Below are 72,089 nucleotides of genomic sequence, written 5' to 3' on the forward strand. Positions count from 1 at the left end.
GCATGGAGGCCTTAAAGCAAGCAAACCTGTAAGGATCCAGGCATGTAGTGACAATTTCTCTGCCACATTCCACAGGTCAGCTCGTGTTGGAAACGGGATGATTTTATCACTGCAAACAGCATGAAATGAAGCTAAAGCCCAAAGCAAGATAAATGATGCAGCCTTGGCCATCTTTTTCACATCCATCCTCGTAGGCACTGACCTTTGAAGAGGAGCAAAGTGGGAATGTTAAATTTTTCTGCAATACAGACCTCTCAGGATGCCCAGCTTTAGGACAGCGCCCCAGCAAGTTCTGACTAGAACAACATAGCAGGCCTTCCAGTCAAGCGTGGCTACGTATTTCATCTAGATGTTTGAAGAATGAAAACAACAGGGAACTTATAGGAGACTTCAAGCCCTACTCCCTCACCCGATTCGTCAAATATGAATCTCGGTAAGTGCACGGAACATAAGCATCCAAATAGACTCATTTGATTATATGGCTTTTCTGTCTAGGAATTATGGAAACAGAATGTTTTATTTGATCTCAGGATATAATATTACTGAAAGTTTTTGTTAAGGGTAATAAAAAGGAAATTCAATAGATACAATAAAAAGCCTGAAACAGGCTTGAAGAGTTGGGACACTGAGATCATCGCACTTAGAGCTCATGAGTCGGAGTTCTGACGCCACGAGCAGAGTGTGTCCGTGTGTGTATGCCTGTGTGTGAGTGTCTGCGTGTATGTGTGTGTATCTACACTTAGGAACTTATTCTAGGAAAAGCGATTTCTTTGGCTCAATGTGTTAGAGCATGTTGCTTTAGAGAAACACTTTTAAGTGACATTTAAATTCCTCTATTAATTCAGTTTGGTATAAAAATGATAATTTTCCTTTTTAGGGACCATTTACCATCCTTCTCATCAATATTTAACCATTGGGAAGAAGGGGAGGCCTATTAGGTTATCTCAAGGACTGTTTAAAAAATCTGTGATAATTTGAATAAAAATTCAGTCTGAGAAAACTCGGGGAACCTGTCTGTCTAGAAAGCGTTCCACTTATTCCACCCCCCCCCCTGCCTTCTCTCTCCCCTTCCTTCTTCAAATTCTCCTGATTTCTAAGCCCAGGGCAAGTTTAATTATAATTAGTTAATGTTAGTTAATTAGGTAATGTTCATATAGTGCTTTGAAGATGAAAAGTGTTTTAGAAATGCTAAGTGCTATCATTATTAATATCAGCAATGGGGGAAAATTAAGCATGCTGAACACTTTTAGAAGCTGGGGAATCTGCATGTGAAGTGGATGGTATCACGTGACTCATCAGTTCTACCGTCACAGTTCCTGTTGGAATGTGAGGCAGTCCTTTGTCTTTTTTGTCCAGCGTTCCCTTCCCCTGCCATGTGTTGTCACTACTCAGAGAGGGGAACAAGTAAAATCTCATGCTAAAGAGGTACGCCCTTGCTTCAACACATCCTCAGGCAGAGAGATGGGGCCTTCGGTGTGTAGCCACACTCATGCTGGTCTCTGAGCTCTAAGATACCCCATGGGTTCTTTGTGTCTCAAATAAAAACAGTAGAGAGGGAAGAGCAGCAAAAAGGACTCTTATTGCATTACCTAATTTATTTAAGATGAACTTGGCAAGTAAAAATAGACACTCTGACTCAAACACACAGAATCCTCCTAGTTGGAATTAAGATGCAGACGTTCAGCCTATGGCTGCTAAGCTTTAGGGACTGTCCTGGCCACTTACTGAACACGCAATAGTTACAGGTCATGTTATATTGGATGGTACTTCAACAGCTTCTTAGGAGCTGTGCTGAGGAAACTGGGTTACTAGAATTGCTGACTTACAGGCAAGGAAAGGGAGCCCTGGTCAGAGTTACATTCAGGTACAGGTGAAGGTTGCTCTTTGGAGAAGAATGATAATTGGAGACTCTGCCTTCCTCTCCCATTTTCCAAATGTGATTACCTTCCTCTCGGGTCCATTGCAAAGTGGCTTATAATGAAAAATAGGTTACAGCTTCTGATCTTGGGATGAAATAAATCAGTTTATGGTGGTGAAGAGTAAAGGGGCAGGAAGAGGTTGGAGATGCGTGTTGTCTCTCGTGATGGTCTTCTCCAAAGGGAATGAAGACTGTGTTGAGTGATCCAGGTTGCGCAAAGATTCCTTTCTTCTTTGTTTAGATCATCAATTGCATGCTGCCTTTCCTTCATGTAAATTGTTTAGGTAGGAGGAATACCAGGGAAGTGGCAAAGAAGTATCTTGGAATTGAGTTAAATTGTTCCCAAGGGTCCAAATTGGCTTCTTGCTGTTTGGTGGAGTAATTTGCGCATCACACCGAAGGGCTAATAATGAACACTTCACTTCGGCACTTGGAAACAGACACATTCAGATCATGCTAATCAAACATAATTAACTTTCAAGGAAGGAGGCTGGGAGAGCAGGCCAAAACAAATACGCTGAAATAGAACAGGGATGACTGTGAAGTCCGTACAGTTAGAAAATGTACACACATAGAATTACCATTCGGTTTATAAAAAAACCAAACAAATGAAAACAAAGCAAGACAAAAAACGTCCACCAAAATGTAGCAGCCCTGGTGACTAAAAGCTTCATCTGCATGCAGTGACGTGACCTGCATACAGAACAGGCAGGTCCCTGACTACCTCAGGGCCATCGACCAGCACCAAGACCGAAGGAGGAAGAAGGGCTCGTTCCCCTGGCCTAAGGAAACCACATCCTTTGGATGAAGGTTTTCTGAGCTTTGAATTTTAAGAAGGCTTCAGATTATTATGAGGAATGACTAGACAGTGGGGGACTAAGTCTAGTTGAGAGAAAATTCTACAAGTACAATGAATATTTTAGGTTTAAAAATTAAATATTAAAAATCTCTAATAACTGTAAGAAGGTAAGCTCAGAATAGCTAAAACCATGAAAGGAACGCTTGGGTTCTGGACTTCAGAGCCTGTGTATTGGACCTACCCTTCCTCAAGACTCCCTTATCAGAAACCCCTGATCCCACTCTGGGTTGGCTCACTGGTTCCCAAAGCCACCAACTAGGACCTGGGGGTTCTTCTTTCAAGGTAAGTTTCTCTTTATTGCCAAACTAGTCATGCCCATTGGTTTTCCGTTATTGTAGCACTTTTGAATTTCCCAGGGAGTCTTGAAAGTACCATGTCTGGGCTCCATTTCTTGGGGGCTCTAATCGAATCAGTCTGGGGTAAGACCCAGGTATCACATCATGTTGAAGGAGATTTTAATGAAGCCAGACCACCAGTTTTGTCTCAAATTGGCTTTGATGATCTATTTTTCAGTTTCTCTTGTTCCTCTGGCCTCCTGCTGGGACATTTACCTGTAATTAATGTAATGTCTGATTTAATTCATTCAATGAGAAGCAACTATCAGCTCTGTGTTATTAATCACACATCTAAGTGTGCATATACCTGATTTTTTTTTCAGTTGAGTTTCAAATCCTTTGGCTATAGTTGGCATTCCATAGTCCTTGCCTGCGGATTGTACACGTGTAAGGGCTTTTTTTAAAAATTGTTATTAGGAACAAGTAAATATTTTTCATTTTGTTGGCCAATAAATTAGGGATTTTGATAGCTGATATCAGATTTACGAAATTCACTATACCCGGTAATTTAAACATGGTAGCTCAGATAAATTTCTGAGGTTATATGAGTATTTGGGGGTGCATTTGTTTTTGCAGTAGATAGAAGAGCTTGCCAAAGGTGCCACCTGAAAGAAACAGAGGAACACGTGGCTGAGCTTGGGACTGGCTTAGCAGGACCACTTCCAGGTTGCTGGGGGTTGATAGTGTCATAGCCTACACATTTAACTATTTCTAACTAATGAGCGTATTTTTACTTTCTTCGTCGCCTGAGAGATCGTGCTCATTGGAATTATTGGACGGAATGTCATTAAAGCCGTGCAGGTGGATTGGTGCAAGCCAGAACAAAACGTGTGCCCAAGAAACAAGATGAAATAACTGAACTGTTAGTAAATTCCAGTACCGCCTAATAATAAAACTTGGTATTAACATAGCATCTTGCTTGGAGGAGCTCAAAACGTTTTATAGGCTATGAAAGTTAATCAAGTTGGGGATTTTTTTTCAACCATTCTGGGAGCGAGATCCAGGCCTGCACACCTCCAAGCTGTCTAGCTGGCTTTCCTTATTTACACATGTGTGCCCTGTTAATATGGAGACTTCAAAAAGGCTCTGGCTCTTTGGCCTTGGAGACATTACACAATAAAGTGAACTGAAATTATTCCTGGCTAGCTGGCATAAGGAGTCAAATGATGCTTAAAATATTTTAACAAAGAAAACTGTAAAAAAAGAAAGAAAGAAAAGGGGAAAAAGGAGAGAGGAAATTATATGCAGCTGTCTGGCATTAGTTTGTCACGATGGTTGCTGAAATATACCAACCCCCCCCCCCTAGTTAGTTATTGCACCAACAATTGTAGGGAGGGAGAACCAGCTTGGCCTTTTTTTATTTATTGACTTTGATTTTTCTTGTTTCTCTGTATTCTGAATACCTACATATTTTCTTGGTAAAATTATTTTATGTTTATGCCTTTTACCTGCATGTATGCATGTATGCCGTGTGGCTTTACAGCCTGGTGGCTGTAAAGGGCAGAAGAGGACATCAGCATAGAATCCCCTGAAACTGGAGTTACAGATGGCTATGAGCTGCCTTGTGCATGTAGGAACTGAACCTGGGTCCTTGAAAGAGTGGCAATTGTTTTTAACCATATATATATATGGGGCTAGAAAGATATCTCTCTCTCTATCTATATCTATCTATCTATCTATCTATCTATCTATCTATCTATCTATCTATCTATCATCTATCTGTCTATCTATACCATTGAGTAATAGACTGTGTCATCGTGGAGTAATGAAACGGACTGATGAGGCAAGGGTTTCTTGATCATGGAAAGGTTAAGAGGCTAACAATAGCTATCTTGCTGCAATAATGCTAAGTGGACCTTGATTATTTTCCTAACAATGAGGGTATCATTTTATGAAGGTGATTATTCAGTAAGAGACTTCAAACATGAGCAGGAAATGCACCCCTGTGGAGATAGAAGTTTAGAATTTGACTTAATAACAGGAATCAAGTAAATGACCCAGGTCATCCAAGATGTATGCGCTAAATCTTCACATCTGTGCTTGTGGGATTTTTTTTCTCTGCTTGCGAAGTTCTTTCTTGCCAGTTGATTGACTGTTTACTTTGGAAGTAGGTTTTTGTCCAGGCAACCACTTCTCATTTTCCGTAGACTTTAAATGCATTGCATCTAGCAACGGTTTTGTTTTAATTCTTTTTAAAGTTTATTTTATATGTAGGAGTTCATGCATGTGTGTACCATGGGGTGTACAGTGCCCCCAGAGGCCAGAAGATGGTTTGGATCTCTAGTGATGGAGTTGCAGGTGGTTGCCATGCAGGTGCTGGAAACTGAACCCAAGTCCTATGCCAGTGCAGTGAGTGCCCTCACTGAGCCATCTTTCTCCCTATCAAAGAAAGAATCAGGTGGAACTGACTTTGGGGGTCCTGTTCTGTTGCAATGTAGTGAATCTTAAAATAAGAACCACAGTAACTACTCCCCATTTATACATGCTTTACCTTTTCAAGTGCATGCAACGACAATTACTGTGTTCACTAAATGCCTGCAGGGTGTTTTTTTTTTTTTTTAGGTAGAGAGGTTTCTATGTAGAAGGAGTAGCTTTAGTGATTCAAGATGATTTGAGGTGGGGCTGTTACCCTAAATTTTACAAAACTTAATAATATAGAAATGTATACTTTTGCCCCCCCTCCAGGTTCCTGGTGTTTTGTTCAGAAAATTTTTACCTACCCTAGTGTCTTGAAGAAGTTCCCTATGTGTCTTCTAGAAATTTCAATGTTTTGTGTTTTATTTATTTGTTTTTAAATTTTGATTGTATTGAAAAAATGTTTCCATACAATATATTCTAATTATGATTTCACCTCCCCCCCAGCTCCTCCCAGTTTCTCTCCACTTCCTTTCCCATTCAGATCCAGCCTCTTTCTATCTCTTTGTTTAAAACAAACAGATATCTAAGGGATAATGATTAAATAAGATAAGATAAACCAAAAGCAAACAAATTAAAATGGGACAAAACAAACAAAAAGGAGGAAAAGGTCCAAATGAAAAACATAAAAAACACATAGATAAAAAGATATACACATTTGAATCCACAGGAATCCTATAAAAATATAAACCCAGAAGCTATAGTAGATATGCAAAAGATGTAAAAGATTAAAGGGGAAAATGACCTTATACAACATTAGGAGTAGGGAACCTCCAAAGATGCCCTTGAGTTCATTTTCTGTTGACTGGCTACAATAAAAGTAGTTTAACCAGTAAGACTCTGTCTTAGTTAGGGTTTCTATTGCTGTGGCAAAACATGATGGCCAAAAGCAAGATGTGGAGAGAAAGGTTTGTTTCAGCTTACACTTCCACATTGCTGTTGATTATCAAAGAAAGTCAGGACAGGAACTCAAACTGGGCAGGATCTTGAAGGCAGGAGCTGATGCAGAGGCCATGGAGGGGGGCTGTTTACTGGGCTGCTTTCCCTGGCTTGCTCAGCCTGCTTTCTTATAGAACCCAGGACCAGCAGCCCAGTGATGGCAACATCCTCCATGGGCTGGGCCCTCCCCTATTGATCACTAAATAAGAAAACGCTTTACAGTTGGATCTCAAGGCCTATTTCCTCAACTGAGGCTCCTTCGTCTGATGACTCTAGCTTGTGTCAAGTTGACACACAAAACCGGTCAATACAGACTCCCTTGGAGAAAATGAACTTTTTCATTTGTAAGTGTTTAGAAATTGGCAATAGCTTCTGGGTCAGGGATAGGGGAATGTGCCCACTTCACCCTTTAGGTACAGGACCCCATCTAGGCAGACCCTGTGCATGCCTCCTCAATATCTATGAATTCATATACATGTCAGTCTTACTGTGTTTAGGAGATCTTGTGTCCTTGGTCTTCTTCATACCCTCTGACGTTTACATACATTCTGCCTCCTCTTCCACAGGATTCCCTGACCCCTGAGGAAAGGGATTTAATGGAGACAAAGGTCTTCTGCTTCTAATTCTCTGACCACATTTTTTCCCCAATTGCATAAAGAAGACAAGCTTAGGTGGTTACTAGTATGACTTTATTCTTTAGTTGTGGTTATAAATAATACTTGTTATCAAATTGGTAGCTTTTTCAGGTAAGAAAATGAGAATATTTACAGAAAAAGCAAACAATAGCACAGATGTCTGATTGTCAAAAAAAAAAGTCGATGAATTACTATTTGAGTTTATTCTGTAAATTATCGCTTTTTCTTCCTTCTTTATTAATTGAAGTTGCATATTATCTCATGCAAGCTTGAAGCCTCCTGGATTAGATGTCATTTATCAATATCAAAACCATTATTTTTTTCTACTCTATTTATAATAGCCTGGTCTATCATTGGAAGAATCCTTGTTTTGCTGGGGCTCAGATGAGAAACTCTGAGGAACATGTTTGAAGTTTTTTTCTTAGTACAAAGCAGATGTGTTCAGGTCAATCAACCATGTGCAGAAGGGAAGAAACACCATCACCAAGAAGTGATAGAGAAAATATCAGAGGGTGGGGAATAGCAAGTGCATAGCAATAGCAGGGAGAAAAAGTGAAGGAGAGAACCCAGGCAGGGTCATGTAACTATGTTTAGCATCTTTAAAATGCAATCCTATGTTCTTGGTGTGTAGGGTCATCTGCTGGGGCATGATCAAGCAATGATTGGGCGCGAGGACATGGGGTTGCTGGGAGATACTAAAGGACCCAGGAGGTGTTCCAAGGGTGGGAGTAGGGGCTGAGAATGATCAAAACACAATGTACACGGTATAAAATTCTCCAAGAAATGAAAAAACTGTGGTACAAATGCAACCATAGTGTTGTTATTACAGGGCTGGTTGTTTGAAGTAAATGGTACTTGGTTGTTATGGGAAAACAGCCATTACGGCATGACTAACAAGTGAGATGAGATCACCAATTCCAGAACAAAACAGGACAAGTGTCCTTTGAGACAAACAAACCTCAGGGAATGTGGACTTGTCGGTCCTTTCCTTCAGAGTATGACCCTCTTCCCCATGCAGTTCCCTAGGTTTCACGTTGCTCTGGCTCTTTCCCTGACTACAAAACACACAAAAGGCTGGAATCATGAGCTCATCATTTAAGGCTCTGAAATCCTCTGCTGCCTACCATCTAGGGGAGTGGACCAAAGCCCTAAGCCAAGGTCGGGTGGGTTGCCACAGATCCTGGGATGTCTCTCTATGCATAAGGGAAGGGATGTAAAGGTGAGCCTCAGAAATGAAGTTAAGTTCTTTCCTGGGCCGAACCACAGCACAGCTATTTTAGACTTTGCTTCCCCCACAGGACAACTCCTTTTTAGGTAGATAGCTCCATGCGCTAAAGCTCTCCCTTATGGCCAGTCAGTTCTCCATCTCAGAGACACTAGTCTCAGGAAAGCAGCTATTTAGGCCTTGTGCATAAGCAAATTAGCATCATTACCTTTCCCAGGTGTGTTTGCAGTTTGAAGCTTTTTATTGCCAGCTTTGGAGCTCTGCCCTTGTTAAAGAGATCTTAGAAGATTCTAGAATTTTCTGGAAAAGGGTTCAGATGGGTAGAATTTTATAGACGAAATCCTGGAAGAGACTTCATGTCTGCCCTTAGGGTCAATGGGCTCTTATACTCTGCCCTCAGACCTCAAGGCGGATGCCACCCTTCATTCCTGTTCCTCAAACTCTGTTCTATGCAGGGACCTTTTTATTATTGGTTGGCTTCCGAGTTTAATTTGGGAAACACGATTATGTTTGATGTACATCAGGCTCTTGATTTCTGCTGACTGGCGATGTTAGATGGTGGTGTAGGCACTCTGTCTTTCTTGGGACTTGCCGCTGCTCTCCATTCTCTCTGGCCTTCATAGGTTCATAGTTCAGAGTTAAGAGCCTGCTCAGTTCCATGAGGTGATGCATTCTGTAATTATCTATTATATATTTAAGTATATCACACACACACACACACACACACACACACACACAAAAAAAAAAAAGAATAGAGGAGAGACCAAGTGGCTTTCAGACATTTTCTTTGGACAGTTTAAGACGTTGGCAAGCTTTGTTCTTGTGGTCTGGCCTTTTGGAGGCCAGGCCTAATAGCTTTTAGGACAAAGTGTGAAATGCTGCCTCTTTCAACAGGGCTGCATGGTAGAAGGGCCCCCGGAGAGTTCCTATTGCAGCCGGCTAGCATTTCGTTATGATGTTATTGCTGCTGTTCGGGGTTTTAAATATTTTAATGAAAATTTTTATTGTATTTAGCTTGACTTTTAGCAAAGGCTGCAGTTTTAAACATTCTAACAAAGGAGTGGGAGACACGAATATAGAGAATTAAACACGGGACCCAGCTACCTCACAGAGATGACCCTGTAGATTGTAGACCGTGACAGAGTCTCATGTTTTCGAAGATGAAACCATAGGCAGGTGATGGAGACATGGGTGATGCCCCTTTTCTCTGAGCTGGAGCAACCACAAAAATCACTGCGCATTACCAGCTAGTATGGTATTTGATTGTCTCTTTGCAAGTATATTATTTTTGCTATTGTTATAATAGGCATTCTGTGTTTCAAGATTCTGCCTGGTTATATAATATGCAAAGAAAATGAAGAAAGTAATGACTAACTGAGACATTTTCGTCTTCTTTATATATCTCCTACTTCCTTCAAATAAATGGCAGGGCTCCAAACAGAAGTGGTCGCCACTTATACGTTATGGAAACAGGCTTGGGCTTCCAAACCTGTGTCTAAAACTTCCCCAGTGAGCAGCAATGTGGGGTCAGGTATCTAGACATGGAAGGGGCAGGGGGAGACCCAGGAGCCCTGAGAAATACCCAAGCTAGCATTTGCTAACAGATTTCCAGACTCAGGCTTCTCCCATCCTGAATGGAGACAGCTGATACTTTCCCTTTCTCCACAGCTTGGTCTTCTGCCTTTCCTGTTCATGCCAGGCAATGAACTCAGCAATCCCCTCAACAACAACACCCTGTTACAGTGGTCCCCACCCTCCTTCCCATCCTCTGTTCCAAAACATTGAAAGACAAAATGGAAAGTAATTTTGACACATCATGATATTGATCACTACCCTGTTTGTCCTTAGACTGATTCCTGGCCTTTTTTTAGGCTGTGCCTGGTTTTATCAGATCAGTCAGAGAGGGTAGGCAAGGAATATGAGGGACAGCAGACAGGAAAAGTGACTATTTGGTCCCTCCCAATGCAGGTTTCATCTTCAGCAGTGTCTCTGGTTTTACGATATGTCCTGTACTGGTGATCATTCTTACAGTCTGTACATTCTGTCACTTGGCTGGCTTAGATCTAACTGGATACTGGGATCTGGTACTATGTATCCAAACCCTCTCCCTAGTTGTGCTGAAAGAAACCCTAACACATTATTTTCTGATTATGCATATTACATGACCATTATGGGGGAAAAAAACAAGTGGAAGCAACATAAAACTATAAAAAGAAAAGTATTGAATTACGAGATATCCCACCATCCAGCAATAGCCATAATCAACATATTAGTGTACTTCCTTCCTGTGTGTCTCTGCTATGAATAGCTCTGAACTGGGAATGCTTTTGGAAACATCTACTTGCTGCTATTAGTGGATTCTTGGTGAGGATTTGCAGATGAGTTTCTTTGATAAGCGTGTATGCTATCAGAATATCAGTCCAGTTCTGATGGGCCTGAAGACCAAGAGACAGCAAACCATAGACATGGGCCCCTGTTCTTCTCTATCAACTATGTACGCCCCACAAAATAGGCAGCCAACCAACTGACCAAACTAGTTTTCTTAAAGGCCATCTCCAGAGTGTTTATCTTTGGAAGTCATCCCACTCTGTGATTTTCTACAGTGATATATAGATAATGGCCAGCTTGAAAGTGTGTGTGTGTGTGTGTGTGTGTGTGTGTGTGTGTGTGTGCTTCCCAAAGGAAAGCAAACTTCAGGCCAACTTATAGAAGCCTAAAAACAAATATTTTCAGAATCAAAGTAACTGCAAATCTCGTGTTATGTGGCACCACGTCTAACTCACTGTTGCTTCATCTCACGACTGAGTATGGAATCGAATTTGAGCCTGCTATGGAGACGAGGTATCGAGGCCAGTGAGAGAGTAAAAGAGCCCAAACCACTGACCCAACACCCATCTGACTTTGACTTCTTGACTCTGGGAAGGTTAGAATTTCTCAGCTGTCACCCTGGGTCTGACTCCCACAGTTCCTAATTCCAGAAGTTCTTGAATGGGGGCAAGTGACTTGGAATTTCGAAAGATCCTCTGGAGTCAGCGTTAAGGCCTGTGGCTGTGGGACCACGTTACAGTCACACTGACCTGACGTGTCTAATTGTTTGATCTTGTGCTATGTGGCACGTGACGATCTTCCTGAAACCCAAGGGTTTGGACTGTCAATCTTCTAGTCTCAAACAGTGGGGTGAAGACACTATCTTGGCTGTGGGGTATTCTGTTTTCCTGTGTCCATTTAGCACATATGTAGTTTCTTGGGCTTGTTGCCTTGTCCTATTAGGCACAGGCCAGTCCCTTCTTTTGAAAGCAGAAAGTAAGCATGGGATAACTGAGGGTTATAAGCCACGTGACAGAGAGAAGGTAGAAGTTCCGGATCTTTCCAATTTCATGCTGGGCCTTGCTGGCTTTGGTGGCATAAGAATCCCTACTGCCATGTCTTCTCTGTCAACATGAATTAATTATAAAAGTGTCAGGCTTCTCTCCTTTCTAACACTTACATCTGTTCCAGCCCTAACTGATTTGGTAGCTGTCTGAACAGTGAGTCTGAACTAATATGTTATTTTGGATCAAAATATCTATGTTGAGTATCTACTACTTCAAGACAACAGACCCCATACTGAATGGCTCAGAACAACAAACATTTATTGCCCTGTGGTTTCATTAAATCAAAAATCTGGGAGGGGGTTGGCCAGGTGTTCTGAGGGGGGTCTTTCATGAGGTTGTAGTCAAGACACCTTCTGGGGCTTGGGTTATCCTTGAGATGGACCGCAGCTGAAGAATCACATTTGGAAGTGGCTGTGGCCTCAAAACCTCATCTCCTCCTGCCTGCTGTTGTTTGGAGCCTCAGTTCTTCCCTTGTAAGATTCTCCAGGGGCTGATTTGAACGTCTTGGTGGCATGGTTCCCCCATAATGGATGATACAAAAGAGCACCTGAGAAGGGAGACTGTGCCCTAATCTCTGTAGTTGCGCCCTTCTCTTAGCTCTCAATGACTCACAAAATAAGGTACACACTTAAGAAAGGGGGAGTTGGACCCCACCTTTTGAGGTGTGGAGTATCAAAAATTTAAGAAGTGGATAGATTTAAGAAGTAATGGATAACTCTTTATATACTGCCCTTTGCAGATACTAGAGCTACATACTAAGGAGGCTTCATCCTGTTCAGTGTAGCCTGGGCTTATTCTTTCTGCCTTACTGTCTTTAGATATGGTAGGAAGGCACATTTATGCTTCTGGTTGATTTTTTTTTCATACCCTCCCCTGACTGAGATACACACCCATCCTTTCTGGTTTGGTACTGTGTTCACATAGCAGTCACCTAGCTATGTTCCTAGCCAAAGGTTTTATCTCCCATGGTGTCCCTCTGTCCCTCTGTTCCCAGTTAGGCACTGGATCCTCTGGTTTTATGATTTTTACTTTGAATATTTCTCCCTGGCAATCCCACTCTTTGTCCTCAGTTCAGTCTCAAGGAGAAAGAGAACAGGAGTTGGAATGGTATTTATAAGGAAGAAAAAAAATCTTTTTTTTCTGCCTGTGTATTCAGGAGTTGTGATACTCACTATATCCTAGCAACAGTTTGGGAGGTAAGGCAATGCTTTGGGAGAATCAAAGCAAGTCTGACAGGAGCTTCATGACTGTTGAAAAGGCCTTTGAAAGATGACAAAACTGCAGATTATATGTCTTTGAATTGGATTCCATGCAAGCCCTTCTTGGAGGAATCCCATGTGCTGGGGGTCTGGGCAGTAACAGGGAGGAAGGAAGGGATCAGGGAACGCATACTGCCAAATGTACGAGCAGTTCCTTTGGCAAAGAATGATGTCTGTTTCCCAGGTTAGGTTACTAAAATGGGGCAAGGATAAGCATAGGATCATAATTTTGCCGACTTCTTAGGATATCACGCCACAGAGGTCTAGAAAGTACCTGTGGAGAATGTCATTTGTGGTGGTACCAGAGATTTGAACTCAGGTCCTCTTGCTTATATAGCAAGCACCCTTACTCACTAAACATCTCTCCAACACAAAGATACACATTTGTAGATATTCCTAAGCATGTGAGTTGACTTTTTCTTGGTTATTGTCCCTATTTTTAAGAGAAGATGGCGCTGTACTCTTTCATTATAGTGTCTTCCTCTGCTTGGCAATTGCAGGCGTCAAAACAAGAATGCCAAATAACAATATTTTATCTCTCCATCCAAGGACCTAGAATGGTTGCTTTGTATTAAGGGCAAAAGTCTTTGAATTTCAAGGGAGTTGCTTTTCTCAAGGTCACACAGCTGTAGGAGGGCAACCCCAAACTGGGATTTATATCTGTCAGCCTTGGGTACCCTGGTTACTCCACTTTGACTTATTGTAATAGATAGAGCTGATAGCCAGAAAGTCATAAAAATTCCCACATCTCTTTCATGGCTTTGAATTTGAAAATAATGAAATGACCTCTTAGCTTTGCTCAGCATCTTAATCTACAAAATGGGCTAACAGCTGGATTAATGTGGGCATTACATGAGATATGTTAAAGGATTTTTTTACACCGGAGGATAATTTATGTACAAGTCATTACACTCCCTTCTCCTTTAGATGTGTTTAAAGAGAGATGCTGGAGACTCAACCTATTGTCTTTGCTCTTCCGGGTAGGCTTAGGTCTCCTATGACAGGTCCAAGGGAGCGTCTTTTCCACTTCTGCCATGTGGGGAGGAAGCAGAAGCTGTGGGACGGGGAAGGCATCTTGACCAGACACTACATTTGCTGGCTCCTTGATCTTCTGCTGTCCAGCTTCTAGAACTGTAAGCAACAGGCTTCCATTTCACATAAGTGACCTGCAGCATTTTATCACAACTCCAACAGACCATGACACATATCTCAACCAGCTAGTGATGCGTGCTGGTTGTGTTGTGGGCATTGCAATAAGCATGAGTGTTTGGTTGAGTTGATGATAACTGGACCTCCACCCAGTGCCCTGGTGGTATTTCTTGAGAACTAGGGAGTAACCCTAACAACAGTGACTACAACAGAACAGAGAGCTAGCATTGCCTCCCGGAGTCCTGTACTCTCTCACATCTTTTGGAGATGAGCGAATGACCACTTTTCTAAAATGTAAGAAATGGCCTGTTTTGAATATTAAAAATCTGTGATGGACAAAGAAAAATGCCCTGCGGTGATTATTTAGTAGAAAAACACAAGACTGACCCGAGTTTCAAGTCCAAAGGGAAAAAAGCCAGGTTCTTTTCCTCATCTAACTTCAGGTAGGACAGAACAGGATACAATGAAGTAATTGAATAAATACCATGAGATATTTATAAGATGAAATTTTTCTTTAGAGAGAGAAGGTCTTGAATGTAAATGTGAAATATTTATCTTCTTGCTACTTACCATGGCCGACTTTAAATGCAACTGTCTTCTTCATTATTAATGAAGGAGACAGCACAACACCATCATTCTCGGGATGACTGTACAAATTTATAATCATCTATCATTTCTAGGTGCTTACTTTCATTTATTAGTTTTCTATGCATCAATATTAAAATTGTTCTCATTTAATGGTTTCTAGAACTCTGCAGACTTGATGGGGAGCTTCCGACGAGGTTGAACTATGGATGTAGTTGGTAAAAGACTCGGATCTAAGCCTTATGTTGGTGTCAAACTTGCAAAGAGCCCCTTAGTCCACTGCTTCCCACTACCTCATGTGTTGAAGAAGACAGCTAAGCTGAAATGAACAGCGGTAAGTGAAGGAGCTGTGATTAGCACCTAGCTAGCCTGTTCTTTTCAACTCTTTCATTCCATCCTAATGTGCCTCACACTCAGTCCCCCCCCCCCAGCACCACATTTGTTGGGAAGCTGCTCTTGCTGCTTCTGCTTCATCCTCTATATGCCAGTAGAGACAGTGGGAAGACAGAAGTTAAGCTCAATGGATTTAGCTTTGGAAAATATTTTGAAATGCCTTACGCATTTTTTTTAGCCCATAGAATTTGCATTGGCATCATCCCCTGCCTATCTAACCATCTTATTCCCGATGAGATAATATTACAAATTCCTGTAGCCATAACCTCAATTTCCCCCCAGAGTAACCAGTTCCTGTAAAGTGGGAGAGAAAGAAGGAGGAAAAGCTAGCCCAGTTTCACATGGAATTTGGTCCACACAGCTTTCCTTTCCTCCAAATTGTTTGTAATCTGTAGTCACCTGGGTTTATTTCCAAAGCTAGAATGGGTGGTAGGAAGTCAGGCAGGGGTGGCACACACCTTTAATCCCAGCACTCAGGAGACAGAGGCCGGTGGATCTCTATGAGTTTGAGGACAGCCTGGTCTACAAGAGCTAGTTCCAGGACAGACTCCAAAGCTATAGAGAAACCCTGTCTCGAAAAATTAAACAAAACAAAACAAAACAGAATGGTTGGTAGGATGCAGAACTTGTCTCCAAGCAGAACATTTGAAAGCTGATGTTTCCAGAACCAGCCAGTTGTTGTAAATACAGTTTAAGTGAAGCTGAGCAAGGACATGAGCGTCGGGAAGAACAGAGTCAATAAGCAGGGACAGATGAAATCTTGGCTCATGTCCAAATGTTGCCTTTTTAATTCTGTTTGCCATTGGCTGACCTCTAGATATTTTAAAACCAACCAACAAACACATAGCAAACACTGTGCTGAAGCCTGGGAAAGCAGCGGAGGCTATACCTTTGTACTCCTCGAAGAAGTTACCTTCATCAGCATCAGACACTAAGACATGGAGACTTCGTGTCAATCTAGGAACCTGAGCTCACTTCAAACTTGTTGATTTGTCACTCTGAGGAGGCAGGACAGGGCTCTGATGTTTAAAGACATCCGGGCCAATCACCTGGATGTTTGAAGAAAGCAATGAGAGAACATCAGATGGTCCCTGGTTAGAAGTGGAAGGGCAGCTGTGTGAATTCTCAATTCTGCTCAATTCTCACCCCATTGTTCTAGAACTGCCCCTGTCATAGGTCAGAAAATATCTGCTTCTGTTCATTCCACCAGTTGAGACCAAATGCCACAATCTAGTTTGCTTATTAAAGTAGAACCTTACTTTTTCTACTTCTGTAGGACATTGTCTCCAACATCAAGATGCTCACAGACTTGTTTAGCAAGGGCATGCCTTCTAGCTCATAGATGGTGCCGTTTCATGGTATGCACAGAGTGAAACGGGTGGAGAATCTTTGTAGACTTCTTAATAAATGCAACAATGCTGAACACGAGGGCCTTAGTCCCCTCCCAACGGTATTCACCCCACGTTCATAGCCATAGCGGTTAGGATTTTGAAGGGCTATAACCTTCAGTCCTGTCCATGACTCTGTCTGAAATGATGTGGGGTGAAAAAACAGCTCCTACTGTTCTATGGAGTGTGCCTTAGAAAGTTGGCTTAGAGAACAGGTTCTTTTAAATACAGAATAAAAAGACTGATATTTTGGAGAGAAAAGGGAAAGGGTGACTTTTGTACGCTTCTTAATGCATACGTACAGCATTGAATGGATTTATTATAGAACTCAAGAACCTAACGAAGATTAAGAAATTAAGGATCACGATGCTTAAAATAGATAGCACTATTTTTTTTTTCACATGAAGCAAAGCAATCTGCCAGGCAGGTGAGATTTCTGAAATGGTGACAGCGAACTCTCCAAGAGCCCGGGGATGCTATTTCTCTGCCAGTAAATGTCCAAACGCACTTCTGATGGATATTTTAAAATTTACCTAGCAACATGCAGATAAGCAGAACTGGGGGAGTAATCTTCTGATGGCCTTCTCACTTTAGGCTGCTCAGAGAACATGAGCTAGGGACCGCCCTACCCTTACATCGCTCTTCATCAGCAGAGTCGAGCGAGCACCCAAACCAATGCTTGCTTTTTAAGGTTGTAGGTTTTACTTTGTTTTTGAAATCAGCTACAGCTAGCTATGAAGGATTTAAAAAAAAATCATCCTGGGTATTTTTAAAACCTCTTTAATAACTTTCTTCTTTCACTGGAATTTTTAAAGTGTTTTCTTCCCTTTGCAGTGAATGCCATTACGTCATACTCAGAGAAAGGGGTTAAATCTAATGAGGTTTCCATAAGAATTGTGTGCACAGTTGAAAATAGCACAATTGTAACTACATGTATTATTGTGTGACACTGAGCAGAACTATATGCAGATTCTCTGTTTCTTAAGAGAAGTGGTGTTTGAGGCAAGGAAATCCTGCAGGAGTCTGTTGATGTCCTTGTGGCTGGTGCTATATTTATCTTCCTTTCTTATGCCTCCTATTGTATTTATCTCTGCTTCTTATGTACCATATTACAAAGTTTGTATGGGCAATGGCTCTCTGACATCTCAACATTTTCATCTGTGCCCTGATAGTAGCGATGGATAATACATTAAAGACATAGAAAGGGAAAAATTCGCATGGCCTGCTCTATAGATAGTCCGTCTATATGGCTTGACCGGAAGGATGCTTCGTTAGTTAGACTTTCTGTCCTGTGTCAGACATATGAAAAAAATTAACATATGAAGTTAGACAAAGGGGAAACTCTGGGTTTATTTTGACTCGTGACTTTTTTGTTGATCATGGTGGGGGCATCACAGGGCAGCAGAGCAAAGCGCAGCATGAGCATGGAGTGGATGCCCTCCTGACTGCCTTCTTACTCTTCCCTTTTACTCCATCTGGGTCCCCAAACTGTGGAACACCGCCATGTTCATCTAGGGCAGAGATCTTCCCTCCTTGTTAGTCCTCTTGGGCAACACACTCAGAAACAGCCAACCTGTCTTTGTTTTTTCCTAACAGAAAGCATCTGTTAAAGTTCCATACAGGACTCTAGAATGGAAAGGAGATAATAGCCTGCGGGGAGATGTGGCAAGGATCAATATACCTTGAGGGTACTTTGTGGGGGAGATGACTGGAAGAGATAAGATCAGAACAAAGAGGTATCGTTTGCATTTGTTCTAACATTCCCAAAAAGAGAAAGGGGGATTAAGAAAAGTAGAAAATCTTGTTTTTGTCTGTAATTCTACGTGAAGCATTTAGAAATGCCAGTATGCAGCCAGGTGGTGGTAGCACAAGCCTTTAAGCACTCGGGAGGCAGAGGCAGGGGGATCTCTGTGAGTCCCAGGCCAGCCTGGTCTTCAGAGTGAGTTTCAGGACAGCCAGGGCTGTTACACGGAGAAACCCTGCGTCAAAACAAAACAAAACATAAATAAATAAAATAAATGCCAAAGTGCAATACAATAATTCCTTAGGGGTTATCTCTCTTCGGTGTATATCCCAGTAACCACACTTAGCAGAACCGAACACTTGGGGAAAAAGAGATAACCTGCGAGAGTGAACATCCTTTCTCAGATCACCAAGACTTGTTCATTTTGTACATAAAAGGGTTTTCTGAAAGGTAGTCACTTTGCTTAAAATCCTTTGGAAGATTTCACCGGGATAGAAAACCAGAGAGATATCCAGGGCAGGCAGGGGGTGTCGGGTGGGTACCACGGCAACGATGATGATGACGATGGCAGCGACGATGACGGCGACGACAATGACAACGATAACATTCTCACGACTACAGTCATACCAGTTGTCCGCACGATGACTGCAATGGCGCCCGCAACGATGATATTCTCACCACTACAGTCATACCATTGTCCGCAGAGGTAGGCACTGACGGCATTGATAGCAATGCGCAATGCGTCCCAGGATTTCTTCCCAGCATCACAGCAATGCGCAATGCGTCCCAGGATTTCTCCCCAGCGTTCACAGCAATGCGCAATGCGTCCCAGGATTTCTCCCCAGCGTTCACAGCAATGCGCAATGCGTCCCAGGATTTCTCCCCAGCGTTCACAGCAATGCGCAATGCGTCCCAGGATTTCTCCCCAGCGTTCATAGCAACGCGTCCCAGGATTTCTCCCCAGCGTTCACAGCAATGCGCAACGCGTCCCAGGATTTCTCCCCAGCGTTCACAGCAATGCACAATGCGTCCCAGGATTTCTTCCCAGCATCACAGCAATGCGCAATGCGTCCCAGGATTTCTTCCCAGCATCACAGCAATGTGCAATGCGTCCCAGGATTTCTACCCAGCGTTCATAGCAACGCGTCCCAGGATTTCTCCCCGCGGTGGCCCCCACACCCGTGACATTCTTTAGAGTCCTTTCCATAGCTCGCAAAGGGTGTAGATAGAAAGAGTTGGCAGTAATTACTTCTGGTTTTATCCTTCAAATTTCCTCATTGGGGGTGTCTGGAGTCAAACGAAGCAGGTGATTTTAGACTGCACATTCCAGGACAGACAGGCCAATAAAAGACGCCATGGCTTTTTGTCAAAGACACAATATTTTTTATGAGTTTTTCTGATACAAGGTAGACTTTTCTTTGAGTGTAGAAAACGAAAGCTGTTCGAAATCTAGCCCAGTTACCTCTATGGAGTTTTAACAGGACAGGTAAAACCGAGAAAAAGAAGGGCTGGTTGATTCTGGGTGCAGCTACCGCGTTCCAAGGTCTGTCAGCGTTTCCATTACCAAAGCCTAGGGGGGCTGTAATTTAATGTAACTATAAAAATTTACTCTCTGAATTTAAAGTTATTGCCTTGCTACTTACTTTGCAGATATTTTGGCTTTTTGGGGGGAGAGAAAAGTGCGTGTTTTCTTCCTGTGTTAAATTCGAAGAGAAAGAGAAAGCTTACTTCATTTTTTTTTCTATTTTTGAGAGACCCTTGAAATAAAATAATAATATATGGCTCAGATTTACACGTTCATTTCCTTCTGTTTCCACACAGCACTCTTATACTGTATCCTCATTTTCTGCCTTCTAGAATGTGTGTGAGTATGAACTCTATTGTCATTTATATTATTGCTCTCTTTCTAGCTATTACTCTGTGCTAAACAAATATTTGCTACTGCCTAAAACCGTGATGCTTTCGGCTCAGGCAGAGAAAGGAGAACAAAGAACTCTCTACATATTAGTGAGTCTCGGTTTTAGGAGAAGCATCCAGCTTGTTTTATGTTGATATGTTAGATTATAAACCACATGACCTCATGTGTATAAATACACTTAAATGTAAAACACAGCACAATGTCAGGAAAGCTCATAAGTCTTCAAAATTAGCAACCTTTTTTGATGTCCACTTTCTCCCTTTGACCTGCCTTCCCTTTCTCCTAATTGAGATCCACAAAGCAACCTGTACCAAGAGATGCTGGGTAATGGTTCTTCATAGACGTCATTTTCTAAACCTTTGAATATGTAAATGTGTTACCTTATATGGAAAAGAGGCGTGGAAGCTGCAGATGAGATCCAGGCTGTTGATCTGCTGACTTTAGAAAAAGAATCCCTGTGTGCTTTATGTGTGAGTCGAAGGTAAATCAAAGGGGTCCCCAGACTCAAAACGGGTAAGTGGAGTGCAGTCAGGGACTTAACCTCTGCTGCTGGCTGGGAGAGGAGGACGAGACTACATGGCCAGGAAAGTGGGTAGTGTCCAGAAGCTCGGAAGCTCAAGGAAATGAATTCTCCCATAACCCATAACCCCCTCAAGTTGAGACCAGAAAGATTCGTCTTGGACTTCGGATGTCTGGCATTTTTGAGATAATTAAATTATTTTGTTTTAAGCTTCTAAGTTTGTGGTTAACGTGAACACCAGCAATATTAAACTAAAATTCAAAGTAGGCACAGAATACATTACTCAGTTTCCTTTCTGCAGAGGGATTATTTGACCAAAGAGAGTCAAATACATACTTCTACATACCCAATGAACAGTGTCTTGAAAAAGGAGGCATTATTAATATCTTGATTTTTCCAAGCCTGGAAACACAGATTTTGACATTGTATGTGCTGCCACAGGGACGATCATAGACTGAGCCTCTGCCTCTCAACTCTGACTGCTCTGAGGGAAGGTGAGTGCAGCTGTTTGAATTGCGAGTTCCTTTTCTCATAAGATGACATTTTTAAATCGACTTAATGACTGATAGACTATCGTTATACAGCTTCAAGTGTTTGGTAGACATTTTCTTCAAATTAATTTTGTTAATTCAACAAAAGGAACCTGTAGGAGAAGAGAGAACATTTTTCACTGATGATAAGATTTACTCTTTTAGGTAAAAAATACAATTTTGGAAACCTTGCGTTTGCCACCATGGGTTTGACAGCTTCCCAGTTCCTTAGGACTCTTATACTAGAAAGATGACTTCCTGGTATTATATTACATTTCTCTGCCAATATTTAGAAGATCTGATAATCCAGCAAATTAATAAATACTCTCCATGTTGCCAGCCAAAGCTTCCTCAAAATCATTTATAAGTCAAAGATCCATGAAAGTTTGAAATAGATCAATAGACTTTAATGCAACAGCAGCGAGAATGTGGGTGGAACTGAACTCTGATTCTGTGTTGCAGCTAGCCTTTAAGAGACCGCCACTTGTTTGTAAAAGCTACTAAAAGTCTCTTTTCTTTCCCAAGGATATGATCTATGTGAGATTGGATTTTCTTCACATACTTCAGAAAGTATTACAGCAGATTGGATGCAGAAACAGGTATGAGAATCCAACTGTTTCTCATGAAGTCAGACTTCTAAGTAATTTGCAAAGATGCAAAATGGTGCCAATCTTCTTCTGCATTTCTATTTTGTCATTTCTAACAAAATACTTTAGTTATGTTAATGCATAATCAGCTTGTTATTTTTACATAATAAATATTTAAATGTTTCTTAATTAAACATTTGAATGCAGTAAGTATTAATAGACAAGACTCACATGCACATAAGCCTTCTGGAGCACCCAATAAATTAAAGACTGTAAAGGGGACCAGAGAGCAGAAGGGTGAGACCTATGACACAGACAGTAGAGGGACAGGCTTTGGTGGCAGGTGAAGAAGTGACGTCTGAAAACGGTCTCTGTCACAGCCCCCACAGTGTCATCATGTTAACAATGTCTTGCCCCTCACAGTGGCAAAGTTCAAAAGATCGAGTGTCTAGATTGGTTAGAGTGGGTGAAAACCAGAGCTCTCATTTACTACTAACGGTAGAACTTTCGGTGCCATTGCTGGTGCCAGCAAATTGGTGTCCTCCCTCTTAACCGAAGCCGCATTCCACCACCCAGTAACTGCTCATCTTTGTGGCTCCGAATCAGAGCTCCAAGGCGAATAGGCAAAGATGGCCATCACTAGACTGCCTTGTAATAGCGAAACAAACTAAGCCCTGGATGATAGATAATTAGAACTTGACACCTTCTACAGAACACGATCTCACTTAGCTGTGAAAGAAGCAACAACAGCTCTTTAAACGTGTGCAGAGCCTTAGAAGCATGATACTGAGTGGAAATGGAAAATTTAATGTGTACAGCATTGTATCATCTATGGAAAAGCCCAAGGCTTACTCACAAAACATGGGAGTTTTGTTAGCTACATGAAATTTAACTCTTAAGTAAAAAATGAAACCAAGTATCAGAGGATTCATACTATTCAAACTAATTATAGAGAGTTTTGAGGGGGGGGGAACCTTTCATGAGATCTCGTTAGGATAAGTAGTCTAGACAACAAGGAGGGGCTTCAACTTTATCTATAACACTTAATTTCTTCCATGAAGTGAAAAGGACAAAATTCCAGAGCTATAAGTTTTGAGTGATAGGTGCTTAATGTCTGTTTCACTAGTACTTGTTAAGGATTAATAAAAAAATTATAAATTAGAAAAATGGCTATTGGAATTGTCCAAAACAGGATGCAAAAAGTCAAGAGGCAGCGTGCTTCCCATTGCTCACAGTGTTCAAGCTCAGGGCGGGAGTATTTAAGCTTCTCTTGGGCAGCCTCCAGAGACCCTGGGCATTTACCTGAAGGAGTGGCTGGACGCTGATGGACTTCAGATCCCATGGTGCTTTACTTTGGTGGGAAACCAGCAGATGGTTCACAGGTTCCTGTGTGGAACCCCGAACACTCCAATACATAACCAGGTCCAAGGTACGCTGCCTTCTAGAACTTGGTGAAGCGAGATTTTTGTCTAACAGAACCTGTACTTCAGTGGGGCCAAACATAGAGATTTTTGTCTGCTTAATAGAATTCCCATTTGGGTAATTTCCCCAGCGCTGTGGAGGTTAGAATGATCCATTTAGATGTGTACAGAATGGACTTAAAATGTAGGCATTATTGCTGAAATGAAGCATGAAACTTAATATGTAACAATCATTATTTCTGAGTTTTTTTTTTAAAATTTGGTCTGTTTTAAATTAATTTCAAAGCAGGCTTTTTAGTAGGAGCCTTACGAGCTAGAAAATAAACGACACTATACTTACTTACATATCTCAGTCTTGTGAGTACATATAATAAGAAGCATTTGGGATGGAGGGGGGAAGAGATGGTTGATGGGAAGAGCTCACAACCGTGGAATTACAACCAGAGAGGTTGTAGCAAGTGTCCCACGTGGGCCTTGTTCATGGTGAAAGGAGGCAGTTCTCGGGTCATAATGGAGAGATGGAGCAAGGAGTTGGTGTGACTCTAGGAAGGGAATGCCCTCCTGGGCAGATACATCCCAGAGGCTTGAAAAGCAAGATGATCCCTTTTGCCCATGTGCTGGATGGCTCCCTCTGGGACTTGTGTTTTTCTGCTGAGTTTGGAGGTTAATTCAGGAAGAACGGATTGAGCTGGCCGTGGAGAGTGACTCATGGCAGAGGCCTGACTCCTGCGGATGAGCAGGGAAATCTGAGCAGTGTGAAATCTAGCAGGTGATGGCTAGATGGCTCAGGGGCGGTTATTGTTACTAGAGGGCGTGAGGCGCTCTTCGTCTATTTATAGCACACCCCGTTCTGAGTTTGCCCAACTCCCACCTCCACCCTGAAATCAGGCTGAAGAGCAACTTGTCTGGGTGAAGTCGCTGGGGGGGATTCCCACAGAACCTCAAGTTCTTTACATTTCAGTGACATTTTCTCTCTGAAGGAACAAGACTTCTTATGGCCAGCTGTCAGAAAGTGATACCGAGATAGATATGCTCCAAGAAAGGACCTGGATACTTCGGGGTTTATCTCTTTGGGTTACAGTCAAGCCAAAGGAGGTTCTTCTCTAAGCCTCTGTCTCAATTCCTCATGTCAAGCTACCACCCGCACCCCGAAGGACTTTTTGTAATTTATCAGAAGGACCTTTGCTTATCTTTAATTATTCTGTCTTTTTGGCTCAACGCTGAGATGGGTTTCCTGTTTTTTAATTAGTCCAATCATTCACTTACTTAATAAGTGTTGAATATCAGACTAGGTGCAATTAAAAATAAAACTTGTCCTCAAGATTTTCATCTGGTGAAAGAGAAAATGAAAATCTGGAAATAGTCTCTAGATGGACGAAAACAAGCAGGGCTGTGTTGACCAAGAGCGAAGACGTTCACTGGTCTATTCTGGGCATAGGGGAAGCCCGTCTAAGAGACTCGGAGTAGAGGCTACAGGACAAAGGTATGCAACTGACCGGGTTTATGATGGTCTTAAATATTTGTTCAACATTTGTTTACTGGAGAGAATAAGCCCCACATAATCCTCTTCTCTATTGCCCCAGTGAGTCACGCAGCCCGCAGCCTGGGGCCCCAAGCTTGTGTGCCCTATTTAGCAGGATACAAGCTCTGTGGTTACCTGAGCCTGCTGCTCTCCTTGAAGACAGGCTAGCTGTGGTATTTTCTGGATCCCTGGCACTTCTCCTCGCTCCTGAGTGGCTTTATTAAATCATTCCTCCTTAAAACCTATGGTGCTGTTTCTGAATGGAATCCTAGTAAACACAGTTTGCCTCATCTCCCTTATATTTTTGAGCATCACCGGGTAGTTGCCATCTGGCCTTCTTCTAACTCTGGGAAGAAGCAACACTCTGAGCAAACCGTTTGGAGACTGGAGAGGTTGGAAGTGACATCCCAGGGTGCAAGGTACCATCTGCAGAAGAGAAGAGGGAAAAATGCAAGGGGAGAGGCAGCAGCTTGGAGACACTCCTCCTACAGCGCTGAGGAGAAAACCCAGGGTCTCGGGAATTGCAGGCCTGGGCCCTACCAATGAGCCACACACCCATCTGCTGGAAAACTAGTCAGTCTAGTGGAGAACTGCACTTTTCCTAAGGCTTGTGAGCCAGGATTCTGATTGATAGAATTAGATTTGTGTTTTTCAAATTCCCTTTTTTTTTTTCTTTTTTTCTTTCCGAGACAGGGTTTCTCTGTAGTGTTGGAGCCTGTCCTGGAACTAGCTCTTGTAGACTAGGCTGCCCCTAACTCACAGAGATCCCCCTACCTCTGCCTCCCGAGTGCTGGGATTAAAGGTGTGCACCATCACTACCCAACTTCAAATTCCTTTTTATTTAACAGAGGAAATGGCGGATTTTAAGTATTGATCTCTTGTCTCATTATATAGTTATAAAAATAAATTTCTATTATTTCAAAATTTTCATTTCGCTCATGACTGTAGTTGTGGTTAATATTTTGATCAGTTGTATTCATTTCTATTTCTGTGGTTGTGTGTGTGTGAGCACATATATGTTGTGATCACATGACATATGGAACCTGTTTTCAGTTTTTATACATAATAATATGCCATATTATTAAAATCTTTCATAACTGTACTTTTTATTGTATTAGAACAAAATTTCATCAACATTCTTCTATTATTGGGCATTTGGTTTATCATAAATTTATCTGTTATTGACAGTTAATTAATAATATTCACTTGGAAGAAATATGATTTGGAGGAAAAGGTTATGTTGCACCATTTTCAAATATTAGAAATATGATAAAGACAGGAGGAAATAGCACTGGTTCAAGGTCTGGGCTGGGCAGTAGTAGAGGAAAGGAACGTTCAATGGGATTATTGTTTTCCCCAGGCTTTGATTTCTTCAAGATTTCAAACAGGTTTTCTTCTTAGTTCCCACCTAGCAAGCCCCAGCCTCTGTTTGTTTAGTGGGTGACTGAATGAGGGAGGGAGGAAGCACATGTGGACTTTGACATTTCTGTTGCCAGACGACCATCCCATCACACCCATTGTAAACAGCCTTCTAAGGGTCAGGGAGGCCACTCAGTGGCAAAGCACTCTTCCTGTATTCACACGAACACCAGAGTGTGGACCCCCAGCCTCCAGAAAAAACTGACATAGGTTCCTATAACTGTGTAGAAAAGGGGGTGGGCAGAGACAGGAGGATCAATGGAGTTTGAGGTCCATCCAGCTGAACCAAAAGTAGTGAGCTCCGGGTTCACTGGCTCTCCATGTCTCACGGCAGAGAGTATTAGACCAGAAAACCTTATGTTCACCTCAAACCTTCACATGCACACTTACCAATAGACAGACAGACACAGACACACACACACACTGAGAGAGAGAGAGAGAGAGAGAGAGAGAGAGAGAGAGAGAGAGAGACAGAGACAGACAGAGAAAGAGACAGAGAGAGACAGAGAGAGACAGTCTAACTCAGTTGCTCATTCTTAGAAATACTGCCAAAACCCTCTTAGGACACCAATTCCCTCTGGTGAGTCTTTAGTATTTGTTTATTTTTCCAAAGTGGAGCTCGTGAAAGCTAAAGTTCAACAAAGAGGTTAATGTATTTAGCTTCCTTTTTAAATGCATTACTTATTACTTATTTATTTTTGGCCAATGAGCAAGTACTCATAAGAGTTCGCTCAGTGTGCAGCGCACTGGGCTTGCTGCCTTAGCAAGAAAGGTGTACCTTCCGCCTTCTCCATAGCTTCCAATTTAGTGGAGGAGTAAAAGCTGATACCCAGATGAAAAGGTGTATGATATAGAGTTATATTTATTCAAGAATACATTTACTACCTACAGAAAAGGAATAAGAAATATAATAGAATGTTAGTAAGCATAGTAGAAAACAAAGCCAATTTTTTTTGAGCTAGATGGAGCTTTTGTGATTTTTGCCTAACTCTGTAAGACGGAGGCAGAAAATCGCTGGTTTCCACTTGCTGTGCAGTGGCTCTTGCTTTAGTTTTCAGTGATAAATGGACATCCCTGTATTCACCCTGCATTCCTAGGTGCAGCCTGGCTTGCTCAGGCAGTCTCAGAGACAGACAGACCCGACCCTAAAACTTGCTGTGAAATACACATGAATAATCAATATTTTCTGTTGTGATGATCTGACTCTGGAAAACAGTGTACTTTGGAGCTATAATTGGGCTAATGAGGATTTATTAGCTGTGGGCTTAGTGGGAGTGATGGTCCAATAATCTGATTCCTACCATCTCTCAGATAACCTAGCACTTACAGATAATGCCACTAACAAAATGTTAAACTGGAATTCTCAAGGGTGTGTGGTAAGTCCTCACTGGGCAGGGTGAGCGGTTAGCATGAAGTCATCAGAGTTTCTTCACTTGCGTGCCAGGGGTAGAATTCAGGAATCCTGTGGGACTGGATTAAAAGGTCACGCAACTTTTCGTTTGTGTTTTCTTTTGTTGTGATTCCAAGAAACCAACCATAGTGTTTGCAGGACTTCTGCTGCGTCAGTCGCTGATGTTCCAAGGCTGTTTTTTTATGACAATTATCTCCTATTTCATCAAATGGGGTTTGGTCAACTCTGTAAGGGGACTGTATGATAATTGTCGGGGCTGCCATTAGATATCATTATTTAATGCATTGGAAAAATACAATACTATATCATCAGTTTGTCTTTAAAATATTTTAATATTAGTAGCTCTATATAAGTTGTCTCCTTTATATGTTTGTGTTTTATTTTGTACTTTTGGAAGTATGAGCCTGAGAAAGCACCGCAAACTAGACAAAAAGACCTGGTTTTAAAAAAAAAGGCTGGGGAGTGCTGTTTAGGATGAGTACCTTGGGGCCTTCTTTCCTTATGGGAAAAGTTGCTATTTGCAATACAAATTCTTCCTGCTTTTCTGACACAAGGGGATCCCAGCACCAGCCCCTTGCTATGGGGGAGAACTTGGACCGGTGCTGCTGTCAGTTTATACAGTGAGATCCTCACCATATGCAACTTTCAAGGCTGGAAAGATGACATGCCGCCAACATGGCTGGGAAACATGGAGAAGCAGAGAGCTTGTGGCTGGTCCACCATACAAGGAGAAGTAACTTCTGCAAAAATTCCGTCATACTACCGGCTGCTGCTCTCCCTCCTTGGCGCCACGACTGTGAGACACGCGCATAATACCAATGACATTTCATCCAAATAAACTAACAAAACCCAAGTGCGGGGGGCAGTCTGTTTGGTTATTTGGCTTGGTAGGGGGATTGCTATTAGATGGGAAAGGAAAACACACAGTAGGGTCAAAGACCACTTCCCCTCTCCCTGTGGGCAAACCCCACTGCCAGGGTTGCCTTGGCCTCCAGACTGCAGGTAGCGCAGCTTTGGATTAAATCTGCTTCTGATCCTGTGTTCTGAAGGCTGGCGAAAGTGAAAGAGGTCCTCGGGGCTCAGGTTTGCTGTGACTCTGTGACAGAACTGGGCTGGGGGAAGGAGAATGAGCTTGGATAGAGTCTGGCAGCTCCGGAGCCTCTGGAAGGCGGTTTGTAGAATGCAGCCGGGAGGCAGAGCACAGAGGGGCTCTATAGGTTTTCCTTAGGTCCTCAAAGCCAAGCTGAACAGTCACCAGGGAGAAAGTACAGATTCCATGATTCCATTCTACAATATCCTTTGCAAAACTGGCTCTCAGGGCCATGGTCTTGGGTGGCTGTGCTGTGTCTGCCAGAGTAGGGGTAGAGTTTTAGGCCCAATAATAGGCCTGTTTCAGATGGCCTGTTTTCCTTAGGCTCTTAGAATGAAAATATGAAAAGAAAACTTCATCTTTTTTTTTTTTTTTTCATGGCCTGAGCTGGAAAAACAGACAGCAGAAAAGAAATTTGTGTATTTGAAGTTTAAGCACCTAGGTTGCTGGGCATCATTGTGCAACAGGTAATAACTTCTCAAGCTGCATACCTCCTATAAGTTGTTTGTGGTGGAAGTCTTCACGGAGATGCCTTGTCTTCTTCAGCAGCATGGCTGTTGGAGTAGCTGACTTTAGAAGACTGGAGAACCTAAAGCCACATCCCTGTCTCACAGACACATCTCTTGAATCCCAGAGGGAGAATTGCTGGTAAATTCCTGCACTGGTTTGAAGGTAATCAAAAGGAAACGAGTGGCTGTTTCCTAGTTCTTGGGGACTTCATGTCGAGACACTTTGTATGTTCTTAGAGGCCTCAATTTAATAGACTCTTGTTGGTTATATTTTTTTTCTGTAATCTTAATTTTGGGGATAAAAATTAAAATGTCAATCAGATACTTATTGGTGCTTTGTTAAGAAACCAATCTTGATGAAATTATTTGAGATTAGTGGGAAAGTCTCCTTAATCTCCTCTAAATGCTATCTCATGACCAAAATTTATGAGTGTGATTAACATTCATAAATAATCCAAGACCCATTAAAACCTCAAGTAATGAAAGAGCCAGAAATGTTTAAGAACAATAAATTTGAAACTTAAGTTTTTCTTGCTTAACTCTCACTATTAAATCTCATGTTGACCACACTGATTGAATTTTACCCGTCTTTAGAAAAATGTCGAAGTTTTGCTGAAGTACTTGCCTGATCATGCGCCAGTGACATCCCACTTCTCATGAAAGATAATATATTTAAACTTTAGTTTATATATTTTTAAGGACTGAAAAGTAAGTTTATGTTTGTTTTCCATTAGATCTAATATCCACTTCATTCTACATGTGTTTTGCTTGATTACTCTGAAGAAGAGGAGATAACTCTACTATGGAAATATCCAACTTGCCGACAAAATGAAATTTTTGCACAGCATTTTTGTTTGGCTTTAGGAAAAGTTTGTGGCATGTAAACACGCAAGTGAAGCATGCTGTGTGCAGTTGAGGGATCTGAGCTCTTTCTTCTTTATGTGGCAAGCAATGAGGGGCTAGGGGACTGTTGCTTAGGTTGTCAGTGCATGGAATTCTCATGAACTCTGAAAACAGAATTTCTTTGATATAGCAGCTTAACCACTGGGGCTGGACCAGAAGTGGTATGAGGTTTGTTTATTATTTTACTTTGCTTGAGATTTTGCAGAAATATTATTCATAGCTCTGGACATTCTTTTGCCATCCATGTAACATCTCTTTCGGCCCCATTATTTGATGTCTGTGACAAACTGAATCATAAAACTCAAATGCAAAGCGGTCTTGTTTATCCCTCTGGACAGAGAGAGCAGAGTGCGGCTCAGTGATAGGAGACAGCGTACCACATTCCTCTTTGCAAAATGTACAAAAGCACATATTTGAAATGCTTGAAAACATGCACACCGCATTAGAAGCATTAAGGCTGGAGGATTAATAGAACCTTTAAGTTTGTGAACAATGTGAAGATAAGCAGAAGGTGCAGAAATTAAATGGAATAGTTATAACCGTATCTGACGGTGCTTGTAACTCCAATGAGGTCTGAGCTCACATTCAGAACTCGTTTCTTTTCTAAAGCAGTCTTCCAGCTAATTGAGCTGAGGTGTTGTGCCATGGTACCCTGGCTATGCCCTTTGTATCTTGCTTTCTGTGGCCTAAAGGCACGGAGCTCTGTCTTCTTCCTTTGGAAACCAGCCATTTCTTTCCTAAGTCAAACGAATGCATCAAGATTGATAATAGTATCAGAAGTCAGAAAGACTTTCCTAAGAAACCTTCTAAAATGACTTGAAGCGGGGCTATGTGAGTTGGGGAGATGATTGTTTCCGGCATGTAGAAGAGCGAGTTTTCGGGCTTCAGGTGTGGAAAGAACGGAAAGACCGCCATGTCTGAAGCACAGGGAGCTGTGGAAGGGCAGTTATGGGAACTTGATCATGCCAGAACCGTGCTACAGTTTAAGAATTTTAGATTTTACCCATTGCACATACGCATGCACATACACACAATGAGTTCTATTTCTCTGGATAATTTGGACTAATACAACAAGTCACACAGTGTATTGTAAGTAGCGAAGAAGATTCCAAATGCAAGAAAAATCTACCAGAAGAAGAAGCAAGAATAAGTGATGGAGTCTTACTGTTTTCCTGCAGAATACAACCATGGTAGGAAGCTTAAACTCCAGGGAAAGAACCAAAGGTGAGGAAAGTTGGTATATTTCAGATATATTTTGTTGGCAACACAGACTGGACTTGCAGATTGTTAGATAAGAAGATAAAGGAGAAGGAAGTACTGAGTTTAATGCCAAGATTTTGGGGTGAATACAAGGTAATTTAGTTTGCTTTCTGTTGGTGATGTAAATACCATGACCAAAAGCGACAAGAAGAAAGAAAGGGTTTATTTGCCTTAGACTTCCTGGTAACTTCTAGATAGGAACTGAACTAGAAACCATGGAAGATGACTGCTAATTGACTTGCTGGCCCTTGCTGGGGCTTGGCTTGCTTTCTGACATAATTCCAGACCACCTGCCCAATGGTGACATCACTCATAGTAGGCTGGGCCTTCCCACATCCATCAGCAATCAAGACAATTCCCCATAGAGATGTAATACAATCTGGATGATGCCTCAACTGAGACTCCTTCAGTTGACCCATCAAGATGATAGCTTAAGCTAACTGGGTCACAAGTTCTACCCAAGATATATAAGTTGAAAACTCACTGGCCTGCGGATGCAGTTTGGAGCTGTGTGAGTATATAACACTTTACTGATGGATCGGTTTTAGTAAGAAAGGAAGAAGGGCTGTGGATTCAGCTCAGGCTGTGCTCAGCCAGCATGCACCTTTACAACTCTGGGTTCGAGCCCAGTACCACATAAATTGCTTTTTTGACCGCACATATCTGGAGTTCCAATACTTGGGAAGAGGAAGTAGTAGGAGAATCAGAATGCAACCATCCTTGGGAGTATGTTTAGAGATGCAGGCGAGTGTCAGAGCAGCCTCTCTGACAAGTTGGTAAGGTGTGGTGCTTCCAGCATGAGTCAGTGCGAAATGCCACAGTGCAGGGTTTACAGTTTGCGAGATGAAATTTCTAGAAGCAAAGAGTGGATGCTGTGTTATTTGTCAAGAAGAACGTTCTACTGGTATATCAGACTTAATCTGAGTGAAAAAGGAAGCCAGGACATGAGGGGCTTGCTCCACAGGGAGAGGTCACAGCACTTCCAGGAAGTGCTACATGAAGTGAATGAGTTCAGGGAAAACAATAGTCCCCTCAGTGCACACTGGCTCCCCCCACTTCACCTAGGAGGATCTAGGTGCCCCTCTTTGCCCCCACCAACTGCTCTATATCCTTATTTATTTAACTGCTGTGGGGTGACATGAAATTATATGGTCTCTCAATTTGGAATTTAGCCTGCCTAAGTTCTGAAGTTTAGGGGCCAAAGTAACAATGTTCATATTATTCTACTAGAGAAAAAGATGTTACAGTTTTAAGTTAGAGGACTGAGTGAGCCAAGTCTGTTTTTCTTGCCCCATTTCAATGGCCCAGTCTTAATTCATTCCTGTAAAGCAAGCGATTGCTTTTTTTTCTAGTGTCAGAATTCTGCCTTGGAATCACCACCACTGAACTCCAAATGCCTCAGCTTGTAGTGTGGATGCTGGCGGTTCTGTTGTCTTCACGGATCTTCAGCTTGTGATGCCCGGAGAAGTGGGTCTTTTTGACAGGTCCTTGCCACCTGACACAGCAGTGATATTCTAGATCTCTGCCAGTTTGAGCCAAGTCCTAAGTGGTGAAGCCGAGTTCACCAACCTGATGAGCAAGGAGCTGACCATGTGACAGCACTCTAGTTACAAGGGAGCCTGGGATGATTGGTGACCCACATTCCTAGTTTCCAGGAACAGACAAGAACATGCTTGCTCAGTTCAGAGCCTGTAGTTCAGCCAACTTTACATCAATGTCCATGGCCAATGTCCCCGAAACTGACTTCTTAGCATTCATATCTCTGTTTAAATTCTGTTTAGTCATTTGCCATTTCCAGCTTTAGTGCAGGCCTTTGACTCCTTATTCCTCTCAAAGCCAACTTTTCTGTGGCACTGTTCCTGGTTATTGAGCATGGGAATCTGAGAAAGCACTTAGGGGAAGGGCTTTCTTGGGAGGCAAATAGCAATGTCACTCCCAAACAGATCTGATGCAACAGGATCGAGAATAATGGAAGTGGCTAATGTTTAGACAGAGCCAAATCTGATCGTCAGCTCCTTCTAGAAATCATCAGATCTTTGCAAAGAAATGTTGAGGATTTTAGATCCTTTGAATGGTATCTTGAAAAGTGGTATCTTGAAAAGTTTCTTATACATCAGAGAAAATGTCACAATGAGTTATCCTCTAACAAAAACATCAAGACCCAATGAAGTAATTTCCATTTATTTTCATCTTAAAAAATAAAACTAACAGAGGAAGCCTTTGCTTAGTTCTTGTAGTTCATACATAATTGTATAAAACTGTGGCTCCTAGGCCAGAGAGATGGTAACAGGAAGCTACAGAGTTTAGTCCCTGGGGTTCACTTGGTGGAAGAGTGAATGGACTCCTGAGTGTTGTCCTTTGATCTCCTCATGTGTGCTGTCATTTAATTTAAAAATTATAAAAAGCCTCCTTAGAGAGTCTCATTACTGTTTCTACAGTGTGGGTCCCAGCCCTTTGGGGATGCAGGATGGCTCCCTGAGCAGCTTTGTTGCCACATTTTCATCTTTTGGCATTCCTTACCCAGCCTCAGAGACCAACATTCTGAGAGCGTTCTTTATCTACCTAGAAGTCCTTAGTCTCCGAAGACAGTAATAGTTCTAGTTAAAGTTTATAGATGCACGGCCACTGCCGAATACTTTGTAATAACATCCTGCTTTCTTCCTTTCATAATTGTGCTTGTGGAAGTCAGAAGGCTCCAGGCACTTGAGGAGAATATACACCTAGACATCAAATGCTCATGAAATTTCGAGTGGTTTACGTCCAACCCCTCATTGGTGTTGCTCATGGATCTGAATACAGCCTTTTCGTTTTCTTTCAGCCACTGCCAATATTTATCTTTCATTTCTCCTGCTTCCCACAATTATCCACCTCTAAACACTATCAGAATTGTCCCCAGGCAGCTAAACTTTAAATGAGATTGTAACTCTTCCATTTGGGCCTTGTTTCATTAAACAAATATGTGGGTGCTACATGATTTTGCAGCAGATACTGTTTATGTGGGAGTTGGATTCATACGGTGTTTACAGCTAAAGAGGAAAAAAAAAACCCAACACTTTATTGGACATGTACTAGCATGTGGGTGAGGCTGAAGTAAGTAATTGAGTGTTGAAATCAAATACAAGCCTGGGAAAATATTCCTTTCTGTCGGGGCCTGGCAGGAAGGGCCAACAGCTGGCAAACGGCGATATCTAAGTCAGTCTAGTTTTTCTAGAAGGCTCTGTCAGGAAGCGAGGTGTTCTTAATGAATCTGGTCTCTCAGAGCAGTTCAAGGTAAAACTGCCTTTGTTCAGATAGAAGATGCTCTACTGCAAAGTAAAAACCATGTGGTATTACCTTTGTGAATGCATCTCCTACACTTCTTGAAGCTGTCTCCTGTTACTTCTCATTTTCTAATGGCAATTACATTCTGTAAAGCTGCAATGAACAACAGCCTGGTAAATACGGAAACACGGCTGTCAGAGCAAATACAGAATTATGATACCAGGAGCTGCAAGGGGGAGAAGGCTTAGAACTATACGTTGCCTTAGCAGCCATGTTTAACTACAAGTTTTACCTTGACATTACCAGAAGTGGGGGCCCTGGTATCTTTGACATCCTTGCTAACTCTACACCACATCCTGAAGGCTCAAACAGGCAGACCTTGATAAGATCGCAAAGAAATACCTCCCACATTACAAACTGGGTTCTCATTTTTTTTAACCTCTTCCTTTAACCAGACCATTCATGTATTTGCTAGAAGGACTAAATGACTGCTTCTTAGTTCCAGTGTAACCTGGGATCCATCCCTGTTTCTTCTAAATTCATCAACTAAAATGTCCCTGGGAACAGCGATTAAGATATCCCCCTGGATTCAGTAACTTGGCCTTTTTTTGTCTCCTGGTCTGTGTTCTCTTTTCATGTGTGATGTTGCTGGGGCCTGAACCCCTCCAGTCTGATCTCGAATAGTGAAGCCTCCTCACCTCCAACTGGCTAATTCAAGATACCCCCAAAATGATCTTCAGTCTGAGCCTCTGGTGGCGACTCAGCAAAGCAGCAAGCAGTTAAGTTAGAAGCAAAACTCAAATAGCTTCCTGCAAAGCACACTGGTCACACTTTCATCAACTGAGCAACATGGTTTCTTGTGAGTTTCTGTTTAAAGAAACATTTAAAATATAATGTTGGTTTATAACCCTGAATCCATAGCCAATAACATCATAACTCACATCTGCACAAAGCTTTTTTGGCATGCATAATTTCTCCATAAGACATATCACAGCCCTCCTGCTCTTGGAAATACCGGACAGCATCTCAGCACTACCCTCGGGGGTCATTGAAAGCAGTGCAATCAGCAATAAAGCCACAGAATGTGCCACTAACCAGCTGCAACAGGACACTTCTTTATAATAAAAACGCTAGAAGAAGAAAGTAGAGCATCACCTTGTTTGAACTCCGCCGAGGACCCGTGTGTGGGATGACTCACATTCTTCTCCGCTCTGTACACATCCATGAATAACTGGTAAAGCACCCCAAGTGTTGATTTGGGGCTTACAAAAAATACGTCAGTGAGCAGATAAACTTGGAAACAAGGAATTCACAAACGATGACAAACGTACCCATCTGTCCACCAGCCCTCCCATCTACATACACTTCCACTCATCTATCTGCTCATCCGCTTCTTTTCAGGGCTTGGTGCACAATGAGAATTTTTATTTTTTTGTCAACGTACTTGGAGTAATCTGCATTGTAAATAGGACATGCTACCTTTTGAGCTCGAAGGCTGTGTGTTTAAAATATGGAGTCATGAGGTCATCCTTCAAGTTGAAGGTGAAGGCCTTGTTTGCTTCTGTATTTCCAGCTCTAGTGTAGAGCAGGCTAGAGTAAGCTCTCCGTAAATATTTACTGAATGATACAAGGGAGTTGCAAGTGGTACTTTATGGCATAGACTAGCGACTAGCCTGTTATTCCCCTTTGCTCGTGTTGACCTCCTATAGAAGCATCTCTAAAATATAAAATATCTCTACTGTGTAGGTTATCTTTGGTACCAAATCTTCAGAGAGTATTAAAGTAAAACAATTTGATAGTTATACTCCACAATAGCAAATGAATCAAATTAGTTGCCAGCAAAGCCTATTTTCAGATTTCCATCCCATTTCCTCCTTCGAAACCAGATTAAGTAGAATCTACAACTTTCCTGCATATGTAATTGTCAATATTTTATAAGACATATAATCTGAAGAATCTGTTTTGCTTTCGTTGGTGGGAATTTTGTGTCTTTCCTACAATTTAAGGAATCTACTTCACACACAGAGACTCCACGTGGCTTCTGACTCTGCCTCTTTCCTTGTAGTACTAGGGTGGGCTGGAGTTCTGTATATCAAACTGCCTTGGGCCCACAGGTCCCAGTCTTTACTTGCCCAGGTTAAGCAATGTGTGTTCCTTCAATCCTTGCAGCTGCACACTTTCTGGCTCTTAAATTGCCATTGTATGTACGTTCCTTCTTCATAGTGAGTTATTGGTTGGACATGTGGTTTTTGGAAGGAACACTACTGAAGTCCACGTATGCCTAGAATTGTGTGAAAAGTAAACAAAGTTCTAAAAACTAAATAAAGATGAGAGAGACGGTGTTTTCAATATGGAAGCCAAATTCCAACACATCAAATTAATCTTCCAGACTATGGAAAGATGGGGATTGTGCAATTCAATAGAAGCCAGGTTTATAAGTAGTGTCTTATAACCAAGAGGAAACGAACAGCTTGGTAGGAAGTGTGGCTTTCTTTGGTGCTAATTTAATATGATAAACATAGTTTCTGTCTTAGGTTTCTATTGCTGTGTTAATGGCCTTGACCAAAAGCAACTTGGGGAGGAAAGGGTTTATTTAATCTTACAGTACATGGTTGAGAGACATCAGCCAGGAACTCAAGGCAGGAACCCAGGGCAGGAAATCAAGCAGAGGCCTTTGAGGAACATGGCTTAGGTTTAAGGACTTGTTCAGCTTGCTATTTTATACTACTCAGGACCACTTTGCCCAGAGATGGCACCACTGGGCCCTCTCATCGCAGTCATGAATCAATAAAAAGCCATGCAAACTTGACTCCAGGCAATCTGATAGAAGCCTTTTCTCAGCTGAGCCTCCTCTTCCCAGATAACTCGTCAAGTTTATGTCAAGTTTCCAAAAACCCTAACCAGGCCAGTCTCTGAAGGCTAGATGTGTATATTGGGGGTGGAGTTATGGTGAGGAACAGGAGTTAGGGGTGAGGCGGTTACTGGAAAAATTATTGCAAAAGCTATTATTTATTGTGGCCATTGCCAGATAATTATGATAAATATATTTTGTTATCTAATCTTCACCTCATTTGAGGTGGAATTATAATCGTTTCACAAAAGAAGGAAATTAATCCAAAAGGATTAAAAATCTGCCCACAGTCACAGAGCAATAGTACAAAGGACAGAAGGAAACTCTAGTAAAAAGGAAGTTACATGGCCCCAAAGTCAAGCTATGCCTTTATATGTAAAATGTAAATCTTCACCTTTAATGACATGATCATCACATTGAAAGATTAATAAATGATTAACCAACAAATCAATAATTAAAAACTGATATTTTAAATTAAAGCATTCCTTAATTATGCGTTAAAATTAATAATTAGTAAAAGAAATTAATTAATTTTGAGGGAAATTATTTAATTTTTTTGATTGTCAAAAGTAATATAGTTTCATTGTTGGAAACCTAGAAAGCACAGAATAAATGGCATGCGAAAACCACCCAGAGTTTTTCACAGTATGCTGATTTTTTAAAAAATCTAATTTCCATTTAGGGTCTTACTATCTGCATTTGAATCTGTGTTTTTGTCAGTACCATGTTTGTATCTATGTCTATGTAGAGATGCTTCAGCATATACATACAAACAAATTTATAGGAATTTTTTTTCTCTTTTTATTTTTATTCTTTTTTCCATATCTGCATTAATTGGAGTTGTGACGTATGACCCACTTTATCAAATTACATGTTGCTAAAATTTTAATCACTATGGCTATGATTAGTTTATGTTCCTTAGAATGTATGTACTACAATTTACCTCTTTTGATATTTATGCTTATTTTTTTAGGATTAGTGGTAAAGATTGTGGTTTAAAAATCTTTATCAAATTCTTGGGTTATGATGGATACTTAGAAGTATTATCAGGAAAATGAGCACACTTTAAGCCTTTTGTATTCAGAGTCAATGGGAGTCCTCAGCTTAAGTACTTGTTATCGATATATGAGAACAGTACTATTATCTGCATATAATATTATTAAAAAGTACTTTTCTGGACCAGCGAGATAACTCTACTACTGTCGAGCCTGTCGAGTTGAGTTTGACATAGTGGAAGGAGAGAACTGACTGCTCTACATTGTCCTTTGACCTCCACACTCCTATTGTGGCATGCATGTACACACACACATAGAAATATTCATACATTCATACATAAATGGTTGTAATAAAAGTTAAAAATTTTTTGCCAAGTTTTGATTAAAATTATATATCTATACCTATACATATATAGGGATTATATATACGTGTATATATATGTGACACTATTTAGGTGTCACACACACATATATATGTTATGCACATATATGTGTGTACATATATATATAACACCTAAGTAATGAGTTTAAACATTTCTTACGATTTAATGCCCATATTTTCCTCCATGTCCATCACTTTGCCTTTTTTGATTGACTTGCATAATGCAATTAAGTTTTTAGCTACTTTTTACTGCCAGTGCACGTCTGGCCCACTGGTATGTGGCCTTAAGATGATCAAGCCTTCAATTATGTCACTTTGGGGAATATGGAAATGTTCAGTAACATGTGATTTGGAGCTGTTCCACTGTGCCCATCCTGGCCTCACCTAACTGCCCCCACCCCGGATGAACCTTGCCAACTGTGGAGCTAGTGGACACCAGATGGATAAGTGCCTATGACCTACCCTCTATCAGTAGTAAGGTTGGGAATAAGGTGTAGCCCTGAACTGTCTGAAGGCTATGGCAGGCTCTGGTGAGCAGAGGGTTGATGTTAGGTCTCACATCTGTGGGTAGCTGGCCAATATAAAACTTGCTGAGACTCAACATGACGGTGAAAGTGCTCCAGTACTGGTGGTTTGCTTTGGAACCTGGTTAGTGGGTAGAGATCCCTGTCTTTGTTGTCTTTGAACCTGTGATTGGAGGCTCAACCGCTCTCCTCCCTGACTAGGGAGCCCCGCCCACAGCTTCTGTCTTCTTGATGCTTCCTCTTGTTACTATATAACTTAGTGAGGACATGAGCTATCCATTCAAGGAGCTTTTCCAGGAATAGTGGGGGCTTAGAAATATAGGGCCCAGGTTCTGAAGATGTGATGGCCCCAAAATATTTATATTTTCAGAGTCAGAATTTGTAGTTGGCAAAGATTCGCTCATTCATTACTTATTCTTAAACTAGCATTTATTGAGTAAATACATATGGGAAAAGTGACCTTTGGCCTTTGATTCAGGGTATTGAATTTGTGGAAGTCAGCAAATTCTTTCTTCGTAATAACCATACATCTCCTATTTTATGTACTTTATCTTACTTATAATTTGGCCCATATGTCCAAGAGAATTCCAACATTCTTTTAGAATTGTATCTTATTTTACTAATAGCAGTGAAATTTCAATTCAGGGGAGAGTATCTATAATTCATCATAGCAGTCTAGCATCCTATTTCCTTTCCCTAACCTCAAATATCAAGTTATTAATAACTTAAATGTTTCCAGAATTTTCTTATTCAATTGACTTAACAACAACTAGGGGCTGGAGAGATAAATTAGCAGTTAAGATCACATGTTGCTCTTGCAGAGAACATTCGTTCAGTTCCTAACACCCACGTGATGGATTGTAACTCTCCATAACTCCGGCTCCAGGGGATCTGATGCTCTCTTCTGATATGACCTCCATGGGCACAAGAAACACATGTGGTATACATATAAACATGTGGGAAAAATGCTCATACATATAAATTTTAATAAATAAATCTAAAAACTCAAAAATTATTTTAATACTTTTTTGTCTTTATTTCCCCTATTGAGTCTCCTATAAGATTTTAACATTGTTTTAAGAAGAGAAGTTCTTTATTCAAGCAAGGCATAAAATATGGCCTATAATGTGCATGGCATAAGCGTGTGTATTTGTTTGTTCTTAGTGCTCTGAGGCCATCTTACTGAATAGTTAGCATTATTCCCGCAGAGTCAACAGAACACCCATGCTGCATTATTTGTGAGGAAATAATTCTTCATCCAGTAGCTGGGACATGAAATAATAGAAATGAAGCTCTTACTGGGTACAATTTACAATCCAGGCTTGGCCTTTTCTTATGTATTCTGGCTTATTTCAAAATAAGAGTAAATGTAGTTTTTTCTAATATTTATATATATATGTATATATATGATTATAGGCATGTTTAAATACCGTTGTGTATCTGTACTTTTTATTTTGCAACAATTTATCTCTTCCTATGGAGACTAGACAGTCAAATCTTAAATTTTCTGAAATGGTTGAGCAGAACAAGACTGATTTATAAGACTGCCAATATCATGGTATCTCAGAATGTGATATTTGCCTCACCTGGAAATGAATGACCCTTTGAAGTGATTGAATATTGGATGCCCTGTTCAATTTTTCAGAAAATAAAACAAGAACCTAGGCTTTTAAACTGATACTGTTTCAGTCTTTTTATGGGATTCCTGTATTGATTTGCATTTAAAAATATTTTTCCATCTGAATCTTCTGCCACTCTGGACATTCCCAAGGTCTTATTGATTTAGTTGGAAACCCCAGTGAAGTTTGAAGAAATTATTTTTTATTTACAAATTTCAAACAAAGCATCGTTTACCATAATGAACAGTCAAGTCCTAATAGTGCATTATAATAGTGCATTAGTGCATCAATATTTAATGCCTTTACAGATGATTGAGTCAGAGCTTAAAAAAGGCCATACATGTCCAAGCCTGATTATGCTGTCCCTAACCACCAGGCCTCCTTCGTCTACACAGCCCCTACCCACCTCCTCTCTTAGTTCCCTGCCCTGCTCTTATTTCTGCATTTAAGATACAGTGAGATTGGGACATGGGCAGCGTTGATTGGAAGAGGAAAGGAAGGCCAAGAGTTGTGAACTGAATGCCTGATAAGTGTCCCAGGTATTTGCCTATGTCCTGGAGATATGGCCACAAATACAGAGCAATCTCTGTTTGCCAGCCACTGGACCCCGTCCTCCTTAACTGACACAGTAAGATGTGATGTTGGAGGTCAGAAGTAGGAATTTTTGTTATCCCTTCCTTAGCTAATGTTGGAATGGTGTGGGAAAATGACAATTATCATTCATTGCACTTCTATTATGTTAGTACCTTCAAATGTTTAAAGACCTAATTTCATCTGTTTACATTGGCACCCATGTGGAGGTCAGGGCCAGTCCCATGGAGGTGATTATTCTCTCTTTTCACCTTGATGTGGCTTTGGGAAATGAAACTTAGGTCATCATGTTTGACTGGCAAGAGCTTTACCTCATGATCCATCTCCACAGCCTGATACCTCCTGCTTAGAGCAGATTAAAAGAGTTGGGGTGAGCTGTTCTGTCTGTCTGAAGGATTCTACTCCTAGTAGGAATAGTGAATGCAGTGTGCTTGTGTGATCTTAAAATAATCACTTTTCTTTTTCACTCTGGTAAAACCAAGCTTGTCCTTAGCCTGTGTCTACTAAGAAAGTCATGGAAACAGTTGAGTTGTCCAAATAAAACTTCTCTCTAAAACATGGATGAACTGTATGTACAGTACTTAGTGTCATGAGGGTTAGTAAGGCTTGTATGTCCAGGTTACTGTAAAGTTCTATGCATATTAAGAGACCATCCTATTTTCCCCTTCCAGCATGTAATAGAGTGTCTGCTGTGTGACTTTTTTTGTGGGATGTGGACTGGAGACCCCTTGTTTCATGTGCCTTTGGAGACAGTCTCTTACTCTGACAGCCCAGAATGGCTTTGAATGCACTGTGTAGTCCAGAGTGGCTTCAAATCTGAGAACCCTTGCTCCAAAGTGATGAGATACAGGCATGGGTTACAACATCTGGCTTCGAATTGGAAACTCCTGATGATGTATTTTCTTTGAGTAGAGTCTTTTAGACAGCTAAAAATGTACGAAAGATAACTTCATACTAACAAGTATAGGAGTTGCTTTTGCAAAGAGTGTCATGATGGCCTTTACAGTATCCGTCTACATATTGCATCTGTGTGCCTTACCAGTAGGCAGAGCATCACTTTGTTTATGAGCTACTTCAGAGTCAAGGAAAACATAGCTTATTCAAATATGAATCAAAATTACAAATACATCCTCTCTGAATACCCAGAAATTGTGTTTAGAAACTGATTAACTACAGTTCTTCAAACATAGACAACTGATCGTATTGGGGAGAGCAAATACAGCAAGGCCCTGGTTTGATTCTTAGGATGGGCTAAGGTGGGCTTCCATGATCTCCTCCTCCGACACCCTGTCCTTGGAGCCGATACAGGAGTGATAGAAGGTAATACGAGAACCATGGTGGCACGGGGTCTCTTGACTTCCAGGGAACAACTTCCTCATCGCTCGCTACCTCACAACAGCATCACCAGCAGATAACAGATGTTATGCAATAATGTCATTTTGCAATGCTTTAAAACTGGATACTCACAGGAGGCTTGCTTTGATGGGGGAATTCATGCCACGTTACAAATCTTTATAACAGGGGCATTATAACTCAATTCCTGCAGATCCTCATTAACAGTCGTCTGAAATGTAACATTATGAGACTGAATCCTCGGGCTCCCCGCAGACCCGCACCGAACTGTGATATCTTTATTGCTTTGTGTTTATTGCATATGAACATTTCTAGCAGAGTTTAAACTTCCGGCTCACAGAGATGTTTGCCTTATCCAGAAACATGTCTAGATGTACACTTACACCATGCAGAGCACATTTGCTATTTTAAATATGAGCCTTTTTACAAAATACAGACCAGACCGTGAACTTCTACCAGGTAAACATCGATAACGCTTAAATGGTGCCAGGGACTCAGTGACACCTAACAACCGGATGACAGGGTGTGGACCACTTTGCACCTCACAGATGTTCAGTAGCGATTTCTTCTTCAAATTATTCAACCTCACAGCAAAGTAAAAGGTATAATCCTTTCCTATAATCCGTTTAAAAGTTAAAACAAGATAATAATTTAAAATTAAGTCATAAGGCATCAGGCTACTAGAAATATCCAGCTGTGGGTATAAAGTATATTCATTTGGTCCTAGGTGGGTAGCTATCATTGAATCCGCAAAACTAAGACAGAAATATGAAAAAACCACGAATAGAATTTCTGACTTACAGGGCTGAGCCTCAAGAAAGTGACTTCACAAATATTTTATTAAATTCTCAAACTATAAGTAATTCCATGCACACAATTATCATGATATATGTGAGTGCATATATATATATGTATACACAAACATATTCACATACATTGGAGCTTAGAGAATTTAAGGGGCAAATATATACTTTGATTTGATGTTAGGTCAATATAATCTTCTATTTTCCTAGAGTCTAGTGAGATTTTTGCTTGACAAACTTACAATTTTATACCTAGGATGAAGGAGCTTCAAAGAAATTTTTTTTTTTTTTTGTGAATTCTTGCCAGTCAACGTCTGAGCTGACGTTAGAATCATGGGAATATTTGTAATCCCCATGAAGTCCAGTGCTCTTCCTATTTTTGGAAGTATGACCTCCAGTTCTTAGAGTTTTAAGCCTCAAAGGCATTGCCACTGATGCCAAACTAAAAGAGTTACGGATGTTGCCAAGGAGGAGCAGAGACAAAGAATTAGTTACCGTTCTGTTGCTGTAATAAAACACCTTAACCAAAGCAACTTACAGAAGAAAAGAGTTTACTTGGGATTATGGTTTCAGAAGGTTATGATTCATAATGGTGGGGAAGCATGGCGGCAGGTGGTGGACATGGTAGCTAGAGCTGGAAGTGGAGAGCTGAGAACTGAGAGCTCATATCTCAAAAGTCAAACAGGAAGTGGACTGTGAATGGCATCTGACTTTTAAAGGCTCAAAACCCACTCCCACTGACATGCTTCCTCCAGCAAGCCCACACCTCCTAAACCTACCCAAATAGTGCTGTCAACTGGGAACCTAATACTCAAATGCTGAGTCTGTGGGGGTACATCTCGGGAAACATCAGAGTGAGCAATAGAGAGACGCTGCATTTCATTGTACAATGACTTTAAACAGATAGGAAATTCTAAAACCGTATTTAAAAAGATAACCACTGATGACCCATCCCACTGAGAAGTTCCAGAAGGATCCAGTGTGCCTAAAAGTTCCCCTCAGATAAGGAATGAGGCTTAAGGGCATGAGAAAGGAAAACAACTATTTCCAGGTTAAGTACCACTTTGGCCAAATGTATCCCGACTGCTGTTGACAGCTGAAGTCAAAGAAATCCCTCAAGAGTGTCAAAATGTGGTTTGGGACTACTTCCTGAAGATTTACAGGTATGTTTGGTGTAGTAAGATTACACTGACTTATTTTTTGGTATAAAACGCTCCTGGTGGTGGGTGTTGATGACTACCCTGCACTTCCCATTTTCTGAATCCCAGCAAGAGGCTTCACAGACAGAGACAAAAGTGAGGCTCCGGTGACAGCCAACCAAAGTGGTCATTATCCTTTGTGTGGTGGCCATGTTGAGAATCATAATTCGTTTCAAGCCGGTTGTTTATCCTGGCTGGATGATATCCACTGGACATCCTGAACCTGGAACATGTAAAAGGAAAAAAAAAAAGGAAGTGGGACATGCTACAAACGGTTCAGATTTCATGGAAATCTGAATCCATTAAAAATTCAAAATATAGAGAACCCATCATCACAAGATTGCAGTCTTATTCCTTTTAAGCACTGTAAGTATATCTCCACTTAAAATAATAACAATAATCTGTCCCAACAGCCCCTTTTCATATATTAACCTCTGTCAATGTTACCTTTGAACAGTTCTACAACCTCCTAGGGTGCAAATGTCTCTGTTTAACTAACACTCTTTATTTTATTACATTCAAAATGTACTTGTGAAAATGGAAGTGCTTTGTATTGCTGTTATAGCTCCAACAATGTGATTATTTAGCACTTCTCAGAGACTGATTTCCTTGTTAGTATTTGTGCGGCCCATGTTCCCACCACGAGCTGCAAAAGGTGCAAACGGCTTTAGAAAGCTGGAATTGTTTAGCATGCGTAAGAGCAGGAATGACAAGGAATAACAGCAAGAGGGAACACAAAGAAAGGTTTCTAAGAAGTGAAAATTTTAGGCTCCTGTTGACAAAACCCTCTAAACATATGTGGAACGTAATCAAAATAACCCCTCATGGTAGCGGAGAACCAGATTCGGGTGGTCTGAAGTGTGTGCAAACGGCAGCCACTGTGAGGAAGACAGCAAAGGGTTGGCGCTTCGTTTCCAGGTATGCACGGGAGGCCAAGCACCAGAAGTCTACAGTTACAGATAAGCAGACACTTCCTAGACACACGAAAAGGTTTGTGTCTGAGCTTGGGGGCTTATTTTCAATTTAGACATTTTTGAAGGATGATGTTGACTTCCTGGTTGAGTGACTTCCGGCTTAGGCCCTCCTGGAAAGCGGGCCTGGAGGTAACTTGAATATGGCAATGGCTAATCACCTGTCTTGATCAGACAATCATGGGATTATGGGGTGATGCAAGGGTTAACACTCCCCACTGTCTTTGTGTTTGGAAGGCAATGCTGAAAAGTCCCTCTAAAGCATAAACTTTGCTCCCACCCCTCATCCCTCATTTTTACTTTCCTGCCTTGTGAATGGCAGGTGTGGTCTTACAGTCGGCTGGTTCGTGACCTATTAGTGTGAGAACGGAGAACTATGTCAACGATTCAGAGAGGCCAGGATGTAGCGGAGCTATGAGGTCTAACTTTTAGTTCTGTGCTTTCGTTACCACTGGGTCTGTTGACATAGTAACAGTCAGGTCATAGTAAGTATGACACATCAATTCCAAGGACTATTAAGCAGCCTTTACTAATCATAAACAGGAAGGCTGAATAGAAACTCACAAACTGTTCCGTGTACTGAAAGTTAGATTGAAGATCAATATGTGCGCCATGGTGATGACTTTGCAAGGTAAATTAGCTGTAGGAACTGGGAGGTGAAATGGAAAATTCAAACATGCTAAGGGCTAAAGGTGGAACTCAGCAGTAGCATGCTTGCCTATCATATATGCCCTGGGTTCTAGCCCCTCACCAAACTCCAGACAATCAATCAAAAAAGCAAACAAAACAGGTAAAATTGGTTTATTTAAAGATTGATTTGTCACGCTTATTGTTATTATTAGTATTAGCAGCAGTAGTAGTGGTACTTGTGGTAATCATAATTTTTTTTATTTTGTGTATATCAATGGACCGTATGTGTATAGTGTCCAGAAGGTAGAAGGTATTAGATCCTGTAAAACTGGAGGTACAGAGAGCTGTGAGACATCATATGGGTGCTAGGAATCAAGCCCAGGTCCTCTAGAAGAGAAACCAGTGTTCTTAACCAGCGAGACATCTCTCTGGCTCACTGTTGCCTTAAAAAATTAATGTGGCTGCACTAGTTCTCATTTTGAGTCTATATAAGTACCTATATACATAATATATAAAGATGTACTACATAAAAACAGAAAAAAACCTCACTGATGGCTAGCGCAATTTGGGGAAACTCAAGGGAGATTCCATTTCCGTACGTGTATCTTTGGGAACAGCACGAAATCTCAAAGACTCGAATTGGAGCAAATTTATAAAGTTAACTTGGTCAAAGTGTGTATGTTTTATGTATGAGGGTAGCTGTAGCAATCACTCATAAAATATGGAACTAGGTTAATTAATACTTTATTTCCAGAATTGCCAATAATTTCTTGAAAGACAGTTGGTTCCATGGCTTTTGCTGTGAGTCTTGTCTAACAAAGGAAGAAATAAAGAAAAAAATACCAGTAAGTTTATTAGACAGCTGTCAAATGGAATGATTGGCCCTATTTTATCACCTTTCACAAAGTATTTTTTTCCCAAAGGAAAGTAAGAACTTAAAAGAAATTAATCTTTTTATTACATATTATTTACCTCTTCTGTTTGTGTTCATATGCCCCTACAATGCAAGCAAGGAGCTCCGAGAACAACGCTTCTCTGCTTGCACCAGGTCGGACCTGGTGTTGAGCTCAGGCCCTAGGGCTTTGGGTTAGTTCCCTTTATCAGCTGAGCCATCTCATTGGTGCATTAGAATTTTTGGATGGAGTTAGAACTGTGTGGCTGGGCAGCTGTAGAAATCACTCTCGATGTGGTTTTTACAAATTTTGGAACTCCAGGAGACTCTCTTGGTGAAACCAGATGTAGGAAAGACACTGTGGCAATGCAGGTGCTAATAAAGCCAGCTCCCTGTTGACAACCACCACCAACTTGCAGCAGGTGGGTACCTACCTCACTTTAAGCCTTCTGGTTCCTGACGTGGCACAATAGGTCTGAGTTCCATGTCTACACGGGACTCTGAGTCTCCTGACACTCTTGCTCCAGCCACTGACTTTCTTTTCTACTAATACTGTGAGATCTTCTGTGGGTCCCGAGGACACAATGGGATGATCCCTGTGGCTGACGAAGGAAAACGGAACCTGAAGAGGAAGAAGGGAAGGACTTTGCTGGAGGAGGTTCAGGTAGACAAGAACACAACAGGTCCACTTCTATCTTTTTATTTGATGTGCTTAATTTCCCCCGTTTCTTCTCCTCTTCATTCTCCTTCCACTGTTGTGTTTCTTCGGCTCCTTCTTTTCTTCCTCTTCTTTCTTCCTGTTGCTGTGGTACTGAAGACTGATCCAGAGTCTTGTGAGTACCAGGCCATTGCTCTCAGTCATTCAGCTGCATCGCCAATTCAGTGGGTTCATTTTAATGTTTGTGTAGGGAAAAGTATTTTATTCACATAAATGAAAGAAAGAAGGGAAGAAGAAAAAGAAAGGGTGAGGGAAGTGAAAAAATTAGAAAGGAAAAAAAAGACAAAAAGAATATTGGGGGTCTTTTCCATTCTATCAATTTTCTTTTTCCTAAACAGGTTAACACTTAAAGATATTAAGTATGTTAATCCTAAAAGTATTAAAATATCTGCACCTCTTATTTCCCATATCTAGATCACTCCTATCCCCACCATGCACGCACACACACACACACACACATACACACACACACACACACACCATTGTAGAAAAAATTAAGAAACAATGGAGACTAGATGGTACAGCAATAGCTCTTAACTAGAAAGTGATGCTTAGCAACCAAGGACCGCAAAGTTGCTTGCCTGGCCATCTGGATTGATTTTGTTTTTGTTTTTAAGGCTCTGATAATAGCTGGAGATTATCCTGTGGTTTGGAGTAGTGATTCCCAGTGTGTCTTTGAGTCATTATTTTCTTTGACAGGCAGCAGTCAATTTCGAGTTCCCTTGACCTCGATCTAGGGAGGGCACTTTGGACTGTTGGCCATTTCCTCGCACTAGGGTAGAACTGTGAGTCACAAGTTGCCGGTCGTTGTTCTGAAAAACGGACTTCTAAAACAGAAAGGACGAGCTGTGGAGTGAGTGGCAGAAGACGGTGATTGCTTAGTACAGGGATAGGGTGTAGAGAAATGGGTCATGGAGTGATTTCTGGGGAATGAAGAAGGTGTCCTATCACCACACTGATGGGAACAGAGTTTTAGGCTCCGCTCTAAGTAAAATCATCACTGATGTTCCTATGTGGAGAATAAAAAGTCTGATTCCGTAGTTTGAAAACAACGAGGAAACCACAGCACGCACATTCACGTATTCCTGTGGACCACCCTGACTCTGATGAAAGTATCTACACTAGAGAACCTACCCCAATCAAACTTTTAGTGTTGAACAATAATACACTAAAAAAAAGAGAAGTTGATTGAAGTTTTCTAATGTTGGGGAACACTCTGCTCATTCGTTTCTGCCCTGCATGTGCCCTTGACCCGTGTGATGACTGGATGGTCCATCTGACTTATCAGATGACTCTTTCGGCCCCCTTTAGCCTTGTAAGTTTTCAAAAACTAGCAGACTTCAGGAAGGAAATGGCCATTCTATCACCCAAAGCCAGCCAGGAAATACTCTTTATTTTAGGCAGCTTCAGGGTTCTTGGAAAACATGGGAGTAATTACAAAAATTTCTCAATTTCCTGTCTTCATCTTTGGCCAGTCTCCGATAGTTTTCATGGGCAACAGGACCCTTGTTCATTCTGCCCTTGTGACACTCTCCTGGCTGCTGCCCCAGTTCCCTAAGTAACCCCTTGTGCCTAGTGCCTAGCTCCGTTTCCTCTGAGCCTTGCATCCTTCAATCATTTGGCTTCTTGGCTTGTGTCTGAGTGGGGGTGTGTTTTTCCTGTTTTTAGTTCATATTTTGTTTGTTGGGATGGGAATATCTTTGTCCAGATGGTCCCTATCCCAGGACATTTGAAGAATATCTGTGAGCCAGCAGAATGCCAGGGAATTTCTTATTTTCTTTGTATTCAAGAAGGCCCCTTAGTTTGTTCTGTGTTGCCTAGTTATCCTGTGAACTTCAGGCATGTTCCCTTCAGAAAACAGTGTTTTCTGAGCACACATACATACACACATATACATGCAGTGTTTATTATGGAGTAATAAAAATTAGTCTTTGGCAGTTTCTTGCAAAGGCAGACTGTGGAAAGAATGGTTTTTATCCCTTCTATGAGACTGGCTAACCCTTTCTCTTTTGTGGCTTGATTTTTTTTTTTTTAAGCAAAATTCGTGAGCCTCGGAAATGCAATTGGAGCACATGCTCCTGATTGGACACCCCATAGGAGCTGACCCCAAGGACTCAGAATACGCCTAACCTCCTCACCCAACACCCAATCCCAGAACGAGTCCGAATCCTTTAGAAGCAAATCACGTGGAATAAGCCAGATTGCAAATGAAAGCTGCACGGTCTATTGGCAGCAGCATAATTTGTGTTTATTATGCTCTTTCAAGCACCGCTCTGCCTCCCTTTGTCTCATTTGCTTCTTGCACGGTAGACATCTGCTCACAACTGAAATGCCTTGGAAGAACCCGATCCCTTTGGTCCAGGAGAGGTGAGGGTGGAACAGGGGCCACTTCATCTGAATAGTGTTTAGCAACTTCACGCTGAAGAGTGATGCGGACAGCCTTTCTCCTTCCTGTACCCTGCAGCCTCGCACAGCCCACTCTCCATTGTCTTGCAAGGTGCAGGATAGCTATCTGAGTAAAGGATGCTGTGTCGAATGACTACTCCTGTTGAGGGCTTTTAGACGCTTTAACATGTGGCATCATTGTTATAGCTGTCATTGCTGTCTTGGAATTTATTCTCGGCTCGGAGAAAGCCTTTTAAGCCATGTGTCAGGCAGCACGTCAGCAGAAATTGCCAACAAGCATGAATTATATTCAGCCTTTTAGGGCCAGAGAGGAGTACTGCCTCAGGCCGCTTCAGGTCTGAAACCGAAGGGAGCCACATCTCAGCGGCCTGTGACCTACATCTGCCCTTGGTTAGGCTAATCATTTTATTGGAAGGGTAACAGACATTTTTCAGGGGCATATTTCCTGAATAGGCCTTCCTGGATTGTAGTTTTAGGAAGTTGTCTCTTTGTCCCTCACATCACCCTTCTTCCTGTCCCATATCTGCACGTAAGCCCTCTTCCCAACACAACTAGGAAGGGTCCATCTGGCTGTCCACTATAACTGAACACAGGGTAAAATTTCTGCAGTTTGTCTAGGGGTCTATTTGTCGTCAGAGAGCTTACAATTGGAAATTCAGATTAAATAATACGGTGCATCTCATGCAGTGGGCTATTTCTTATTCCAGGGAATGTCATGCACGTATCAAGTACAAACTTAATAAACAAAAATCAATCCATTTCTAACTGATGGATGGATAAATAATGAAAACATATCCATGCACGAGAATATTATGCAACTGTAAAGTTAAGTAAGTTATCGATACATGGTACAATGTGAATGGCCTTTTAAATGTATACAAGCAGCAACATGGTATGATATTCCATTCCTATTAAACATCTAAGATTGACAAGTACAGAGAAATAGAAAGTGAGCTATTGCATGGCAGAGGCTGGGCCAAGGAAAGAGTGGAGAGTGACTATCAATGCATACGGAGTTGGTTTATTTATTTATTTATTTGTTTATTTATTTATTTATTTTGAGGTGGAATAAACTCTGGAATCAGAAGGTTGTGAAGTCTGAATGTATAAAATCATTTTTCAGTTTTAATAGGTAAGTTTTAAGTCATGCAAATTATGTCTCCAAGCTGAAGGTGTGCATGTATTTGTATGCAAATTCTGATTCGTGTATTTTTTTCACATTTACTTCCTTTTATGTGTGTGTGTGTCTGTCTCTCTCTCCATGTGTTTCTAAAGGGACTTAAGAAACTGCCCTAACACTGTGTTGTGATTATGAACTTAACCTCTGTAAAAACAGAAGATATGACATACAGTTACAGGCCAGTAGAAGGGACTTGTCTGGCGAAATAGTTATGGAAGGGATTAGAATTTCATAACTTCTTTTGCTTCTCTGTACGTTTTTCAATTAAAAAATTATGCTTGTTTTATTTTTTGAAACTTTGAAGATGAAGTTTTAAGTTGAAGAAGAGAGGAAAATGGCATGAATCTAAAATGTCAAATGATCTCCGTCTAGGGGAATTAGCGTGGCCTGGGAAACGAACCTCAGATGGGAAACTTGAACCAAGGAGCAAGCCAGACAGGTCAGCTCTTTGTGATTTTCTTTCTGTTTCACACACTCAGAAGACTGTCTGTCTAGATGTATTATCTTAGCTTCATAACCATGGTTAAACGCAGCAGAAAGAAGCTTAACATTGATTGAGTTCCCTTGGCTGCCAGGCTCTCCTAACGCCACGGTCCTGTCGGTTGCATTAACTTATATCTGGTTGGAGAAGGATACTTTCAACACTTTCTGCACGCATTCCACAGGCGGGGAGTCAGCCTTCTAGTTCTACCTCTCAGGGCTGCAGCAGGAGCCTAGACACAGGATTTCTAACTGGTTGACCGTGTGGTTTGAAAAAGCTGTGATAATTCAGAATAAGAGCAGTGTAGGCTTAGAGAAGGTGGTGTTAATCCTTATAGTCAGCACCTCCACTACAGCACAAGGGGCTAGGAACTCCTGTGAGGGATTTCCTTGATCAGATCATTTGAAGCAGGAAGACCCACCCTAAATGTAGGTAGCGCCTCTTGGTAGCAGTTCAAAGAAGAACACAGAAGAAGAAAACTTAGCTTTTGCCTACTTGCTGTGACTGTCACTGGTACGTCCTTTTTATCCTGTTGCTGCATCACCTCCTCCCCAACACATCATCTTCAGATTTCTAGTGGAGACTGAAGACCAGCTTTCCAGGAACCTTCCAGGCCCTCAGTGCAGGGAAAAGACTACTGAGGCATACAGCCTTGTGGACTTAGCAACAACTGGCTTCTTGGCCTCCCCTGTGTGAGACAGCTGTTGCATTATCCAGACTCCATCCTGCACGCTAATATCACTTATCTCCTTGTAATATATATGTTAATGCTATTCATTCTGCTCCTTTAGGAAAACCAGCAAATTTCTGTACTTTCTGCTAAATGATGCCTTTTGAGTATTTTCTAAATAGTTGACTATTTTCAAATTTAATAACCTTATATTTATGAAACATAAAAATATCTCAAACCAAGTGATAATTTTAGAATATACTTATAGGTAGTAGAAGTTACCCATACTCTTTAAAAACATAAACGGGTGATAGATTCTCATTTCTCGTGAGGAGGTTGTGGGAATCAAATGACCCTTGAGATGTTTTTAAGCTATGCACTCAGTACTGTCCTCTGATGATGTCATTTTTCATTCTGCACATGCATAGTTTGTTTATCTGCCACTAGTATCCTTAATTATCTCTGTATATAAGTTTTGACAGATTTTTTTTTAATTCTAGCATCAGGTTGATTTTCTGTGAAAAGAACTCACAAAAGACCGTATCTCCTATGATGACATCCATATTAGTTATGGTAATGTTAGGCACTATAGTGAGTAACTCGAGCCAAAGTTTCAACTTCTTCTTCTTCTTTGTATTGTTAAAAAATATATTTCTAGTGAAGTGTGTGTCCTGGGAGCTTCCAGCATGATGAGTCAGTGAGCCAGGCTCCTCCCTTCATTTGATGCTATCAAGTTTCAGATCACTGCAGTCTTTAACAATTAGCTGGGTATACGAGGGAGAAAGAGAAGTTACGCTATAGGAGGCAAGCTTTCTGCGGCCTGAGACGAGAAATGAAGTACAAAATTTACACAGCCCTCGACTAGTCCTATCACATGGTCATGCCTAGCCAAAGGAAGATGGGAAATGTAGTCCAAGTGAGTCTTTCATCCAGCAAGAAAGAACAGTGTCGAGAAACAGTGCCTTGCTACAATGGAAGTAAGTCTACAGTCTTTATAATGACTACATGATCTTTCTGCCTACTGCCTATTTACATATAGAGCGTCATCTTACTTCTTGAACTCTATTCCATTTCAAGTCACTAAATCACAGAGAAGTCTGGGGCTGGGCTGTTGATAGCTCATATAATAATATTGTCTGCCAGAGGAACAGGGACTAGCAATTACTCCAATCTTTTGATCTTCTTATCTTTAGTCAGTACCACGGACCCAACCAACTTTTATCAACACTTTTCCCACCAAACAAACAAAAAAAAAGCGCCAGGCTATTATAAGAACTATTGCTTAATCACTGTTTGATGTTCTGTGATTTTTTTTTTCATTCTCTTTTCATCAAAGAAAATCTTGAGGACTAGGAGAGAAGGCATTTCCTTCCATAAAACTGGGAGAATTTGTACCAAAGGGGCTCTCTGGTCTTTGTCCTCTCATGTTCTAATGTGGGGAGAAGGGTTTAATTAGAGTTACCGAAGATACCGGCCCTCAAACATTGGTGTATTTAAGGATAATCTGGGAGGCTTACAAAACAGGCTATTTTAAGTTCCCTTCATAGAATCTGATTTAATTAGACAGGTGTGGTATCCATGTATCCTTATTTTTAAGGTTCTGGTATAATGGTCTGCAAGTTGTAATTTCGGAATCGTTCGCCTAGCTGGTTATAGAGCATAAAGTAGTAGACAAGAAATGCTATCTAGACAAACGTATTCATCTCGACATGGGTAAGTTTTTAAATACCCAAGTGGCTAGAGGAAGGCCAAGGAAATACTATTAGAAGCTTCCATTATCATTCCCCCTTGGCTGGCACCTATCTGTCTGGCCCTGAACTTCTAATGCTTGTGCATCACTACTGTAGCAAAGCTCACACTTTTCGTAGCCACAAGACACTGCTCCAGAAAGGATACTATCACATGTGTGGACTTGTACATGGGATTTTCAGAACCAAGAAAGAGTGTAAGCTCTGTCATGGCAGGAATCGGGAACCTAGCAATTGTCTTGCTTTCCCCGCTTTAAAACTACTTCCTTGACTGCATGTATCAGGAAGCCGCTGTGAAGTAGTTGCTAAAAATATAACACAGTTATGGGTGTCATTGGAGAGGTGTTTATCTTCTCCACAGACAAGGTCCTGCTTTGCTTTGTGGTTTCCCCACGTAGCTAGACTGGTACTCCTCCATGGCACCCCACTGAAACAAGGGTGTTTATAGTCTGCAGCTATCTTGTCTGAACAAAATGGAATGAGTTCTGGAAACTATGACTGATGGTAAAGCATTCATTCTATTGGGAGGATGAATTTTCTTTTTAAAAAAAAATGTGGTTTTGGGTCAAGGCAATGAGTCTCTTGAACCATTATCCGGGCATGATGGTCAATTTAAAATTGTCAAGATGATAAAAATTTTTAAGAGTACTTCAATTGATTTGATGTCTTAGAGGACACTGGGAAGAAGCAGATTGGGGCGAGAGCTGCTTCTCTGCTCAGAAATACCTCCGTGTAGGAGGAATGCAGATGCTGAGACGGCTTCGAGCACTATTTCTGCACGAGGTAGTTAAATTACAAGACCTAGAAGGTCCTCATTTGATTGTTCATGGCTGGGCTGAGGAACTAAGTGACTTAGCGGGATGCCTCCTGGAACTTCTGCTCCTGCTGAAGCTGCGGAAAATGTGTCAGGTCATGTGGGGCCCATAGGCTTTTGGGTGTTCATCTATTCTTTGGAAACAGTGACATTAAAACTCAATTTGCGTGCTGCTTATGAGGACAAACTCACCAAGAGAGCGGCTTTCGTAAAGCATCACTGTGTCCTCCACCCCATCGGAATGCATCGGCTGACCTTTGGGTGTAATGGGGCAATTGGTGTCCTCATTTTGCTGCCGTCCCCAGAAGCAACGGGGAAAAGTTGTCACTGGTTCCATCTCTAAGCAGAAGGAGAGAGGAATCGAAATCGGGTAAAAATTTGGTGATACTTGGCAGAGAGAGAGAACTGCCTGGCTCCTGTGTTGGTCCAAGCATCCTTCTGCTATCAGGTTTGTGATGTGTACAAAGCAACAGCAGATCGGAAGCAAAGCACCGGTTTATTAAGCTGTGCTGGTGTCTGATAGGTGGATGAGGCTCTCTCTGATAAAGGATGACTTCATATTTAAGGACTCTTGTGAGAAGTCTTTCATAATATTAAGATATAACACTGCTTGGGGACCTTTGAGTGCATAAAGTAATGCTTTGCTCTGGTCATCCATGCTGTTGTAAGTTTCCCAGGAAGCTTTATGCCTAGAGGAAAAAGAGACAAAAATAATAAATCAAAATTCAAATATTACTTTATTACTAGCTAGACACGTGTCAACAACACCTAGTGAAAGCTGGTTTGGCACAAGTGTCCCCAACCTCTACATCTGAATTCTTTGAACAAAACACTAGATACACAGACACAGTAATGTTATGGCCATGTTTGAGAAGATAAGGTTTACCTGGTTATTCTGGGGCAGCTTACTCCATGATCAATGGAGATGGTAAGCAAACACTATTTAAGAAAGCACAATACCAGCCCTATTCAGCGAGGGTGCAGGACACTTGCGGGAAGAGCGAGGCTGAGAATCATGGGAGAAAAGTCATGCCTTTGGGTGAACTTGAAACACTCAGCTATTCTATCAACTGAAATATGGCCCCGACACTGTCGTTCTTGTCTAGAGGAATGAGAATTCTACATCCCTGTGGTGGAATATTTAACTGTATAAAGATGTGTTACATTGGTTTATGCTGTGGAATATTACTTTAATTGTGTAAAGGTGTGTTACCCTTGCTTCTGCTGCCTTTGCTTAATTATGAAAGGATGTGGGGTTGTTTTACTTTGCCTGCCTAAGGCACCTGATTGGTTTAATAAAAAGCTGATTGGCCAATAGCTAGGCAGAAGACAGGTAGGGGCTGGGGGGGGGGCAGAGAGGACAAATAGGAGAAATGGAGAAGAATGAGAGAAAGAAGAGAGGAGAGAATGAGAGATAAAGAGAGGGAAATGGCGGGGGCCAGCCAGGCAACCACCAGCCAGAAGACACAGGGTAGAACTGTAGGAACCATGATAAGCTAAATATGAACAGATCACCCAAAGGAAGTTCTTTACTTCCAACCATTATCACCTGCCAGAGTAGGACTCAGCCATTGATAAGTTTAATGGAGGCCAGAGTCTCAGTAGTTTACCCTGAAGCAATACCTGGTTGCAGGAAGGACCATAAACTAAGATAAATGCCTGAAGTTCCAACTGCTGTAGATAGGACCACCTGCCAGCACACACTCACCGGCACACACCTAGACAAATGTCAGCCAATCAGGGGTCCTGAACCTCAGAAACCCCTCACCCCCACCTTTACTACTATAAAAACCCAACTCTAACTGAGCTCGGGGCTCTCTGTTTATTCAAATATATTGGACATTCAAATTGCATAAAATAAAGGTTCTTTGCTTTACATACGGGACTTGGTCTCCTTGTTGGCTTTTGGAGGACTTTGCAGATTTGGGCATAACAAGGACGTACAGAAAGGGAGGTAAAAGCCCTGAGGCAAACCATAGATGAATAGAAACAGGTTAATTTAAGTTAAAGACAAAAAAAAAAGAGCTAGTCAGAAATAAGCATAAGCTAGGCTGAGCCTGAGCATTCATAACTAATAATAAATCTCCATGTCATGATTTGGGAGTTCAAAAGAAATGGTCCAAAAGAAAAAGCCTGCTACATGTCCCTGTAAGAAAGGTACAAAAGATACTAAGAAAACTAGTTCCTAAGCTGGTCTTGACTTAATCTAGAAAAAGTCATTACTCAAGGACAGTGGCAAAACACTAAAGTGGAGAAGACTTTGGTAGATCCTGGCTTGCTTGTGTAGCCACTGGCTCTATGGAAATGGAAGGGCACACAGAAAGATGGCCACATTGCAAAAGAGGTCAATATAATTCACCAGGCTACGGGAAATGCTAGCGGAGGACGCCAGAGCAAGTCGACCAGTTTAGTTCAGATTGTGACCAGTCAAAGCTGTAGAAGCTGGTGGTAGAAAAGTGTGTGCCCCTGGGTGGAATGACCTTCCACACTCCCGCTTGTCAAGGTAAGCTTCCTCTTCGGGAGAATGGGAAGATGATATTAGCATACAAAAGAGAAGATGTACGCAAAATGCAAGATCTGTGTGTCATAATCGCCCACAAAGTTCTCTGGTTTTTGTTTCTCAGGAACAAACATACTTTTATAATGGTAAAAAATGATTCCTTGGTTTCTTAGAATATATGTATGCATGTATGTATGTATGTATGTATGTATGTGTATGTATAAGTCCCCTCCTCCAAGAATATCCAAGTCCTTGACCTCTAGTTGGAATCAATGCTGTCTTTGTAGATCCTGGTAGTGAAGTCATTTGGAATAAATGGAGCATGTGCAGTTCAAAACTAAAACCAGTGTATGGCTACTATGATTTTTGGGGGGTGGGGTGACTTGCCTGGGTGATGATAAGAAATAATTGAACAGCAGAGCTATGGTCAGAAACTGGAAATGCTTCTACTTCTCCCCCATTCTAGAGGAGCGTGTCCAACGTCTAGGCCTCTGAGCAAATTTGAAGTCCTACAGTTTGCATCACTGAAACTGGGCTGCACTGTCTGGGCTTCAGAGCTCATGGAAACAGACACAAGGTGCAGCTGACTCAAGCTTACTGATCCTGTCTTTGGGGTTTGGTTGGAAGACACCCAATCTATCATAGATTGTGTGGTCCTAGAGTGTCTCTTGTGTACTTGCTATAAACTTTCTGCCTCTTGTTTCTCATGACAGCACTTGAGGTTATCCATTCAAAAATTCAAAAGTAAATATACTGTATTTTAGGGATTTGTGGCCATGGGCTGTTAAAGTTTGCAGAGACCATGAAGACTCCTCCATCCTCCGTGGCTTACAAATCTCAAAACTGAGTCCCAGGGATGTGCCCAACGTCACACAGATAATGCAAATTACTAGAACAATGAAGATCACAGTGGGCATTATACAATGCAGCAACTGAGATGAGTTTCAGGCCTGCTTACTGGAGCTACCCTGCTTGAAGCGTTTTTCTGGGAGCAACTCTTCCACACAGAAGCATCTTAGGATGCTAGCTAGCTCCTTCCCCTCATTTACTGACTTACAGTCCGTGGAAATAAACCATACCTACCTCGAATGATAGCATGAAATTTTAAATGCAGATAGAACATGTAAAGACAAACATACCTAGCATTTAGGAATAACAATAACGAGACGTTTCACCATTAATTTTAGATTACTCTTCTTTCTACCTAAGATTTTAATCAACTGTATATAGTCACAAATTCTTTGTGTGTCCTGAACCTTCATAGTTTTCACTCCCTCCATGGACAGTACCCCAAATCTAGATTACTGTCATCATTTTTTCTTTGTTCTTCCACTTCTGCCTTTTCAGCTATGCCTTGGTAGATATGTGTGTGTATGTATGTATGTATGTATGTATGTATATATATATATATATTATCCCCAAGCTTATTCCCACCGTTCTGTGGGCCAGAAGCTCAGACACAGTCAGAAAAGATATTTGTCTATCTTGATTCATCACCAAGATGCCCGAAAGCCTCGTCTATGCTGGTCACTCATGGAATAGGTACAGCACTCTCTTGGTTGAGTTTCTCTGGGCTTGTCTCTCTTACAGGGACCACAGCATGAGCCACACAGGCCTCCTCGTAGTCTGGTGGGCAGGTACATGGGTAAATGTTCCAAGACACTGGAAGTGAGAAGCTGTCAATTTGTAAAGACATAGGCTGGGAAAACTGGCAAAGTATCACGTTCACCATATTCTATTGGTCAAAACAATCACAGAGCCTGCCCAGATTTAAGGGGAATAAAAATAGACCCTACTCTTCAATGAGAAGAGTGTCAAAAAAATCTGTGACTGCCTTTAATCTGCCATGCTCCACTATAGCAAATTATTTTCAGAGGATCACACACTAACTTTAGAAAATGGAATTCAAATCATGTCACAAACACACCCTCCCCCATGGGTTTAAGTCATATATGCCTGCTCGTCATGCTCCAGATGAAACACAGACTTTTAAAGGTGGTCGGCGTTACCCCGAACTCCGGTCCCTTGATTGTTCAGCATCATTTTCCCTCTCATCCTCGTTCAGACACACTGTTTACTTTCTACTCTCCTTCTCTGTATTTCTGATAGTGCTTCTTATTACCTGGAATTGCATTATATTTTGATTTCTTGATTCGCCTATCTCAGTTTCCTTGGGATAAGGACTTCCTTCACTATATATTCTTTTAAGTTTTTTTTTTTATGTAACAAGTGGTGATTTTATGTTTTTTTTTTCTTCTGGAAGGTGGTCCAGCTTGTGTGTGTGCGTGTGCACACACACGCACACACACTTGACTTTCTGCTATACTTTCATGCCTTTCCCTGGAAGAGAGCTGCCTTGGTGTCTAGCCTACCTGCACACGTAGGTTAAGGAAGGAAGTCAAAAGGAGAATATAGTGACCTTGCAGGTGCTCTCATCAGGGGCTGATGATGCCCAGTTCCATTGTCAGTTAGGTATGTGGGTCATGTGTATAATGAGAAAGCAAAGATCCTAACTCTGTAGTTGAAGAGTATAGGCTTATTATAGACATGTCCGTCAGTGTGAAGACCGCTCAAGTAGCAGTAGCGTGTCTGAATGACAATGGTGAGGACAGGTAACAAATTTGGGCTCCTTCCTCTAGGCACAAGGCGTGGAGAAAACTTTGAGCCTTTACTTTCTCATCTGGGAAGGAGAGGCAATAATGTTCCATGGGCATTTCTACGAGGCGAATGCATAAGAAACCATCTGTAGCAGGTTTAAATGTAACTGCAAAGTCCTGGTTACTGTCCCATTGAGCGGTGGGATCCGTGTAGCTCCCCTGGAATCTGGACAGACTGCGTGTCTGCTTGGATCAAGGAAGAACATTAGAATGATGCGCTCAGACCTCCAAGGATAGGTCACAGACAGCCAGATAGTCCAACCTTATGCTTGAAGCTGACCTAGCCTTGGCTGCTGTGCCTCTAGCGTATTCTGGCTGAGTCCTTACTGAACTGTGTCTGGCCTGTGCCAGTCTGGGCAGCACGTAGGTGGGTAGAGAAGACATCTTCAGTGTGTGCCTGCCAAACAGAATGATTCCAGCCCTCAACTTTTTTGAGTCATTCCAAACTATGAAAGTCACCTCAGTCAAGGCCCCAAAAACAGGTGGAACAGAGAACTGTCTCTTTCCAAAGCCCTGACATGTGGAATTAATGAGTCTAATAAACTGTCTGCTTCAAGTCACTGTGTTTTGAGGAGCATTTGTTCCATAGCAATAAAGAACTTCCAGCCCATGCCTTGCATGAGGAAGCGTGTTCTAAGCATGCCAAATTCTTTCCTCCCCTCTAAATTTCACAGAAGTCTGGGGAGCAGAGCTGCACCTGTGACCTAAATAGACGGGTAGATTTATTTGTAAGATTTATTTCACATATGTGAGTGTTTTGTCTGCATGTATGTATGTGTAACACACAAGTACCTGGTGCCCAGGTAGGCAGAAGAGGGCACTGAATTCCCTAGAACTAGAGTTTTAGGGAAGAGTGAGCTTTCATATGGGTGCTTGGGACCAAACCCAGGTCTTCTATAAGAGTAATAAGTAACCCAAAGTGGTAGGTTTTGAGCTCAAGGTTTAAAATGCAGCCCAGAATTTTTGACAGGAAGAGGGAAGGTGTCACAGAAAGACATTCCAGGCAGAGAACATACTTGGGATTCAACACCATCACAGGCAAAGGCCTAAGGTAAACCTTCAGATAACTTACTCAGAACATCTGCAGCAGAATGGGCCCCTCATTTCCAGGAAGGAAACCGCTCAGGAGAGGCTTCCTAAGCAGGCATTTCCTTTCTACAGAAGCGTGACACGTGATGTAAGCCCTCTCCACCGAACCTTGTTCCCCAGGAGCAGCCCTCACCAGGACTTAACGACAGAAATCTCAGGAGTATGTGTGGTCTTTGCACAATCCCTCTGCTTCTGGCTCAGGGTGTTATTATTCTGCTTCCCTTCGGCCCCGTATCAGCCCTTCTTATTCTAGTGTTCATTCCTTGTTGGTTTATTCAAACTCCCCTGTCTGTGTCTCAAAAGTTGTCCCCCTGATATTTCTTTCATAGAACTGGAGTAGGAATTCCCTTTTGCCTGTTTATCACATTTTAGACCTGCTTAGACATGGATGCCTCATAAAGGGGGCCATGTCTGCATGTATCTGAATGTATTAGCTAACAATGTCATCTTGGTTTAAGAAGGAAGGGCCATGACTTTTAGGTAAAATATGGATCCTGAGAGGACAGTTCTAAAGGGGTTCTTCCCATGCTCTGTAAATGGTGAGCTACTGTAGAAGAGCTTTGGCTGTTAGTGTGCAGGGAGCTCTATTGACCTCAAAGGTGCCGCCAGGAGGACTGTCGCCAGCATTTTCTATTTGAATCCAAAAACAGTGTTAAGGACCCCAATCTCTTCAAGTCTTCTTTAAAAGGAACTAAGGGGAGCTGAGGGCATATAGCTCAGTGGTCAAAGAGTGATTGCCTAATATACAAGGATTTGGGTTTGAGTCCCAGGGCTGGAAAAAAAAAAAAGAAGAAGAAAAGAGGAGGAATAGGAAAGAAACAAAAAATCTGAGATCCTCATTGAACCAGAATTCAATATTACTTGATGGGAAACTTGCTCATGGCCTTATCTGTGAAGCGTCTTATCTAGAAAAGTAATGAAATTTATATTCTCTTTCATAACTCATGTCCATTCCCGGCAGGTCACTGTATTATGTCAGTTTCAAGGCTCCACTCAGCTACCTTGAACATTTTCCCACTTCATCTCTTAAGCAGACTATTTCTATCAAGAACCAGGGCAGGTTTTTCTTAGAATTATCATTGACATCCCGGAAGACCTTACGTTCAAAGAATAGTAGCGTCTAGGCCATTGGCAAGTGACGCTGTGTTTTTGATTGTCTGTTTTCTTCTGCACAATGGTTTTGTAACCCCATCAGCTCTTCCTCTCTCTGGAATAAAATCATGGCTAGGTTTAGAATGGAGCTTCTCTTTTTCAGATTTTTTTTTTTTTCTGGCCACTTTATCTGGTAAGAAAATCTTAGGTTTGTTCCTTCTCTGCGGAACTGCAAGGTAGGGTAGTGACAGAAACAAAAAGAACCTGGCTCAAACTCGAAACCATTCAGATGGAAACGTGGCGGAAGGGATGGAAGAGTCTGAAAACTTTTTTCATGGATCTCGCGATATTTCCCTCCTTCTCACTCAGCTTCCCGACCATTCAGGTTGGAGGCTGAGTGTAAGAGGAAGGTAGGAGGACAGACAAGATCTTGCGTGTCTGATACTATTGAGCTGGCGATAAGCATTGTGGGGTAGACGGAAGACGTCTTGCAGCTCATTCTTCTGTGGAAGTTCTGTGTGTCTGTGGTATTTTTCATCTAACGTGCCACCACTGAGGATCCCTGACTTGCCGCAAATGAGGTACTCCCTTCCCACGCCCTGGCCATCTACTAATCTATAACATCTTTTTGCTCTTTTCTTGTTCTCTAGAACGTACCCAAGTCAGTTCTTTTTTGCTGTGAAATGTGTATAGACTTTAAAACGAGGTGAATTTCTGACTTCAGTGTTGGTGTATGTCAGTCACGAATGGGTCTCCAGCAATGTAGCAGGCCGGAATCCAGGTGCTGGCTTGAGAAGCATCTCTTTGTGGCACAGAGTCTTTTCTCGGGCACACATGACTGCTGGCAAAATGAAACCCTTCACAGTTCCAGAACTCACAGAAGCCCATCTTCCAAAGCCGCAGGACGGCGTCTCTCTGACACTTTGCCCTCTTCTGAAGGTTCATCTAATTAGGTCAAGTCTACTCACGAAATCGGTCCTTCACAACTCAAAGTCAGCTCATTCGCAGCCAGAGATAAGTTTCAGCACGAATGAGCTACGGAAGGGAGGCTCCTGCGGCAGTTTTCCCTCTAAGGCGGCCATCCCGTGCAGGGGTGGGGGGAGGGAGCGGACAGAGGGGTTTGTAGAAGAAGCACCAGCATTTTCCAGCCTCTCTCTCTGAAAGGGGCTTTAAGAGCTCTCCCGAGGTCTCCCAAGGCCCACATCTGGGACCCTTCCTGTGGGGCGGCAAGCACTTTCCAGCGGCAGTCTACGGTTTGGCTGCACGGATCATATTAACTAGCTCTGACCCTGGCCTCTTCCGTGTCTCAGGCACCACCAGTATGCTAATCAATATTCAATAGATCTGCAACAACCTTACTAAGAGATTTCCTTCCTAATAAGAGTCTTCCCCTATTAGTACTGAGAAAAAGGGAAAGCATTTCCCAAAGCCTTACTGCCCTCTTCAATTCTCTCTGTCTTACCAGATTCATTTGTAAATTTTTATAGATTCTACTAAAAAAAAAAAGAAAAGAAAAGAAAGAAAGAAAGAAAAAAAAAACCTTGCAAATGAATGGAAACTACGGAGCTTTACAATAAATTTTATACTTTCAATATCAGAGATACATAAGAACTTACCCACTAGGAAAACCAGAAAAGTCCATGACAGAACTAGAAAAGTCATAAATTTATATTCTCTTTCATAGCTCACATCCATGGCCTGCATTCAGTCCTTATCCATTTCCGTATAACTGGCCTTTCTTGTTCTGCTTCCTTTGAGCTCTGTTGTGCACACATGTACGTTAGTTTACACATATGATTGGCTAGCATATGGGAGAGAGTACACTTTTCTTCTTTTTGAGATTATGTGAACTCACTTAAATGTATGCATTGTAAGTCTATCCACTTTTTTGCATTTTTTTTAAAATTTCAATTTTCTTTAGAGATGAGTAATTTTTATTGTACTTTCTTCTCTTGATGGTCAATGAGGTTGATTCTAATTCAGTGCTATAGTGAATAAAACAGATATATACATGGGGGTGTAAATATCTCTATGTAAGGGTATGCTATTTGTCCAGGAGAAATAGCTGGGTCATATAGTAGTTCTATTTTTATATTTTGTTACTTGTTTTATTTTTTTTAAAAGAAAACTTTTTATTTTACATACCAATCCCAGTTCCCTCTCTCTCCCTTCCTCTCACTTCCCCCACCTTCTTCTGCACCCCACTCCCCATTTACTCCCCAGAGAGGGTGAGGCCTCCCATTGGGAGTCAACAAGGTGTGGCATATCACTTGAGAAAGAACCAAGGCCCTGCCCCTGTACCTAGACTGAGCAAGGTATTCCTCCAAAAAGAACGGACTCCAAAAAGCCAGTTCATATACTGGGATAAATCCTGGTTACACTGCCAGTGGCCCCACATACTGTTCATGCCACACAACTATCACCCACATTCAGAGGACCTACTTTGGTCCTATACAGGTTCCCCAGCAGTCGGTCCCAAGTGGGTGAGCTCCCACTAGCTTGGGTCACTTGTCACCAAAATGATTTCCACAATGACTGTACTAATTTGTATCGCCTCCCCCCTCCAAAAGAGAGTGAATAAGGATTTTTTTTCTATCCATACCCTCTTCGATGTTTATGTTTGTCGTTAGATTATGTTGGTGATAGCCATACTGAGTTGGGGAGAGGTAGTTTTAATTTTTCTCCCCTGATAGCTGGAAATACTGAAAACCTTTAAAAACAGTCTGGACAATTCATATTTTTACAAATTTGTCTATTAAACTCATCTGCCCATTTGTTGATTGGCAGTTTTATTTCCTGGGTATTTGATTTCTGCAGTTCTTTACAAATTCTGACTGTTAGCTCCCTGTCTGAAGCTCGCAGAGATTCTCTCCTGTTCTGTGGACTGTCTGTTGGCTCTGCTTTTGGTTTCCTTTGCTGTAAAGAAACATTTTATTTCCATATTGTCCCCAAGTGTTGATGCTTGGGGTTAGTTCTGTGATGATGCTGTTCTTTTTAAAAAGGTCTTTCCTAACCCAATAACCTTAGGGGTATTCCCTGCCCCAGGTTTCCTTCTAGAGTTTTGTATTTCTGATTTTAATTTGAAATATCTGATCCATTTTGAACTGATTTTGTAGAAGGTAAGGGATTTAAATCTAAGTTCATTCTTTTGCAGGTAGAAATCCAGATTGGACAGGCCATTTTTTTTCCTCAAAGTATTTTCTTTCTTTGTCAGAAATTAACAGAACAAAACTTGTCATTACATGTACTGGTCCTCAATTGTATACCATTGACCAGGTTGTCTATTTTTATGTCTTTACCACTATATCTGTCATTACCACTATAGTTCTATAGCATAATTTGAGGTTGGGTATGGTAATACCTCCAATATTGTTCTTTCTTCTTAGGATTGCTTGGGCTATTCATGTTCTTTTGTCATTCCACATGAATTCTTCTATTGTTTTTTTTCTAAACCTTTGAATATAACATGAGAATTTTGATAAGAATTGTACTAATTCTTTATATTAATTTTAGTAGTGTAGACATTCTCACAATATTAATTCTGCCTATTTAAGAACATGAAATATGTCTCCATTGTGTAATATCTTCTGTAATTTCCATTTTAAATATCTTGAAATTTTCATTGTACTGGCCCTTCACTTCTTTAGTCAGATATAGTCTTAAATACTTAATTTGGAGAAAAAGTTATTTTAAATGGATTATTTTTTCTAATTTCTTGCTCAGAGAATAGGCTGTTGCTATAAATAGCATTTACTTTTTGTAAAGAAAATGTTGATTTTTGTATCCTGCAACTTTGCTGGAAAAGTTTATCAGGTGCCAAAAATATTCTAGTAAACTCAGTAGGGTCTTTTGAGCAAAGAGTCATATCATCTGCAAATAGGGATAGTTTGACTTCTTCTTTTATGGTTTTTATCCCTTTCTCTTTTCTGATTCCATAGCCAAGACTTCAAATGCTATACCAGATAAAAGAGGGAAAAATGGATGGACATCCATGTCTCATTCCTGATTGTCAAGAAAATACTCTTAGTATGTCTCTATAGAATAGAATATAAATAATATATATATCCGTTTTTATTTTGAGGCTTGTTCATTCTATTCCTAAAGTCTATAGAACTTTTTATCTTGAAGGCATGTTAAACTTTGTCAGATGCTTTTATAGTACCACTGAAATAATTACATGACTTCTCTCCTCAAGCTTGTTTATATGGTGTATTACACTTAGCAATGTCTGTATGTTGATCCAACCTTGCTTTTCTGGGATGAAGTTCACTTGGTCAAAAATTATAATCTTCTTAATGTGTTTCTGGATTCCATCTGCAAGTATTTTCTTAAGAATTTCTACATCTATGTTCATCAGACAAATCGGGCTGTCTTTTTTTTTATTGTTTGTCTTTACTGAGTTTTTGACTCAAAATGATAACTGGCTTCAAACAGATATAGCAGTGTTCCTTTGCTTTCTATTTTATGGGCCAAGTTAAGAATTGATCTGAGTTCTTCCTTGAGATTTTGATTGAATTCAGTGGCGAATCCACCTGATCCTGTGTTTTTCTTCCAAGGGAAGCTTTTAATAACAGCTTCCATTCATTGTTTGTAATGGGTCTGTTTAATTTTTTATCCACTCAGAGCTCTATTTTGGTAGATCATATATTTGTAAAGATCTTTCTTTCTTTCTTTCTTTTTTTTCTTTTTCTTTCTTTTTTTTTTTTTTTTTGGAACATCAAGCTTTCCAGAGTATACGTTTCTGACCAAAAGACAGAGGGAGAAGATGTAAATTAATGAAATTAGAGATCAAAAGAATATTGTTACAAATGATTGCAGTGAAACTCAGAACATCATTAGAAATTGCTTTGAAAGCTTATACTTAAAATTAGATTATATATACATATACATACGCAGGGCAGGTGAGGAGCAAGGGCCATGGAACAGTTTGGAACACCTGCTTGGCAAATCCTGCTCAAGCTGTTGTATATCTCACTTTGAAATTTGAGACCACCTGGCTGCTCAGTTAGAATGGCACTAAAACAATTCCATACTATTCTGGTTTCTGGGGGAAAGGAGGCTGAGAGGTCAAAATGTTTTCTCGGGGTCACCCAGCTCATAAATAGTTAAATTTCCATTTGAATACTACTTCAGTTCATCTCATACCACTGTCCGCACCAGTGTCTTTATACCTTTCCTCCTAACTTAATCATTAAAGAAAATCACTCAGGTCACTTGGGGCTAAATTGCTTGGTGACAGCTGGCCTGCTGAGTTTATTGGTGTGTGGGATCAGACTGCATTCAGTTATGCATCGTGGTGGTTTATTTCCACCTATGTTAGAGGAGCATGTCTCGTGTTTTGATTCAATAATACCATCCAACCTACCAGATGCGGGTCAACTTTATTATGTAACAGGGCTCGGAAGGTTTACCAAAGCAGAGATGGAGAGTAACTGGGACATAACGCTGAGTGAAGCAACGCCACTCTGTTACCCTTCTGTCTTGAGCAATGTTCTTGAGGGTCTGGGTTCAAGACCGAGGCCGGCTGAGAGTGGGGTCCCAAGGGGAAATTGTGAGAAATTCCATCCCACGGTTAGAGAGCTAATTGTACTGCTCATTTGTTTGTCTTCCCTGTCAAAACTAAAGAGCGACCGCAATGGGAAATGAAAAGTTATTGAGTTTGTTTCATAACTGCCTTTCCCCCAAGTGTCTGGTTGCCTTGTGTTGATTCCGAACACTCAGCACCCTGCAATTCACAGGCCAAGTTAACTCACCGCAGGGATCCAAACATACAGACTGAAGAGGCTCAGCCATCCTTTATGCTGGACACTGTGCTTTAGCAATAATAAACCACTCTGAGGCACTTGAGGCTTGGCTTGAGCCAAGGTGGCAGAGAGCGGTGCAATGACTGCATCTCCTGTGGAAGGATTCCTAGAAGAGCCCACTGGGAATGGAAAGTTTGGGAATGTCATCAGGACCCGAATTAAGACCACATGTGCGGGCGGGAAGGCAACGTTTGATAGACTGTTGACTTGTTCAGCAGGACACAGAGTGCTATTTCTGAGCAAGAGCTTTGGAGCTCTGTGGGTCCATAGCAAAGACATCCTGTTATCCATTAGCTCCCAAGAGCCATCCTTCTGCAGCTCATTCTTAGTGAAAATTTAATCTCAGGTTGCCTGCCATCGCTTTTGAAAGGGGTTTGCTCAGGGAACGGAAATTAATTTCAATAGTTGCCTAAATAAAATCTCATTAACGGGATGAATTTTCTCCCAGGAACACATGTGCCATACATTCTAGAACCATGCAGAAATGATTTACCTTGAGTGGTTTGGCTTTCGTTCTATGTTGCCTTTGCCATAGCTCTGGTCCCCCATTAAGGAAATAGCCCAGAATTGGCTGAAGGGGGAATGATGATTGCCTTTCGTAACCTTTAAAAGGTCACTGCAGGCCTATGAATTTCAATCCATGGGGGAAAGAAAGTGGTGGAGAGCTTCTAAGCTTGGATGGGGTTTTGTGGTTAGATGTGATGCAACCAGGAGCAAGTATTAGAAGTTATGTTCTCCAGATGGCTGCATGTCTCCGCTCAGGCCAGAGATACTGTTCAGTTCCTCTGAGTCGTTTGTGTGAAATATGTCTGGGATGGAAAGTCCAACCAAGGAAGGAGTCTGTAAAAAGAGAGCCAAGTTTAGAGAAATTCTTATCCATGTAGCTGTGGGTAAATTCGTTGGACTCCCTGCACCAGGAACCCTGGAGAGTACATGCATGCCCTTACTCAAACGATGCCCTTGCTGGGAAGGCACTGGCAAAAAGAAGAAAAGGAACTTACTTGTTCTTTTGTGGAGAACATACAGTGTGACATCTTTGTTAACGACAAAGATGATCGTGTCAGGTAAGATGGAAAGTAGATTTCCCATCCCCATTTATGGCATTTTATGGAGACGGTGTCAAAAGGTTGGTTGAAGAACTTGCCCAAGAAGTGAGAAAGAAGATTTAAACCAACACAATCAATCTGAACCCCACATGCTCACAAACAGTGCGCGAGCTACCATTAACACTGTAATCACAATGGCAGTTAAAATGCTTACCACTTTGACCACTCCAACCCCATGTTTGTTTCTTCAGCTCAATAAGGTGGACATCATTGGGATATGGAGGTGAGTGATTCACCTAAGCTAGACAGCTGAGTCCCCTGGGACAAATAAGTCACTGGAGTCCTGCTTGTCAATTTCTTGTTTCATCTCTAGTGGAAACCAGAAATGTACTCAGTAGGGCATTCTTCTTGAAAAGACGCTGTGCTGAGAATCTGAGAGTTCTTTGTCTTCATCCTCTTCCTTGCAGAAGAAGCCCTGCTTTTCTGGAATGTCTCTTCCCATGTAGAGCTTTGCTCTGGTCACTGTGCTAGCTAGACAGAGAACAGAGATGCTAACCAGTGCTCTTGGTCCCAATTATATCCCACGATGCCTTTGGAGATGCACGGAGTAGTAGCTGCATCCAGTAGCTGACCGTGAATGCCCTGAAGGTGGGCAGTAAAAGGGTAGTGGTTGTGTTGGGAACACCTTTTCTATTATGAATACTCAGAGATTAGGGCTGACTTTCTAATACCCTTGTGAATAGCTTAGGTCTACCAGGTTTCTATGAGACTTAGACTTGCTTTGGGTCCTGGTTTGATGTGATACCCTGAAATTATTGAAAACCTGGTTGCTGCAAACTCTTTCTCTGAACATTAGGTATCTTAAGGCTTACTGCGTGGTGCTGGCTACTCTTGTCTATACTATTCTGGGATTAAATTATAATTATAACCCCCATCACAAATCACATTTCAACTTCCTTTGCGCATTTTTAACTCTTCAATAAATCCCAACAAAGGGTTACACATACAGATTGATTGCTGCAAAACGATATGGTTAAATCTGAGGGTCCTTTGAGATTTGCAATATTTGCACATACAGGACATTTGGAAATGGGGGGGGCATGGGAGGAGCTGTCCAGGCTTTTCCTGTGCACATAGCTGTCTCATCTCCCCGTTGATTTCTGAGAAATAACAGAATAAAAGGCTGGTGACTTTGTGATTTTAAATTAAAAACAATTATCACCATCTGAATAATTGTGCTGGTTGATTCATCAGGCTAGGTTATTCTGTCATTAAGAATTAATCCGTGCAACTACTATGAAATATTAAAACTAGAACTCCCTGATTTCTAAGAAAAGCGATTCTTAGCCTGATTGAAAATGATAATTTATCTGTAATCAAACGGCATAAGTTGTTTCTCATGTCAGTGGCCACGTTTTGCCTTTGGCAAATGAGAAGCAGGGAAATTTAATTTCTTAATGTATTTGTTTGAGACAGTGGCTTACCATGTAGCTCGACTGATCTGGAACTCAGGCTGTCCTCAAACTCACAAAGATCTGTCTGCCTCTGCCTCCTGGGTGCAGACATTAAAGATGTAAGGAGTCATTGTTTTATTTTTACTTAAAATTATGTGTGTATATATATGCATGTATGTATGTGTTGAACTTTTTCCAGTTGAGGTGACAATACTCTCCACCAGAACTTTAGACTTTCTAACAAAAATGTCATAGCCAGGCATAGGAAATGTCCTTTTGAGCTGTTGGTGGGGGAGTTCAAGAGAACCCCAAAGCGATATAGTCCATTGCTTTTAGAGCCTTGCAAACAAAGAAGGTAAGATCCAAATGCTAAAGACACCACACATTTTGGCCACAGGACTTCAAGGAATCAATCTGGATCTAACTGCCTGAGGACTAGTTCTCAGAATCAGAAGGGATCATGGGAGGACACCCATTAGCAGACCTACCCAGCTGTAATGCCTTTGACTCTCAATGACTAGCTCAGCCAGCTATTCTGAAAGGGGCAATGATGGCACTTATATTCTGGGGCAACCAGTAGCCACCCAAGAAGATGTAAGGCCACCTCAACCAGGAGGTATCCATTCACGTACGGCATTATGAAATTAGCCAACTACCAGTGTCTTGTGAGGCCATGGAACCTAGCGGAGAACCCAGCAGTGGCAGTTTTCTAAGCCACTGTAATCTCCAACTGCACTCTAAACATTTATCCTATGAGTAATTCAGAAGAATACTGCTCTAGCCCCTCATCAAAGAAGTTTCCTTTTAAGAAGGAAGGGGACTCTTACAGAAAGCCCCAACTGATCAAATTACAGAGATTAAGTGACTATGGGGTGCATACCCCCAATTAATGTATGTCCAATACAGCCTCTACCCTTAAGGCTCAGGGAACAACAGAGAAGAGAAAGCAGGAAGATAGTAAGAGCCAGAAGACCAGGGCCGGGGCATCAGATGCTCGACAGCCTCAACCACAAGTACCTAAAGTTGGGCTGTGTAGGGAGGAGGGCATGGA

The sequence above is a fragment of the Alexandromys fortis genome, unplaced genomic scaffold, assembly GCF_014885135.2.
Source record: "Alexandromys fortis isolate MF-2015 unplaced genomic scaffold, M_Fortis_MF-2015_v1.1 scaffold_33, whole genome shotgun sequence".
NCBI lineage: Eukaryota > Metazoa > Chordata > Mammalia > Rodentia > Cricetidae > Alexandromys > Alexandromys fortis.